Here is a 72,089-nt window from a genome sequence, read left to right as displayed (position 1 = left end):
CACCCATTGCCTCCTCCCGTCTGTTTCATGTCTTTCACCCCTTCTTTTTTTCCCCTCGCTGTCCTTTCTACAAACGTATTCCCCAATAAAGTGGTTGGATTGTTGTTCCAGAAATGAAGACGTTGCTATAGTTAGAATACCTCAGACAATTGTGAATATGGAAAAACACCTTTCCAATTAAGCCATGTGTATAATACAACTTGTTCTTGTATAAAACATGTAAATACCTGCCTAATTACCTGAATTATCTCTCTCTTCCTGTCTTTCCTAATTGGCTGGCCTCATTTTCAACACTTCTACCATTCAGTCAGTCTGAGGACAGGCGTAAGCTATTGAAATAGGCAGCCTTGATTTATTTTGAGTCAAATGAGTTCTCGCTTGCCGGGGCTTAGCTTATATGTTCACCCCATCACCCCCTCAAGATGGCTACCAAATAGATATCATGATCTGGCTTCATCTTTTCTCTTTTTTTGTGTTTAGTTTAATAGAAACTCCCCATTATTTACTGTAAGCATGCCTCTCAACACTCCCAGGAGGACTACAACTGAGGAGCTTCAAAGTGATTCACACTGTAGCATTAAATTTTCATGATTTCCTGTGCTGGATGGTGAGGTAATATATCCTCTGTTGGGATGGAAGCCTTTCTTCACTGAGCAAAAGCCTCATCACGCACACCACATAACATGATTTGTTAAATAACCCACTCGGAGACCAGGTTACGTAGCCCAACTCTCACACTTGGGTAGAGGTCACCTTAAGTGTTCCCGGGCCCATTTAGAAAAGTTTGTCAGAGCGGGGGTCACTTCCAAAATCCTATAGCAAGTACACCCGACCAGGTGCGAGCACATGGGTACCAGGTGTAGTGCCCCACCGAAAGGCATTGAGATGGTTGTCAGCCTTACCGCTCGAAAGAGTGCTAGAAAGAATGCTGGAAGTGTGGAAGCACACAGGTCCAAACACACACATGTTCCACTTATAATTCTCTTAATTGGGTCTAAATTCACTAAATTCCATGAGAGAAAAGTTAACATGTGCAATTGTTTTAAGATATACATATCATTTTGTATTTTGATATGGGGTTGTAGGTCAATTATTATATTAACCTATTTAGCTCAATAAAATAATGGAAAATTATTTGATATGACAAAGAAAGTGCTTATTATGTTGCTAGTAATATTATGCATAAAAACGGGTTCTAAAAATGTTCTAAAAAAAACGGTTACATTTTTGGAGTTATTTACAGCTTAGCAAATTTTGTATCTAAAATATGGGGAAAAAAATATTCATTTTAATGTAATTGTATACTCTCATCATCCATTTTCCCCAAGCGTACTGTGCTTACCCTTACCATTGTAGATCAGCCAGTGGGTGTCCTAAAGCTCCTCCTTGTTCCAGAGACTCTACTGAATACAGAATGTATTTCTATTACTTTTTCATTGATGTTGACCAGTTGCATCCCTTCATGGCTACAGTTTATTCTTTGTCACATGGATACTTCCAGCAGGTTAATGTACCATATCACAAAGTACATATTGTCTCCGAATGGTTCCAGGAACATGACAGTGAGTTCTGTTTAATACTTAAGTAGCTAGCACAGTCCCCAGGGAGCAACCCAACGCAGCGTCTTTGCGATGAGATGGAACCGACTGTTCACAGCATGAATGCACTGTTGTCCAATCTGCAGCAACTGCGTGATACCATCGTGTCAGCATGGACCAACATCTTTGTGGAATATCTCCGGCTCCTTGTGGAATCCATTCCCCTGAAAAATGTCTGTTCTGGATTCAAAAAGGGATCAGGCCTGGTACTAGATGGCTACTGGATGTAATATTAGGATGGTATACTGTACATATGGCCCTAGTGGAGTTATGACCACAAAGAAACATCCGAGGTTCAGGGAACATGCAGTATAGAGAATTTGTACCACTGTTTGTGTGTGTATTTCTGTACGCGTGTGTTTGTGTGTGTGTGTGAATAATGATGAATCACTTGGCATGAACTGTTAGCGTTAAACAGGAACTGATATTGCATTCGTCACCTGTGTTCTCAAAACCTCCCAGCTGACTGTGTGCACATGATACTGCAACACATAAGACATTATGCCTGAATTTTGTTAAAGATTGAATCAGTTGAATCTGACGCAGAGACTATCGTGTTCCTGTTTGGAGAGAGAGAACATCACACAGCTAAACAATGAAGAAGTTCACTGCCCTCGACGACTTCATTGTTACAGTGTGTGGGTGTGTGTGTGTGTTTAACCTGGTTGTGTCAGGTGGTGAGAGGGGGAAAACTGTGGGGCTCCCACAGGAACTCATCACCTAAACAATCTTCCTTTGTCTTTGAGGATGAAAAGCCAAAGCATCATACTGGGATGTATTCATGCCAGACGTAGACTTGTTCTTTTACTAACTCTTACGTTACAACCCTCTCCCCCAGACACCACCATCGGCTAAGCCCCGTCATTAGAAATCCTGTTTCCCAGCAGGAAAACCTGCCATCAAATCATCTGGCTCTGATGATCATTTCACAGAGACAAAGACATTCCCTGAACTGTTTCAGTAAAATGTTATGTAGGCATTTGGTTTCTGTCTTTCATTAGCATAGCGGAGAGGACGTCCCAGTGGAGAGAGGGAAGAACACCAAAAAGAGACAGCTAGGACGGTTCAACGAACCAGTGCCTTGTCGCTCACCTTTATCCCCAGTGTTAGACACAGGGCATAGCAAAGAGGTGGTTCTTCTGTAAAAACATAAAGGTTGAGACGGAGTCAGTGTCTATTTATTGTGTCATACAATATGTTACATAACATTTTTACTATAAGCTGTGTGTGTGTCCTCACTGTGATAAGAGCTCAGGAAAACATGACTATATTTTTGCTAAAAGAAAAAACAAGTCTATGTTATTATTGCACAGCCATAATCCCCTCTGTAGCACCAGGGACCCACACCAAGATGTATAGTGACTGATATAGCTGAACACGGCATGTTTTTAATCAACAGTTCTCTGCTGAACATCAGGTCACTGGAAGCTGGAAGAATGTAAGTTCAAACCCTGACTGAAATTAAATACAGAAGGATACTGCACCATTGAACAATAATACTTAAATCCAGCCCTAAAAATATTGTAACAATTTGTATATTTTTACTACAACCGACAGCTAGCTTATTTTCAGTATAATGAAGCATGTGCAAAGGGTTGTTCAAAGAACTATTGAATCAGAATGATATATTTTTTTTATATTAACTAACAAATATATAATCTACAAGAACCCTTTAATCTGTGGAGATTTTATCATTGTAGCCCATGGCCAGGTTCGACGGATACCGATTAACCTTAGACACAGACTTCAAAATCAGGATCAATGGAGATAGTAATATGTAATTCCCACTGAAATTCTCACTAGTGGAATTGCGTTTCACCCCAACCTGAATTTCATGATTAATGCCAGTGTACAAAAGATCATCTTATGAGACTACGGGCTGCTTTCACTGACACAGATTAAGCCTAGTCTGGGACTAAATAAAACAAGTTTCCCATTGAACTAGATTTTTTTTAACCGGCCCCTACATCAATCATCTGAACTGGAACAACCATCCCAGTAACCTCCCCTTTAATTGGTTCCTCTGGCTCGCTATTTACACACACTGTTCACACCTACTGAGCAATACCTCTCACTCCCCACAGAGAGAAATAGATGTCCTTTACTAACATATGGTCCCCATGTCTCCCACATCCTGTAGCGCTCTTCACTATACCATACTGCACTGTGGGATTTGGCTTCTGCTCCAGTTGTAACTAATCTGATTCAGCTATCAACCAGCTAATTATTCATACCTTGGGCGTTGTATTAGGGTTGGGGTGGAAACCTACATGAAGGTATCTTTCCTTTATGGCGTCACATTCATTTACAGTGTCACCATGGACCTTAGAGAGACCTTTAACACACATATAACCTTTAACACAGACACAGAGACAAGCGTGCTCTTACCAGAGTAACTAATGGACCAGACCATTGTTGACAAGTGGCTTCTTAGAGAGAATGTAACAGGTTAAATAATATTACATGGTCCATAGTGCAACAGATCTTCTACACAAAGTAGGCTTTGGGGCAACAGGTCAATTCTATGTAGAGTAGGCAATGGGGCAAGATGTCAATTCTATACAGAGTAGGCTTTGGGGCAACAGGACAGTTCTATATAGAGTAGGCTTTGGGGCAACAGGTCAGTTCTATATAATGTAGGCTTTGGGGCAACAGGTCAGTTCTATATAATGTTGGCTTTGGGGCAACAGGTCAGTTCTATATAGAGTAGGCTTTGGGGCAACAGGTCAGTTCTATATAGAGTAGGCTTTTGGGCAACAGGTCAGTTCTATATAATGTAGGCTTTGGGGCAACAGGTCAGTTCTATATAGAGTAGGCTTTGGGCCAACAGGTCAGTTCTATATAGAGTAGGCTTTGGGCCAACAGGTCAGTTCTATATAATGTAGGCTATGGGGCAACAGGTCAGTTCTATATAATGTAGGCTTTGGGGCAACAGGTCAGTTCTATATAGAGTAGGCCTTGGGGCAACAGGTCAGTTATATATAATTTAGGCTTTTGGGCAACAGGTCAGTTCTATATAGAGTAGGCTTTGGGCCAACAGATGCATCCTGTAGGTTTTAAATTCCACCATGTTCCTGGAAATACCATCCCGTGGGTTTTTCCTGCAGAATCTTAAACCTTTGCCCTTAACTGGACGTGGAGACTCCACTCAGGCTTGTCGTCTGCCGTGTGAGATTGGGGTCATGCGACTATGACTATGGATTTCTTTTCATGCGTACGTGGAATTTGGTTAATCTAGATTTAAAGATTTTTACTTAATGAATTTGTTAATGACTAAAACGTAACAAGCAGTTTGTGGACTGCAAGTATATAGATTTGGGACTGTGTCTAGTTAAGACATCTGTAATACATTCCCAATATGGACAAGGGCAGTAGGTGAATAGGAATAATATTTCCATTCATGTTCAACTTCAATGCCATATACTTAGCCACACAAGGAATCAAATGATGTGACATTTGTATGACATTACACTTTCATTAGGAATCCACTAGTAGTATAATGCAATTTTAGAAAGAGCAACCAAGTAGGAATATATTGCATAGTAAACGACCCTCATAAATGTGACACCATTCATGGTTATGCATGCATTAAAATCATAAAGGTACCAATCAGTAGCTGAATCATAGGTTGTGATCCCAGCATGCCTGTTTTATTACTCTATATTACTCTGAGTAGAAAGAATAAAGAAAGAAAAGGAGATTATGGTCCGATCACTAACTGAAATGTCACTACAGACCTGGGAATCTCTAGTTTGGTCCATGAGCATGTCAATCTAACCCTTATGGTTTGCATGTTGTTCCTGTATATGAGAATGTGTTCTCAGTCAACAAATCTGGTGAAATGAGGGTTAAAACAAATGCATCTGACTCAAAGTCAACCAACAGGTGGTCTGGAGTGTCCTACCCATGTCCTGTTGCATCATGAATCCGGCCCACAGCTGTTTCAGCCAAAACTCAATAAAGCACATAAACCAAAAAAATAACTCTAAAAATATCTTTCATTGCTTTCATTCATTGACGAAATCAGTCATAGAGGAATAAATATACACTGCTCAAAATGTTTGTACACACGTAATCATCACAGGGTAACACTAAGTCAATTGAACTTCAGGGATTTACATCTGTCCGGTATCGAAGCATAAGTGATTGTGGATCAACGTCTCCTTTTTTGGTGCAAATGAAAGTGACAACAGGTGCACTGGAGAGGCAACAGCAAGACAACCCCCAAAAAGGGAATGGTTTTGCAGGTAGCCACAGACAATTGCTCTCCCCTCATCCTATCTGACTGATTCTTCTATAGTTTTGTGTTTTGCAAGTGTCCTTGTCACTACTGGTAGCATGAGGTGGTACCTGTAGCCCATTCAGGTTGCACAGACAGTCCAGCTACTCCATGATGGCACATCCATAAGTGCCATTGCAAGGTTTGCGTCTTTGACTCTCCCAGTACAGTCTCTAGAGCCTGGAGGAGATACCAGGAGAAGGGCATATTCTCAGCAGCAACCCAACCCACATCTGTGTGAGGAGGAACAGGAGGAGCACTGCCAGAGCACTGTTTTTGACCCAACCATCAGAAACAGACCATATGAGGATGGTATGAGGGCCCGACGTCCTCTAGTGGGACCTTTGCTCACAGCCCAGCACTGTGCAGCGCAATTAGCATTTGCCAGAGAACACCAGAATTGACATATCCGCCATTGGCGCCCTTTTCTCTTCACAGATGAGAGCAGGTTCACACTGAGCATGTGACAGAGGTGAAAGAGTCTGGAGACGCCATGGTGAACGTTATTCTGCCTGCAACATCATCCACCATGACCAGTTTAACGTTCTGAGGAGAAATGATTTAACCAAATACTCTGGAACGCAACAACAACCTTTTCACGCGTGAGTTTCAAATATTCCTTACAGACCCCCCAGCATGAGTTTCTTTGCACGTGACTTCAGTACTCACTCCAGCATTTGAACTCACTCCAGCATTTGAACAGTCACCTTGCCAGGTGAGGATTACTACATACAATGCATTGCAAGCTTCTCTCGTTGACTCAAATTCTAAGAGCTGCAAAAGGTGGTTGATGTATAACTGTAGCTAGCTAGCAAACGTCAGCTAACCGCTAGCAAACGTCAGCTAACCGCTAGCTAACAAAGTGTGACCAGTAATTCAGTGCAGTGAAAATGAATAAACTATATAAAAAGCATACAACAGGTAACATAACTTCTAGAAGGTTTTTATCGGTTGTCAGCTCTTCCAGGAAATGTTAAGATGCTAAATGTGAGTAAATAACAGCGCGGTCTGACCAGCCATTGTTACGTTACTTGTAGCTAGGCATGCTAATGGTGCGTTCTAAACAAGACATTCTAATCACACCGGTGTGATTGTACAATTCAGGGACCACTGTAGCCTGATCACACTGGTGATCGTACGCGTCAAAAAACTTTTCTAATATAACTACTTGTAAAACAGGACACATTCCCAAATAATATCTTAATGATTAGAGCACATCTGTCTTTGCTCCATCGTTGATCTCATTGCCAGCTAATAAATTGAATATTTCAATATCCTTGTAAAATATATTCAGACCACATGCAAAAAAATTAAACAACATTGACATTTTCCACCCTTTATGAGCAATTAACGTCCAAACCAGAGAACAAGTCAAGGCTTTAATATTCATGTAAAAGACATTCATTTTATTAAGGGGGATTGTGCAGAAGGCAGATTTATAACAATAACACAACTTTTCTCCTAATTTTACCTTACCAACAGGGCTGAAATAACATTATCAAGCCCATGTAATGGTCAAGAAGCAGGAAACAAAGTGCAGAGCGTGAATACATCCTTTTAATTTTAACCCCAAAACAATAACAACAACAACAACAACAGGAGGAGGAGGAGGAGGAGGAGGAGGAGGAGGAGGAAGAGGAGGAGGAGGAGGAGGAGGAGGAGGAGGAGGAGGAGGAGACCTGAGCACTGCCGAGCAACATACACAAACTCCACACAATGATCCACAAACCAAAGGTCACAAAGGGAAACTTAAATAGGGTCCCCAATTAGAGGCAACATGGAGCAGCTGCCTCTAATTGGAGCCAATCAAAACAGCAGCGCAGAGATGCCTAGAGGCACCTCTGCGGTCAGGCTCTGACTGTGGCCCCCAGGCGCATTGAGATGCCTAGAGGCCCCCAGCCAGGACCTGACAGTTCAGGATAGTAAAGGGTGGAAAGGAGAGTACTGCATGTGACTAAAGTGAGCATGAGGAAATTAAAGTCAATATAAACTTTTCACAGGCACTTCGAACAATTTTGGAGAAAAATCATATTTGAAATATTATTGCAAATACTGGTCATTTTTGGCCAGCCATCATAAACAATGTTATTAGCTCACAAATCTTAACATTTAAAGCAGCCATTTGCCAGTCAAATCCAGCCGCGGTCTATAGTCATATATCTCTCAATTACCTGTATGAAGCATAAACCTCCCACTACACTGTTCCATTAGACTACACACACTGCCTCATCCCTTTAATGTATCCAGCTATTTTAATGGCCTTCTATTTGTAGCCTCTATTATGCAAATTGTCTTCCTATTTCCATTCCTCGCTTCTAATTTCTGATTAAATTAATCAACACATTTACAGTGTAGTTAAAACGAACCGACACAGAATTATGACACCACAGACCCAACGATCCTTTCAATTAAACACAAGGAAAACACAGCTAGTCTGGCTAATTAGCCACCTGCTAACACACACACAAACACACACACACAAACACACGAACACACACACACACACACACTCACATACAAACACAATTGAGTTTAACTATACTTCTGAGGACATTTTGGGGACCAGTCATTAAATCCCTTCAAAAATCCTATTATTCACAACCACGTATCTAACCTAAACACTTACCCTAACCTTAACCCCAAGCCCCTAACATCTTCCTTAATTCTAATCCTAAACCCAACCCCATGATCTTAAATTAGCCTTTGTCAGAACTTTAGTTGATCTACTGTTCCTTAAAGCACAGCCAGAATGTATGGAAATAATATAAAACTGATAGGTTATCAAACAGGTTATACCCCCCCCACCACAATGTTACAACATGTTGTTTGATGAAGACGTTGGCTGCGTCTGTATAGACAAGTAATGTTTCACAAACAGAAAGACAGAAACACATTGACCTAAAGGACAGGAAGAGAGCCCCACCATTGTAGCAGGGAATACAAAACACTGTACACAGAGAGACAGACGGAGACACTGAACACATCAAATATTTATGATTTTTATGGTAGCATCTGCTGTATACGGTTCTCTCTCTCTCACCCTCTCAGTCATTCTTTCTTTCTTTCTTTCTTTCTATCTCTCTATCTAATTCTTTCTCTCTGCCCCACCCTTTACTCACTCTTCCTAAGACAGAAGGTGTACTGGCGCGCAGGCTAATTCAAATACTCAGCTCACAGCACCTCGTATCTGCCATCGCTCAACTCTAACCAAACTCTTTTAGCCTGTCGATGCATCCTCAGTTCAAAGGAGACAAAGGGGAAAAGTGTTGGGAGACAGAGAAGACGGTCTACCCTCGACTCATATGAATCCTTTAATCATACCACAGACTGGAAGCCTGTTTTTTTTCCACTCACTCTTTTAGCTTTGTCTTTATTTTACTCTCCCCCTTTGTGTCTCTGTCAGCCTAGCTCCATTTCCTCTCTTTTTGCTCTCTGTCTTCTTTTTCATCTTTCATCTCCACCTACCAACCTTTTCCTTCATCTTTCCACATCTGACTCCCTGTTTGTATTTTATCATATCATCCCCTACCTTCTCTATATTCCCTCCCTCCTTTCATTTCTTGTCTTGTGCCTGACATACAGTCTTAATGAGTATGGAGGCTAGGCCTGTAAATAATTTAATAACGATGAGAGGAATCTCTGATTCCGTCCCTCCTGCCTCTCCCTTGATCTCTAAATAGCCTTTTTCTTATAAGGGGAGTGGAACTATTAAATACCGAATGCAGAGATTGTCATCTGCCTCGTCCTGTGGTCATTTATCAGTTACCGTCCCGTCTCCCTCAGGGACTGACCCTTCCCCTGGTCTGTCACAGCTGTAGCGGTCTATGTTGCCTGCCTTTTTGTTACAGCTTCCCCCTCCATCTTGAACGCACCCCGGACTGTCCAGTTTCATGACTCACACCTGGTCCCCATTTCCTCATCAATACGTGTAGAAATGTTCCCTGTGTTTCCCCATTTGTCGGGCTGCATTATGAACGGCACAGTCCCTGTATAGACGTCAGCTCAGCCGTATAGCTGTAGCTCTGTTCTTGGGAAGTGTCCCGTTATTTCCTCTTTAGTTTGTTAATGCTGCGCTACAGCAGCCTTTTTCTTTAGCAGAGGTTCAGTCTTCTCCGAGTGTATGGTTCCACTGGAAATATACCCGTCGTCTTTATCGTAACTCCAGTGGACCATTATGATGAGGCCTCATTTGGTTTTTAAATCCCTCTAGATTTAGTCCAATTAGACATCTTATAGACACTGGTGATACGTATATTATATAATGTTGTCATTTATTGTAAATGTACTGTATGTTGCACTGCAATACATTGTTCTGAACAACACTAAGACAGTTATTCATTTCTGAAATAAAAAAAGGATGAGAAATAGAAAAGGGTCAAGCCCAGAAAAAAGTACTCATGTGATTCCAGAGCAGATCTGTTGAACATTCTGAGCATGCCAAAGGTCAATTAGCAGCTAGAGCTTACTGACCTATTCTCTCTCACTGTGTGTGTATGTGTGTGTGTGTGCGAGTGTGTGTTAGTGTGTAATCCAGGTCAATACGTACATGGTAATCAAACTTGACAAATGTTAGTGTGTAATCCAGGTCAATGTGTACATGGTAATCAAATAAAAGAAATCCCCATGTTTAATTGGGCATTGTGTTGGAATTGGGATTAGTTTTAGGTGTCGGCATTATGGGTTAGGTTAAAGGTTATGTGTTAGGGATACAATAGGTTTAGGCATAAAGATTAGATTAATGAGATTAAGGTTAGGGTTAGGTTAAAGTTAGGGTTAGAATTACTCTCACAGGGATAGAAAAACAAACATGTGTATGCCCTTTTTTGTGGTCCCTGACTAAGCTCCTGATGTGACGTGGTTAACTCACGATTCACAATGCACAGCATCACTGTCTCCCCACGATTCACAGCAACTCTGTCTCCAAACGATTCACAGCGAAACTGTCTACACACGATTCACAGCAACTCTGTCTCCAAACGATTCACAGCGAAACTGTCTACACACGATTCACAGCTCTGTGCCGTTCACAGGAAAACTGTCTCTGTGCTATTCACAACCAAAACACGACCTGTTAGTTTGCACTGACAGCCGATGCTGTTCCAGTGTAAATGAGGTGCTGATACTTAAGCAACTAATCAGCAAAGACCTGAGCCATGTTGCGTTCAAATCAGCAGACCACCTCCAGAATGTGCACCTCCCTGTGGCCTCACAACAACAACAACAACAACCACATGAGGAGACTACCTCCAGAATGAGCACCTCCCTGTGGCCTCACAACAACAACCACATGAGGAGACTACCTCCAGAATGAGCACCTCCCTGTGGCCTTACAACAACAACCACATGAGGAGACTACCTCCAGAATGAGCACCTCCCTGTGGCCTCACAACAACTCACAACAACAACAACAACCACATCAGTCATATTATATACTCAGTCGAAACAGAACACCATCAATATCAAACCAACGTCCTCTTACAATGTGTTTATGCTTTGCTGGTTGGTCTAAATCTCAGTTCACTGGGTGTCAACTCGACAAGCCTGTCATGTCTAGAAATGTACATGTCCCCGTATGAGAAACAAACATTCACAGAAGTTTAATGGTGCATGGTTGGCATAACAACGCAGTGCCAGATCTGCTGTGTTGTGACCTCACCTTAACAGTAAAGATGAGAATGTCCTCGCCCGTGTCAGTGTCCTGAAATATGGATCGGAGACAGAGGGCTCAGCACAGTCCAAAGCCCTGTGTCGTCCTGCCTTGATATCAACAGGTGATGTTAACGTTGGATGAGATGTTCCATCACGGGTGGCAGAACCCCTGTGGGACCACACCCGGGTCTGCCACAGCTGCGTCAGAGACAGTCGCTGGCCGCGGCTTGGACATTAGTCCACGTCCATCTCAAACGCCACTGAAGTCCGATTGCACAGTTCACAGGGATCTGTTGAGTCTGAAGCCTTGCGATACCTCTGTCCAGCTGTCCATTGGCATTCCTCGTGTGCATGTTGTGCTGAGTCCTTATGGCCAGTGGGATTGGACTCCAGAAGGATAATTCCAGGAGGAGGCTCTCAGAAACTGTCACATTGTCACTGTTTAGTGTGTTTGACAGGTGGGTGATTCTGGTAACAGTGTAAATCTACTTGACATTCACAACACCCAAAACCCCATTTTTTCCGCTCAGGGAGATAACGCAGCTGAGTGAGTGTGTTTAAGCTTAGCTCCTTTCTCTCCACTTGAACAGTTTTGTTGATAATATTCCTCAGACATTCTTTGTTTATTCAAAACAGCAAACACATTTTGAATCTTGGCCAGGACCACCTATTTCACAGGGTCTAGCTTGATGACCACAGGGAGATGGGAAAGCTAAGCTGCTGAACGCCCCCCCCCCCCCCTCCAGACACACAGATAAGTGCATGTTTTTGTGACAAGAGTAAACTCTGATTAGTTTATTCATTCATGTAAATGTTGGGGGATTATTACTTTTAGATTTGAACCAGTAGGTTCCTCCCATTGCATCTTTCATAGAGTACGGCAGATTTCTGTGTCACTTGCAGCCCAGGCCATTTCAAATAGTCACACACACAAACACACACGTGCGCGCACACACTCAGACAGACACATTTACAAGGTAACAGAAATATATGCGCCCTGCCTTCAACAAACATTCAAAGATCATCCATCTCGTTTGGTGTTATACACTGACTTCCTTCAACTACTCTCCCCCCTGACTGCCTCTCTCTCTCCTCTCTCTCCTTCCCGTCCTCCCCATCTGTACTAAGGCATTAATCAGTTTATCCATTTCCAGCTCTAGAATTCGGAATAATGAATCCCTTCTTCAATGGGATAAACATTCTCCTCACTCTGCATTCATGAAGCATGCGTTGTTTGTGGTCAGGCTAGATGAAAGCGATTGTTTTTGTCAGTGTGTTGAATGGTTATCCATCTAAATCGAATCCATGCACGGGGCAATGTTTTTCTGTGGAGAATATAAGGTGAGGTCCCCACATAAGATCACATTTGGTTTGTTCTGTTTCATTTCAGACAGTATATTTCCTGCTCGCGTCAATGGAAGGTATATTGAAAACATGGGGTAGAAAGCATCTAGGAGGGAGAGAAATGGTGAAAGGCATGGTAAAATTATTTTTGAAATGGAGAACGAGAGATAGGGATGGAGAGTAAATAGGGAAGGAAAGATGAGTGATGAAAAAGTAAGGAAGAGTTTGGGAAAACAAGGACCAAGCCTCAGTGTTATTCTGTAAGACTGGAAGTGGCAGAGGGCGGAGAGGAAGGCAGAGGAGAAGAAAGAGAGGTGCGCCCAACAAATTGCGCCTGCTAGAGAATTCCCTTGGTGATCGTTAGTGTCAGGGCTGGGAAAATAGTGTTTGATAGGAAGCATTGTTTTTCATGGCTTTTGTCGTGTAATGGCGTTCCAGAATAGTTCCTGGAGTGGTTCCGTGCTCTCTGGGTTTTGTGTTGTGAATCATAGTTTTTACTCTCACCTGGCCCACATCAGTGAGACAGCAACATTAACACCTGGCCATGCACTACGTCTCTGTTATACACAGTAAAATGTAATCGGTGGGCCACAACCTTGGATGCACTGCCTTTCAAGCTCCAGCAGGGTCACCAACATAATCCATTGGGATGCTGAGTATGGCGCGTTGGAGCAGGTGTTTACCCGGACCTGACCAGGTTCTCCCTGCTAATCTCTGTCACAGTGTTTTTTACTCAGTCAGCCTGTGCTGCATTCTTGTTCACAGCCCCTACACCCTTAATTATCTTGACACGGCCGGGCTGGCTTGGAAACTGAAGCTATGACTGCTGTGACAGAGATGAGAGAAGCACAGACAGACGCAGAGACAAAGGGACAGAAAGAGATTGAAATTGAGAGAAAGAGAGAGCGATAAAGACACAAAGAGAGAGACAGAGAGATACAAAAATGAAAGGTCCAGATACCAGGACAAAGAACATCAATTCTACCTCGAAACTGTTGCCCTAGAGCTGACAAAGAATTGCACCTACAGCAGCTCGGCTTGAATACAAACAACACAGGGCACTTCAAAAGGTTTGTAAATGATCGGAGAAGGCCAGAAGGACTTGCCAATGAAACCTTTATGCCGAAACTTAATTGAAATATATAGTGAGAGTATAGAGAGTAGGGAAGGTGTAGGATAATGTCCCATGCTCCAATAGATGAGGAATCACAACTTAATTATGAAGGGTGAAATATGCAGTAACCTCAGGCAGTGGTTGTTCTGATATATTTTTGAACAAAGAAATTGTGTTTTCTTTTTCAACTCAATAGCGTAGAGGACGTAGGTAAGTGTACTGGGACTCACCAAACCAGGTTTAAAAACTGAATTTGAATATAAATATGGTATTATCTTGCCCAGCTTTAACGGGGCTGCCTCTGGCTATTTCGTGTGAAAAATCCCATTAAAAATCGCTAATTTAGATAATACTCAAGTCCAGGTGACACATTTACATGCTATGGTTCTACAGTGTCAACTAGCAAGGGGTGAAATGAAGATTTTTCAAATTGGAGTCAGGTACAGATGAAATGTGAGAGGAAATTGAAGATTAAGGGAGAGAAAGACAAAGAGAGAGGAAATGCATGTGATTGCACTCTTTTTCGTAAGCCGAGACTTAATGAGTGGTGTATTTTGAGTTTCCAGTACACAACACAGACCAGAAATTTCTGAGTGTGTTTATGTGTGTCAAGAGTGCGTGTTTGTGTGTGTGTGTCAAGGCTGGTGGCTTAATAACATTAACATCTACGCATGTGGGCTATTCCAAAGTTTGAAATTGTTAGTGATTTCCTTAGAAACAAGTTTTTAACTGATACTTGAGGCAGAAAATAACCATTTATACCTGGAACATACGCAATATTCTGCACACTAGGTTGGTAAATGTCCATTTCATTCAGTAACTTAAGAGAACAGTTTTGCATACCTCCGGGACTGACTGATTGTATGTGGAACTGACACTGTATCAGAGGAAACGCTATTGATGCTATCAATGCTGACCCCCAATCCACAGTGTTGCTCTCCTGTTATAGTGCAGCAATGGAAATTCTGCCTCTAATAGGGTTTCCAAGGTTTCCAAAGTTCCCTAGTTTAGAAGCATAGGCAGAACCTCTTCTTATTGGACATATTAAACAAGCTCCAGCGATTTCCTGTCTGCTTTGCAAAAAAAACTATCAATGGAAGCCCCTGCTCAGAGAATTGCACCAAACATTCTGTTTCTTCCTGAAAAGATGAGCCCAGCTCCAGTGTCTATAGTCCTCTCACCAGTCAACAGATGAGGAAATAAAATGCACTGCCAAATGAACACAAACTATTGTACTGTCTTAGAGTGGGGAATGAAGGAATGAATGGATTAAAAAAAGAGGACAAAGACAGCGAGCAATAAAAAACTAAAATGTTGTGCAAGAGGAATTATGAAAGAGAAACAGAGATACTGTTTTGAGTAGAAGGAAGCATTTGATTTGTAGGAGTATGATTGTGATGGCTGCATACTAATGCATATTAATACTAATATGCAAGACAAAGAAGTACAATTAAACCAATCCCATTTGATCTAAAAGGAAGATGAACAAACATTCCAGGTATATTTAATGGTTGGGGTGAGCAACCGTACCAAAGCAAGGGATGAGGGGGAAAATAAATTACCCTGACAACAAGAAGATAGTCTCTTCTTTTCCTTCATACAACATTTCACAGGGGCAGTTAAAAGTAACAGTCAAAAACAGAAATAACCTCAGGTAGCTTCCAATATACAGTAACTGTCCAGGAGCTTGTAGACAAAAAGTTCCATCAACAATGTGCGAATTTGATAGCGTGAATGTAAGAGATAATCGGCACAGGAAACAAGGACTGGAACTGGAAACACACAGGCTGACAGTTGTCTCTGCCACGGCCCAGACGTCATTACTCTCTGTATTGCCCTTTTACTTAATACTATGAAGGTCTGAACTTCCACCTCAGTTATACAGTCCATTATGGTCTTCAGTGCAGAAGGGAGTGGGCCAAAGCTGGTAATGACTGATGATGCTGAAAAGGTTGGTCAAGTCACCTTTAGTTCTGAGAGTGTACAATATGCATATTTCCTGATTGATTTTCTAAGACAGTGCTTTATGCCAGGAGAGGTAATTTGATATCAGTGAGCAGTGGCCGTCTCTCTTCCTATTGTCTCTCTGAAGCCATTGCTCTGCCTGTCTCTGTCTCTTGTCTTCTCAGCCTGCCTCTGTCTCTTGTCTTCTCTGCCTGTCTGTCACTGTCTCTTATCTTCTCTACCTGCCCCTGTCTCTTGTCTTCTCTGCCTGTCTCTGTCTCTTGTCTTCTCAGCCTGCCTCTGTCTCTTGTCTTCTCTGCCTGTCTGTCTCTGTCTCTTGTCTTCTCTGCCTGTCTGTCTCTGTCTCTTATCTTCTCTACCTGCCCCTGTCTCTTATCTTCACTACCTGCCCCTGTCTCTTGTCTTCTCTGCCTGGCTCTGTCTCTTGTCTTCTCTGCCTGGCTCTGTCTCTTGTCTACTCTTTGTTTTTCTCTAAGTTGTTCCTATAGCAGTGACCTATGTGTTAATTAGTAGAGATCCTCGTCCCTGAGCTGTTGTGTTCTTTTGCTACACTGGGGTCCCAGACATGGTCAGAACAAAGTCTGCCCGTCACACATACATAGACAGACAGACACACACACACACACACACGCACACACACACACACAGGCGGACACATATATACACACACACACACAACTATGCGGTCTGTGAGAGACTTGGTAGAGGACGAGGAAAGGAGAGAGGAGACCTTACCTGCTCCATTAATGGGGATGTGACAACAGAACAGGAGAGAGGAGAGCAGAAAATAAAATGGAAAGGATTTCTGGGTAGACAGTGTGTGTCTGTGAAAGGGGAACGAGGTGAAAACTAATGGTTAGCTTGTGTTGAAAACATGTGCACAGAGAGTTTGGGATAGAATGAGGAAAACAACAAGACTGAGAAGAGGACTAAGAACTGGAGTGACAATGAGAGATTAAAGAGACAGAGGAGCAGGGTTCTGATTGATGCACAGGCGGAATGGTTGTGTCTGCCAGGTGTCACCATGGTGCTATCAGCTCATTAGTCCCACGAACAGATCGGCAGAGAGAGACTATCAATCCCTAAATCCAACCCGGGCCACTCCAGGGTTGTAACGATCCAGAGTCATGAATGTTCCAGAATTGATCAGAGAGCAGAGTAGCGGATGAGGAGCCCAGAGTGCGGAGGCACATCGCATCATCAGCTTGTCAAATCACCATCCTCCTCAGACACCCAGAATGCAATGCAAACCAGGAGAGTAGAAAGGAGAGTGGTGTGTCTGCACTTGTGGATGGTAGTGAGGCAACTCCAAAAGGCTACTCTGGAGATGTGGATTGAGAGAAAATGTAAATGAGAGGATGAGCCAAGAAAGTGGTGGTAAAAATTAACTGAGGAAGATGAGGTGCGACAGAGAGCAAGCCGTGAGAGAGCTAGCCATGTCCCCACAGAAATACCCACCCCCAGGAAAGACCATCCCAAATCCTGACCCGGACACAAATTAAGAAGTACCAACCCAGGGGACTCTCCCTGCTCCAGACACAGCGCCCCCCTTTTAACAGTAAACAGGTTGTGTGCACCCTGTGTGACTGTTTGGGTAGCCTGGGGACTAGGCTGGTGACTACATATGGTTCTGCTTTGGTCTCTGTCCATAAAACCAGGCCAGCCTAGTTAACCGAAGACTGCTGTTTTGGAAGACCAGTTCATTGGCCAGGACACACTGCTATAAGGGAGATGTTGCGTGAGACAGGACCTGGCTGCTAGTTCCCAGCTGAAGCACATTGGCTTGTAGTCTCTAGCTATTAATCCTTGTTAAGTGAATTGTTTAGCTCCTGATTTGTTGTGCATAGGCTAACCTTCAGTATGGATTTACCCTTATTTTCCCCTGCCATTTACACACTGAGAAAGAGTGTAATAGTATTTTTAACCCGAATGAGAAATCTGGGTTGAACAAACACTTGTTTTTATTTTTCCAAGTCTTTTTTTCCACTACAGAACATTTTCTTTCTTTTTATCCTTGCCCAGGTTCTAAAGGCGGAAGCTGCCAAAACTTTGGACTGACCAAGGTGTGCTTTTGGCATCTGACATCTTGCCTCAGTTGTTCCTGGATCAGAATGTGGGTCTCCCCCTGTGGTTTCATGGTCAGGATATGGGCTTCACCTAATGGTTTCTGGGTCATGATGTGGGTCTCCCCTAGTGATTTCTGGGCCAAGATGTGGGTCTCCCCTAGTGATTTCTGGGTCAAGATGTGGGGGTCCCCTAATAATTTCTGGACTAAGATGTGGGTCTCTGCTTGTGATTTCTGGATTAAGATGTGGGGGTCCCCTAATAATTTCTGGACTAAGATGTGGGTCTCTGCTTGTGATTTCTGGATTAAGATGTGGGTCTCCCCTCTTGATTTCTGGGTCAAGATGTGATTCTCCCCTCTTGATTTCTGGGCCAAGATGTGGGTCTCTGCTTGTGATTTCTGTGCCAAGTTTCAGTCCTCCCCCAATGGTTTCTGGAACATGCCGTACAGAGCATGACAACAAGAATGTCCCACTATGGCATTGCACATGTATGCTCAGAATATTGTTAATCAAAAATAGAAGATACAGTTGCTCTCTCCATCTCTTTCTCTGTATTTTATGCCTCTGTCTACCTTTCTCTACTCCTTTATGCCTCTGTCTACCTCAAACTATAACTCCACCAACATCACTTTCTTTCTGTCTATGTCACTCTGTCTGTTCCTGAGTCCAGATTGTGGTTGGGCCACTCAAGGACATTCACAGACTCGTCCCGAAGCCCCTCCTGCGTTGCCTTGGCTGCGTGCTTCGGGTCGTTGTCCTGTTTGAAGGCGAACCTTCACCCCAGTCTGAGTTCCTGAGTGCTCCCACAGGAGGTTTTCATTAAGGATCTGTCTGTACATAGCTCCCTTCATCTTTTACTCAAGATGAGGTTGGTATAGGTCAGGTGATGAACGGTGCCTGGTTTCCTCAAGATGTGACGCTTGCTATTAAGACCAAAGAGTTTAATATCGGTTTCATAGGACCAGAAGATGGTCTGAGGGTTGTTGAGGAGCCCTCCCTCATTTCGGTCTCTCATTTCCTACCTCTAGCTCCCCAGACTTGTAAATATTCCTTGTAGTATTACTTTGTCTGACGTCCTTTACCCTTCTCTGTCACAGTTGTTTACAAAACACTCCCACAATAGATTGTTTTTTTGTTTATTACTATTGTGACACGTTGGATAGAAAACCCCAACTCCTTTTTCTCTGCTGGCTGTTTTGCTAGATCCATCCTTATCACAGCACAACAGCAATGAAGGAACTACAAACCTGTGCTCGATCATTCACAAAAGATAATTAAATGCAGCAAGACCAAGAGACCCTACCTTGTGTTCCGCAACTTGACTGACACACAAACACAAATATACCCGGACAGATGCAGCCACACACAAAAACAAAGATTCAGCAAGTCTTCACATTTGCTGTTTTGAAGCAAATTGCCTGCCATTCCATACATTTTCCACAGCTTACAAAGTGATATCCTTGAGTGACGCAAGAAATCAATGGGGACGCTAATTTGACCAATATATTTGATCTCTTCTTCCAGATTTAGACATATCATCTTACTATCGGCTATAAATGGAAGGGCAGCACAGCAAAATGAAGAACGGGTCACACAGCTCCTAGCGTAACAGAATTAAAACTCTCCATTACAAAGTCATTCGTTACTAAACATCACGGACCTCGCACCCCTCTATCACTCTGCGTGTGTGTTTATGCCTAAATGTTCTGTACTGTATGTGTGTGCGTGTGTTTCTTAACTGTCGCCAAAAGACTAACGGAGTTTTCTAATACTAATAAAGCTTTCTTATCAAGCCAATCACATATTACTAGATTTCCTTCAAGAACCATCTCTGAGCTTGTTTAAATGATAATAAAACCCCCATTGTAATGGACAGGTCAATTACAGTAAGAATCATGGGGACGGCTGTCTTAAAAGGATGAAGGTTCACCTTGTTAGCGGCTCTCGGGTAGAACAAACTGAATGATACAGCAAAATTAGAATGGGTGTGACATGGAGAGGACAGAGAGTACTACAAAGGACAGGCCTGTCAAGAGACAGAAGAGAGAAGGTGAGAAAGAAAGAGAGAGGGTCAGAGAGAGAGAGAGAGAATAGGAAAAGCGAGGGAGAGAGACAAATGAATAGATACAGAAGGGCGAGAGATGCAGAGAGGAGAAGAGAGGGTTAGAGAGAGGGAACGGATAAGAAAGAGCATTAGCAAGAGAGATGCAGTACTGAGATAGAGAAAAGAGGAGGTGAAGGGGAATGGGAGAGAAACAGAGAGAGGAAGAAGGAAGAGGGAGAGATAGAGGGGGGAGGCAGGTAGAGACCCATCTGAGAGTAAGAGACTCCAGCTCTGCTCCTCCAGATGGTGTTCATTGATTATTCATTGAAGGCGATGGATGCCGCTGTCTTTGCTCCCTGCGATGTTCCCCAGACCTACCCTGCTCTCCACATTCCACCCCTTCACTCTGCCTCCAAGGACATGGGGGTGGTGTGGATGCAAAGGGGGTGCTAGTATGTGTGTGTGTGTGTTTGTGTGTGCGTTTGGGTGCATGTGTGTGTGTGTGTGTGTGTGTGTGCATGTGTGTGTGTTTGTGTGTGTGTGTGTGTGTGTGAGTGCATGTGTGTGCGTGTGTGTGTGTGTGTGCTGGGCATGAAGGTGTTGTCCTACCATAAATAATGTATACATACCTTTCACCCCAAACACCCCTTCTTTTCTCGGCGGTTGGAGCCCTTCATGGATGTTGTGATGTCATTTAATATAATTGGAGTCTGACACAGGTGATAAGTCGAGCGTCTTTACTCTGTTAGAAATCAGCCGTTTCATATAGTGGTTTAAATAATGATTGCGTACCCGGTCATCAAGGGAGAGAGTAATTCAATAATTGATTGAATTACTAACTAGCCACACACGGCCGTAACGCGTGCTTGGCAACCAGCTGTCTTTACGACAGCTCCCGTGTATCATTACATCTTCCCCTTTCAATAAAAATACAAACCCATACAGAACCAAAGTCGCCACATACACATACAGTTTAGACATGTAAACCTAATTATTGGTGATAACTAACTTGCATATTTAACTGTAACCTTATTAGCCTGCTGGCTATTGAATGCATATACATTTCCAACAATTTAGGGTGTTGGCAACATCCTGCCTATAATTCCATTTTGACTACAGGCTTTCTTATACGCTGGGGTCTGCGTGCTATACATGTATAGCGTTATCTGGAGTCGCTCCAGCAGAGTCTGCCATGTTAATGGCTGGATCTCCCCGGTCCCTGGTGTCCTCCCTGTTACCATTCTCACTTTCATTTCATTACGTCCACAACTCCTCCACCCTGTCCTGATGAGGCTGGAATGTTTCGGAGAAGCTGTATTCTGTTGCGGGCGAAAACACCTGGCCCTATTCTGTCCTGGTTGGACCTAGGGGGCAACTTATTCCAGTAACGTAGCCCTTCTCAACCATGAACCCAGCTCCTCAACTCTAATTCTACTAATTCCTGTGCGATCATATTGAGATTCTGGATCCGTACCGCTGTGTGACACATTGTTTAGCAGTCTTTTAACCATTTGCACACCCTTCTCTGCTTTCCCATTTGCCAGAGGGTAGAGGGGGCTGGAGGTTGAGATGCAAAAGACCCAAACTCATAACTAGCATAAGCAGGTCCATTATCAGAGACCAGAGTATGCGGAATACCTTGACTACCTTGATACCTTGAATACCTTGATGCAAAGATGGATTTCAAGTGAGTGATCACAGCTCTCAATGACGTATTAGACAGCAACCCTATCTCTGGGTGTTTAGAAAAGTAGTCGATAACTAGTAAAAAGTCCTTTCCATCATAGTGAAATATGTCACTTGCTACCTTTTCCCAGGGTCCCGAAGACAGCTCTGTGGGGATCATGGGTTCTTTCGGCTGCTTGTAATTATGCCCTTGGCATGTGGCACATTGACTGATCAAATGGTCTATATCAGAGTTCATATTTGTCCAGTCGAGTGCCTCACATGCTCTCCTTTTTGACATGTCAGCGCCCAGACGACCTCCCATAGAAGTGGGTACAACAATCCTGTCGCCTTTAAGCAGCAGCCTGTCAACTTCTGACAGTTCTGTGTGTATGTGCTAGTATTACATGCATGAGCCTTATTTCCGTCTCTCTTGCAGGTTTCTCTTCACTCTATCTAGAACAGGATCTCTGGATGTCTCTGTAGCTATCTTCGGCAGCTGATCCTGCGTGGCGGGCAGCGCTGCATACATGTTACGGTAAAGAGCCACCTCCCTCTCCAGTTTCACTCTGACCGACCTTGTTTCGTGTGGACACTGCCCTTGAGTGTACCTGGAATATACATCTGCGTCCCAGGTACACTGATTTGTCGAAAATCATCTCCTAGGAACTTGATCTCAGAGGCACTGAACAGACATTTGTCCCCATTCAGTTTGAGTCCATACTGCCGGACCCTTTGCATTGTTTCATCCAGCCTCTGGTCATGTTCCATTTGCGTAGAGCCCCACATCCCCAGGTCATCAACATATACCCTGACACCTTCCAGAGCCTGTATCATTTGCTCCATCACTCTGTGGAAGATTTCTGGGGTGGATCATTTACTAGAGAGTAAGCGCTGGTAAGAGTAGCAGCCAAACGTGTTAAATCTGCACAGTTTAGCACTGTCCTCATCAGGTCTTAACTGCCAAAACCCATGTGAGGCATTCCTCTTGGAGAAGTATTTAGCACCTGTCCTTTCACAATTTCTTCTCTCTTAGGAATCTGGTAATGACTCTTTTGGTTCCATGCTCTTTGGGTTCCATGCAAACCCTCAGTTTAGAATTTTTCTGTACACAGACCATGGAGTCAATCCAGTCAGTGGGTTCCTGAAATGTTTTTTTCACAACACCCAGGCCCTCCATGCGGTCTAGCTCTGCCCTTAGTCTCTCTCTTAGGGCCACCGGAACTCTCCTGGGCGGGTGGATCACTGGTTGTGCCTCTTCTCTCAGCCTGATAGAGTATGTGAGGCGCAGTGCTCCATAACCCTGAAACAACTCTGCACACTTGCGTGATATTGCCTCATGAGTTGGATTTGCAACGTCCTCTTGGGCACTGCGCACACAGCTCGTTTCATTAACAGCGTAGACTCGTCTCACTAAATCTAAGTACTGATATACCTTGTCTCCCAACAGTGAAACATGTCCCCCAGGCACCATCACAAACATCAAGGGGTGAGTGCGATTCAGCCTCATTCAGCCTCCACATTTCCTTTGTTTCAATGCCATTGTATACCCTCAATGTCAGTACTTTTCTGCGCGTGTTAGTTTTCACTTTGAGATTCTGAATACTTATAAGGTTATAAGGTTTGCTCTATCACCTGTATCAAGTTTAAATGGGACAATGGCGCCATTCATCAGCAAGGGAGCTATCCCTGTTTCTGTCTGCAGTGCGTACGCATCTCTCGTGTCCAGGGTTGGCTCACTTGGAACCATTCCCACAAAGAGTCTCTCAGATTCTATAACAGCTTGTTCCTCATTGACGACATGTGACGTTTTCCAGCCTATAGAATTTTTCCTAACAGGTGCACATTTTCGCGAAATGATTTCTGCCTTTGCATATAACAAAGGGCAGTGTCATACCATAGGCAGGACACTGCCCCACAACACGCCTGTTACATTCACGTATCACTGAGTCCTAAAGTTGTCCAGAGTTGCATGTCTGTGCCTTTCTCTGTCAAGAAGATATCGAAAGACACGGGAGAAAAAACACGTTACCCTCGTCTGTTTCGTTCTGTTCGTTCTGAGGTAGAGACGAAAGCCTCGTTTGAAACTTTTCATCAATTTTCATCAATACTTCCATCCAGTTGGAGAAAAGACGTTGGCTTTATCCCCTCCATAACGTCCTCTCGTGTGTTTTCACTCCTGGCACCATGTGACGTCATTTCAATATCACTGGAGTGTGACACAGGTGATAGGTTGAGTGTCTTGTATTCTCCTATCTCCCGCACAACGCTGTGACGCGTGCTTGGCAACCAGCTGTCTTTACGACAGCTCCTACATGTCACTGGGGACATGTTCGAAGAAAATCAAACTCTGAGAGGGGGGTCGAGTGGAAAGACATTCAGGAGCTGTTTGGACTGGTAGAAACTGACCGCGTGGGTCTTCGCGGCATCATGTGGGAAGACGTGAGAGATACGCTGGGGGGAGAGAGAGATGGGAGGCTTCTAATTGATCCGCCCGCTGAGTGACTTGTCACGGTCAGCCCTTAATGCTCCCGCATGAATCACGTACTGCTCAAGCTTTCCATGTGTGAAGCCATACTGAAGCTTCAGCGAATGTGGCTGCAGCAGACCAGTGTGACTGGATGTAACCTGCTCAGGGACAGATTTATGATCTCAGGGCGTTTAATAGTTTTTGTCCCGGCAGTTTGGGTCTTTGGCCGAAGGTCAAGATTCGGTGGAAGGAGGGCGTGTGCACACGAGCCTATGCAAACACACACACACACGCACGTGCGTGAATCCGCACACACATGCACACGTGTACGTACACACACACACACACACAGTTCAATTACCAGCCAAGAGGCCCTGTCACACATACCGAGGCAAACAGTTTAGCTCAATTCCTATGATGGATTTCAGGATTGGTCTGTCACTTCCAATTAGCATTCTCTATTATAGAGGACGAGAGGGGAAGTGAGAGACAAGAATAGAGGGAGAGATTTCTCTGACTATAACCCATACTCATATTCAGTTTTAAATGATGTGTGTGTGTGTATTGTACAGTATGTCTTTCTGTATGTAATGTACATATTGACGGGGTTAAAGGTAAAGTTTGAGTTCTGAGAGGTGGTTATTGACCTGGACTGTAAACACTGCAGCTATTTCTCTCTCTTTATATAATGCTGTTAGTGTGTGTGTGTGTGTGTGTGTGTGTGTATTTGAGTGTGTGTTTATATAATGTGTACATGTGTGTCAGGGGAATCTTAACTGACAAAGAAAAACATCCGTTAACAGTGAACCCTCCAATCAGTAGGAAAAGCAATGTGTGTTTTGTTGCATAATAAGAGCAGTCCTCGCGTTTAAATCCAATGCAACACATTTTAGTTAGATTTTCACTCAAAATGTGATATAATGTTTGTGATAGAAGTTCCAAAACCCAGTAGCAGCTAAATCTCACTGCATTTAGCCTAACACCAGGCTGTTCTCTGCGGGGTTCTCTGCAGTCTGTGTCTGGCACAACAAGCATTTACTAGCTGCTCTGTGGCAATGTATGTTCACTGGTCAGAGTCCACTGGAAACACTGGCCCAGTTTTGACGTGGCCCAGGGTGTGGAACCCCCCGTGTGCACAGATGGTATCCATTTTTTCCACACACACAAGCCCACAGACACGCGAACACACACACACACACACACACACACACACAACTTGACCCTTGGTAGAATGCCACAATATTGTCCCAGCGGGTTACTACAACCCTGTTTCCAAAAATGTTGGGGTGCTGCATAAAATGTAAATGAAAACAGAATGCAATGATTTGCATATCATCAAACGCTAAATGCAATAGAAAATAATGCATAGACAACATACCAAATGTTGAAACTGAGACATTACATTTTTTTCTTGAAAAATATATGCCCACTTTGCATTTGATGCCAGCAACATGCTTCAAAAGAACTGGAACAGAGGCGACAAAAGACTGAAAAAGCTGTGTAATGCTAAAAAAACTAAACCTAGTGGATTATCAAGTGTGGATGGGTTCACCACTGTGAAAGACTGCACAGGCAAAAAGTGCAACAATTTAAGAATAATGTTTCTCAACGTAACATTGCAGATTTTGGGGATCTCATCATCTACGGTACATGATGTCATTAAAAGATTCAGAGAATCTGGAGAAATCTCTGTACGCATGACACAAGGCTGCAAACCAATATTGGATGGGCGTGATCTTCGGGCCCTCAGGTGGCACTGCATTATAAACAGACACGATTCTGTAGTGGAAACCACTGGATGGGCTCAGTAACACTTCTGAAAACCATTGTCTGTGATCACAGTTTGTCGCTGCATCCACAAATGCAAGTTAAAACTCTAACATGCAATGAAGAAACAAGATCCAGAAACGTCGCTGCCTTCTCTGGGCCTTAGCTCATTTAAGATGGACTGAGGTGAAGTGGAAAACTGTCCTGTGGTCTGACAAATCAAAATGATAAATAATGTTTGGGAATCAAAATTAGTCCTCTGGACTATAGAGAGGCACCATCCAGCTTCATTTCGGCGCACATTTCAAAAGCCAGCATCTGGGATATGGGTGTGCATTAGTGCACATGGCATGTGTGACTTACACATCTGTGAAGGCACCATTAATGCTGAACAATATACAGATTTTGGAGCAACATATGCTGCCATCCAGATTCATTATTTTTCAGGGAAGGCCTTGCTTATTTTTGCAAGACAATGCCAATCCACATTCTGCACGTATTACAACAGCATGGCTCCATAATAAGAGTCCAGGAGCTAAACTGGCCTGCCTGCTGTCCAGACCTGTCACCCACTGAAAACATTTGATGCATTATGAAACGAAAAATACGATTGAGGTACAAGCCTGTAATCTCCACAAAGATTCAACCATACCACAGCACACAGAAATACACATACACACATAAAAACACACTTTTATTACTTTTGAGGGTTAATATTTTATTGCAAAACCTTCCTGAATCTCTAACCCTAAATTCTACCCTAATCTCAACCTTTTCCCTAACCTTAACTTTTGTAACCTCATTTTAAGACTAAACCTATGCCTTACCCCAAGCTCCAAAACCTAACCTAACCCTAGGAAGTAATTTTGGAAAAATCTGACAAAATGTATTTATGCAAAATAAAATATACAGAAATGTTTGAGACCAAAACACACACAGAGAGACTATAAGCCTCAGGTCCCAGAAGGGGGTGGGAAGCGAAAACACAGCATCCTTCATGCCCCAGGGCTTTTTTGGAATTTAGGCTTTTAAACCTACTTTTTTGTCTAACTCCCGGTATAGGGTGCTATATAAAAAGCCCATCATTGTTATTCATGGATGGTTTGTGCATGCAATTCCCCTGCGAGCTGGTGGTGCAGTAATAGAAACTCCATATTTTCTTTGGTGTAAACTGCACTTATTCAAAAAAAATAATACAAGAAATGGGTTATAAGCAAAAAAGTTTGACTATAGTGGTGTGTGTGGGTTTGTGTGAGAGAGACAGAGAGAGAGAGTGTATGTGTGTGTGTGAGTGTGTATTCCTTGTTTTTACTCGTTTTGTGATCTGACAGTAATACGTCTCTTGTATTTTCTAACAGGGTATGCTTGAGGTAGACATGGTGTTTGAGGTAGACATTGTGTTTGAGGTAGACATTGTGTTTGAGATAGACATGGTGTTTGAGGTAGACATGGTGTTTGAAGCAGACATTGTGTTTGAGGTAGACACTGTGTTTGAGGTAGACATTGTGTTTGAGATAGACATGGTGTTTGAGGTAGACATGGTGTTTGAAGCAGACATTGTGTTTGAGGTAAACACTGTGTTTGAGGTAGACATTGTGTTTGAGATAGAATTGGTGTTTGAGGTAGACACTGTGTTTGAGGTAGACATGGTGTTTAAAATAGACATGGTGTTTGAGGTAGACACTGTGTTTGAGGTAGACATTGTGTTTGAGGTAGACATTGTGTTTAAAATAGACATGGTGTTTGAGGTAGACATGGTGTTTAAAATAGACATGGTGTTTGAGGTAGACATTATGTTTGAGATAGACATGGTGTTTGAGGTAGACATTGTGTTTAAAATAGACATGGTGTTTGAGGTAGACATTGTGTTTGAGGTAGACATTGTGTTTGAGGTAGACATGGTGTTTGAGGTAGACATGGTGTTTGAGGTAGACACTGTGTTTGAGGTAGACATGGTGTTTGAGGTAGACATGGTGTTTGAGGTAGACGTGGTGTTTGGTTTGGGTAGCACTGAATTGCTGACAAGGACACATTCTAAATTAAATGAGCGCAGTGAGAATGTCAGCCTGAGTTCTCCTAACTTTTCCTCTTAATCACACCATAATTAAAATGAATTGCTTTTTATTGCTGTTTTTTTATCCCAGTGTACTAGCTTTATGCTTTTATTGATTTATCTTAGGCTGTTATTCCAAACCACACTGGAGTTGTAATAGTTTTAGCTCTGCACAATCCTAGATTTGGAACGAAAGCCTTTATTATTTCTGTTTTGTTCTGTTGCTTTCAAAATTGATGAATTTCAATAGGATAGGAAAATAGCCTAATCAACAGAACAAAACAGATAAATTAGTTGTCCGCCTGTGTTTGTCGTTCTGTATTAACCGTGAATGGACTCAAAATAATTGGTAGAGTGCTGCTATGGAAGAAGCTCCAAGACTGTACAAACTTAATGAGTAGTTTCTCTTTCAGGTGTTAGGACCATCAAACTTTTATATCTGCAATGGAGTAGTACCGCTTCATCGGGCTGCAGGCGTAAAAACAGTAAAAGCAGAATGAGAAATGCCTCAGTCGTTAGGGAGAATGCCAAAGCAGGTAGGTGAGTGTTCTGTCAAATGGGCCTGTCAGACAAAAAGAAAAGAAGAGGAGAGGTGACCTGAGACCAGATGCCTTAACCGGGAGCTGTCCATTCACACCCCTGGATAGCAGTCGCAGACAAGGCGCCAATAGCCTTACTATTTTCAGCACCATGGATAACACCAGCTGACAAGCTGCTGCAGTAGAAAGTCCCTCAGCATGTTCAGCACAATGGACAGCTCCACAGAATCACTCACACCACTGATAGGCAGGGCCAACATATTCAATTAATATATGATGTGTTTCAAACACACACACAGACTCACAAATGTGTCTTTCAATCCTTGTGGGGACCTAAGACCTAACCCTAATCATGAAATCCAATCCAGAATTGAATCCTTATTCCCTAGCCCTAAACCAGAATTTAACCTAACCCAACCTCACCTTCACTGTAGGTGACATTTTCCTTATTGGGGACCTTCCAAAAAACCTGGTGCAGCCTAGGGGTGGAACTGAACCCCTAACCCACGATACGGTGCATATTGCAGTTTGAGGGTCACATACATAGGTTCAGTACATTGGAAACACACATGGTCACCAGTTGCATGAGATCATTTTATTGTTTATTTGGCAAAAGACGCAACACCAATTCAGGAAGAACTTACAATGCTTGATCAGAGCTCAGTCTAAAATCAAATGACGTGTGACATGTAAACATGACACAAGCATTGTTTTCCAATCATATCGTGTGGCTACTAACCCCACCTATTTGCTGAAAGAGCGCTGAATCTATTGTCAACCAGAGGCCAGGCACATACCCTCCACCCACACATCCCCAACCATTGCTCCTGTCATTTCTGAAGCTCGATTAGACTGCTGCTAAAGGCTGCCTGAAAACTTTGGGGAGACAAAGCAGTGTTGCTTCTTGGCGTTTCCGTGCTGCTCCTGGGATGTTGATGCTGGGGCGACGTCAACATAGACGTGTCAACTTGTGTTATTGCATTAAATGTCACGACTAAGTGTTCTTGTCCTTGGTGGATGATGAACCTTGCTCTTGACCAAAGCAAAGTCAACAGCTCAGGGTGGGAAGCCATGCCCTTCACCTCTGCATTAATTGAATACACATATACATATTTTGAACCTTCACATATTCAGTAGCTTCAGAATCACTGCTGATGAATAACTGGGCAGGGGTTGACCACAACACACATCTCATTGGTTACAGTCTTTAGCCAGTGGTTGAAAGGATGGCGGTTTGAATCCCCAAGGAGACAGAAATCAGCTGATGTGTCCTTGAGAAAGACACTTGTTTCTGTTAGTTGCTCTGGACTGCCTGCCAAAAATGACAAGCTGATTGAACAGTGAGACATGCTGTGGGGTGTGAAAGAGGGGGAAGAGGATTTTTGTGATGCGTTTAGTGTGACCACCAACCACATTCTTAAACACACCAATATATTATATTTTTTGATTGACAGCGCATTGTATCACAGACTCAGAAGCCTTGTTCAGAGCATGTTCTAGCTTTCTCTGTTTCTCCCTCTTTCTGTCTCTCTCCATCTCTCTGTGTGTCATTGTGGAGCCCAAGGCTACATATACCGGCCAAGCACTCTGACTGAGAATAGAAGCAATCATTTATTCATCGATTGAAACATCAGATGACAAAGAGAGACATGAGAGACAATGAGGGAGAGATGAAGAATGGCTTAAGGATGGAGAGACGGAGAAGAGCAAAATGAACAGAGGGGGGTGACCGTGATTGAATGGCTTTGCACGTTATAATGCATTGCGCTGTTGGTTGGTAGACGTGTGATAATATAGTCATGGACCTTAAAGCAATGTAAATGGGTTGTGAGAGTAACAACTAGTGTACATCCCAGATGTGGGATCAAAGCCCACCAACATATCATGCTCTTATTTATTAATAACGCATATTGAAAAATAATGTTGGTCAAACCTCATAAGCAACACTATCCCTGTTCACTCCCTCAATACTAACCCCCCCCCCCCCACAGTATCTTGTAGCATAAACAGGTTTTTTTGGTCTGTACTGGACAGTGTGGGGCTCTTGCGGCCACTGCACGGAGAGGCCCATTGTCACAGAGCCTGCTGCAAAGAAGCAGAACAGAATGGAATGTGTCACTGCCTGGCAGCTTGCTGAGTCACTGGGAGGCCAGGGTTTGAATGCTCTTTGCGGATTGGCCCAGGGGTCCCGAGGAGGGCGGAGCATTAAAGCCTGGCTTTAATTGAACGGCAATCTTACCGTGTTAATAGCCAATAGCAAAGCCCCCCTGCACACCACTGCTGGATTGACTGTGAAGCTAAGAAGGGTCTGTCCTGTCCGAGTGACCCAGGACAGTTAAAAGGGACATTGCCCTGTGTCCAGGATAATATGTGGGTGGTCACAGAGGATCCCATGGCATCAGAGTGGGGATGTTCAACAGTGGGTTATGGACTAATATCCAATCTGGTCCTCATAATGTGACATTATAGCCACATAATCATCTCCACCTTCAACTTGGCTTATCTGTCTATACATATAATACACGCGTGCAATTGTTTATGTCCAGGACGTACATCGCTTAAGCAAGGATAGAGCTCATCATACACTAATCCATACTGGAAGCCACAAGGGTTACCTGCAGGAACTAACGTACAATCAGTTACCCAACTGGGTGTTGCTACAGGAGGTACTTCACATGGGTGTTATATACAATAAGTCATCTACAATAGATAATCCACCTGAGTGTTATCTAGTGGACGTAATCTACATTCTGGGAATAATCTTTCCTTCGGTTTGATTTGAAACAGGATAAGCTCATGGCAATATATGACCTCGGAGTACCTCGGCCTGGCCATAACTATGGCCCTGCCAGCTATGGTTAGACAGCCCTGTGTGACTCTTTATCTGCTCCTGTGTGGCTCCATAACCATCAGTGATTAGTCATTTAAACTGTGCAAGGCAAGAGCTCAGAACAAAGATTCTCGTTTTATTGACACAAATCATTTACTATCTCTTTTCAGATACAACACACGTCCAGCAAAAGCGCAAAAAGAGTGAAAAGCCATTGTCCTCTGCAAGGGGGTTTACATTTAAACAGCATTATCCTCAGCTAGAAGTGTTGGAGGGGGAGATACATTTAAGAGCATTATCCATGACTAGAAGAGATACTTTAAACAAGGCTTATGATGATTCAGTTGAAGACAGAATAATCATAGGACTATGCTCTTGTCTTCAGGATACATAACATGACATTCTATTATTTTGCATTCTTCAGAACGGTATAAGCTGAATATGAGCTAGATCCCGCCCACATACGGTCAAACTAAACATAGACAGAGAAGCAAAGCCAGTGCTAACAGTAAGGAGGTGATACAAAAAGACTACCTAAAAAAAATAAGATTGCCCGAATGGAAAAAGACACATTCTAAAAACAGACAAGTAAAACGCAAACATCTTCACAACCCCAAATCCCCCGACATCCAACAGTAACTCCCCGAACCCCTGACCCATCCCACTCTTTTATAGGTATAGCATCATACAGAAAAAAGACATTCAAAAGGTAGCAGGCCAGAGTGGTAAAAAGAAAACACTCATGCAAATCAAGGCGGTGTCACGTGGAATCACAAACACAGGAAAGTCTTCGGCCAGTAGTCAACCCGAGAGATTCATGGCGGCGCTGTCGACAATGCAAATGTTAAAGGCAATGTTCCAGCCACATTCACAGTAAACACTGCAGAAGTTTGGGTCAATCTGAAATTACCTTTTAAATGCCAAGTGCGCTACTACACGCCTCTCATACAGACTGGATACCGACTGAATACCAAGCGTCTCCTGGTAGAGTACGTACAGCGAGCCCCAACGGTTGGTGCCTCCAGGGAGCGTATCGAAAATGCGTGTCAGCGTAGCAGTGCTGATCTACAGATCAGAATTGCCCTTTAAATTCAAATGAATAAGAGATGGGGGGGACCTGATCCCAGAACGGCACTACCGAGCTGAGACCCATTGTGAATACAGGCCTTTCTACTGGTGTCAGTGTCACTGTGGTCGTTACTTGTTTTCAGGCTTCTTTATTTGCTTCTGAATGGATAAAAAGGATATGCATGTGTTATGCCTGTGGTCTTCTGGACATAATATCCTGGTTCTCCTCACGTTGTACCAAATTATGGCCAGGTTCCTACGCTTCAAATAGGTTCTCCCCTTATTCGACGTGGGGTGGGTTCTCTCTCAGTCAGAGGCCCAAGAGGGTCCTGGTTGGCCAAAAGTTTTTAACCAATGTCATTGTCTTTTGTTAGGACCCCTTGACACGCATAGAATTCTGTCCGGAAAGGATGAGGGTGGAGGGAGGAGTCAGGAGGAGATCGGAGGAGGGAGGTGGAGGAAGGAGGTGGCTGGAGAGAGTTCCAGTACAGAGAGAAGAGCCATTCAGACGCTCCTACCATGGATACCAGTTATTTAAAAAAAACAAAGGCTTGATGATTTATTTTGGCATCTTATCTTCTCAGTTCAATACATAGTTTGAAACACTGGATGTTTCATGTTTCCTTTTCGTTTTAAGCGAAACAATTCTCTTTGAATTCCAATCGATGTGCACATCCATCCACGTAGCCGTTCGCGTTCAAAGTAACTCTCTCCAAAAACCTTACTACGATAAATATACATATACATATATATCGTGTACTTTAAGCTGCTTTCAGTAAACTCTCTCTCTTAAATATACGCTTTTCATACATACGGTGATGGCTGGGTCTATTGTTCCTGCGGTGTATTGCGTTTAGTTCAGTCCGCGGGGTTACAGTTCCTGGGAGCTGATGACGTGGAACAGGGTGACGTTGTACAGAACCTGGTGCCCGTTGTTCCAGGCGTAGAGAGCCCGGTCCCGGGGGTTGTAGTCCAGCATGGAGATGTGGGAGTACTTGTTTTGGAAGGCGATGTCTATGTACTCGTACGTGGAGGAGTTAGTACTGTAGGCGTAGTACACCTTAGTCCCTCCGGAGTAGCCGTTGGTGACGTAGAGAGTGCCACAGATCATGAAGGCCTCGCCGGCGCTCCTCTTGGGGTGGTCGGTGGTCCAGCTCTTGATGATCTGAAGCGTGCCGGGGTTCAGCTTGCTGATCACGATGTTTCCGGCGTTCTGGTTGGTGGCGTAGACGGCCCAGAGGCCGCCCTCGTCCACCATGAGGTCAATGTCGGAGTGCCCGCCCCAGGCGTAGTGATACATGTTGTTGTAGCCGGCGTTGTCCAGCTGCCGGGACTTGCTTATAGCGGAGGTCTTGAAGTCAAACTTGATGATGACGTGGCTCTGGAACTTGTTGAAGTAGATGGAGCCATTGTAGACTACCTGACCGGTTCCAGACCACGGGTGGGGTAGACGGTAAGACGTGAAGTTGTCCATCATTATGAAATCCGCCATGGACTTGTATTCCCGCACAAAGCGGTTGTTGTGGTAACCGTCCATGTACCACACCTACCAGACGGAGACACAGAGGAAACATCAACACGGTCAGACATTTTCTGATACAACCACCATAAACCCCCCCCCCCCCCCCGTACTCCTCAGAGCCTCATATCAAACTCCTCGCTGCACATTTATGTAGATGGTGGCCATATACATGTGGATCACGTGTCATTTCACACTGTAAATCAAATCACGCTGTCAACAGAAAGCCTAATTAAATCGGCTTAGAGCGGAGCTGGAAGCTGAGATCCTGCCTGCTGCTTCGGAATACAAACAGCCAGGAATTACAGGCCGCCTCAGGCAGAGGCAAGCAGAGGCAGGCAGGGATCGGGGATGAGCCCCACAGGGATAATGCGGATGATTCCAGATAAAAGGCTAGTCTCAGCTTCCTTCTCCCTGCAGTAACCTAGAGGCCCCTGTGGCCCCAGCTGGGGTTTTAAGGTAGGGGCATCCGAACGTCTGCTTGGACCACTCGCTCCATTTCCTTCCTGACTGTGGGCTCTGACACACCTCAGCACCTCACCCAGAGGAGTCAGAAAGAAACAACAACTGAAAAATATTGTTTCAAAACTCTCCCCTTCCTTCTCCAGATCATCTGATTGGCTGATGAATCATTGAGAGGCAGGAAGGAAGGGCCCTAGGGGTCCTGGAAACAACATCATCAGCCAGTAATGTTCTCCTGTTACAAAGAGAGAACTTTTGTGATCCATTTATTCTGTCTTCCTGGTACCATTAGAACACAGATGAGTCTCACAAATGTAAACCATACATAGCCCATTTCCAGTCCCACCTACTGTACATTTAAAGTATTATGTTGACCCTACACTACCATTCAACCTCTTTTTTTATGTATTTTACATTTCATCTTTATGTATACCTTGAAGGTGAAAACATTTTCCAAGATAAAATTGTTCCAAACAAGATCTATCATTGTCCAACCAGCTTCGGAATAATAGAGAACCTCTACTATGTTCTAGTGATGAATTACATCTACATGATGTATACATTGTTTGTGGCCAAGAGGGTCATGTTTGTTCATATCTGCATCTGTATTAGTCATGCATACAGTATGTCCTAGAATCTCCACATTCCACATCTGCACACAGAACCATGTGTGTTGTTTAAAGTCATAGAAACATTGTGGCTGTCATATTAACCTCTTGGGGCACATATTAACATCATGGCTGACAACTTCCATTAACCACCTAGTTGTCCAGGATAGGCTGCAAGCAGGTATATTCCCTCCATTTGCATTTTAATGCGCTGCAGTAATGAAAGCTTTGACTATTAATTCCCGAAACCGATTCTTAGCCAAGGTGAACACATGACATATCAAAGCTACTATTAGCTTCTACACGCTCTGTAACGAGTGTCTGTAACGAGTGTCTGTAAGGAGCGTCTGTAACGAGCGTATCAGAGGTCTTAACAGCCTGGCCACTTCCTCCGAAGGCCATTAGTGACTTCATCTCAGGGAGACGCTGTGGGCATTCCAAAGAGCCCCCTATTCACTGTGAAGTGCCCTGATTCAGCCCACAGCCCTATTGGCCATTAAAAGTAGCGTCATTAAAAGTAGTGCACTAGTGTTTGGGACGTCGACATAGTGTAATGTAAAGCACTGAGTGCGATCCTCATCAGCTGTAAAAGGAAAACAGGGCCGAGCTCTGGGATGGATTCATTTATTGCGTGTTGATGGATGGCTGAATTGTGTGTGTGTGTGTGCACGTGTGTTCACGTGCGTGTGGGTGCATTATTTACCCGTGTGTCTCCCTCAGGGGCAGCAGGGTCGGTCATCCAGGACCCAAACCTGGATCCAGATGTTTTGATTGTGACCGGATCACTGATGCCCGTCAACTTTCCACATGCTGCGAAGGAACAAGGAACATGGAAACACCTCTGACACTCGCCTGTGAATCTGCACGGTTTACATGCTTTCATGTTCCATGACACATACAGAAAGTAACCTTGCACTCGTACAGAAGACCATGATTTACTAAACAATCACTCGAGAGAGTTACTGGTGTTAAAATAATATCTATCCAAATAACCTGATGGAGATTTCAGAGTATATCAAGTATCTATATAACGCTGTAATCTGAGAGACGCGTGTGTGGTTGAACTGGTGCCTTCCTATCACTCTTTATAAACAGATCTAAAATATATCCTGCAACAGATGTATTTTAACTGTTCATATGCATTGCCTTCTTTTAATGCCTCTTAAAAATAATCGAATGAAACCGGATTACGTTACTGAGTTTCCATTATGCTAAAGTTACAATTTTGGTGAGGAAATTGGTTTCTGTAACGGCTTTACATTAAAAAGGTAATCTAGCCAGTCCAGGTTGAGATCCTGTGGTCTGTGTCTCTGACAGTCTGTCTATGCTCTTTGTCTGTCTGTCTGTCAACCTGAGAGAATAATGGTCATTGGTATTCTGTTCTAATGTTTGCGTTTGAAGGATGGAGAGGCAGAGAGACGCTGAACGAGAGAGAGAGGGAGTTGATATTCAAATAGCGTGTGATTCTTTGTGCTGCTGGTATTTGTTTAAAGGTGTGTCATTAATTAGGCTTGATTGAGTTGTTCATTTGAAGTATACATCTCTTGCGCTGAACACTCGACAATGACTCGCTCCCTGATGACAGCCAGGTAGTTGGACTAATCAGCATATTGTTATGAACAGACAGCCAAGAACCCTGCTCCTCCTTTTGGATCTTAATGGTTACTAAACAACAAACTGTTCACCGACAATAAGATTAATTTGTTTGAAAGGGTCTGCTGTTTTTACAATGGATTTAACAATTTGTTTGACGGGTGAATGTGAATTAGGTCAGAGAACTCTTTATGAGTCTTGATTATTTAATTTAGGTCAGTGAACTTTTTGTGTATGCTAATGGTTGAAGAAAATTACTTCTGTAGAAGGTCTCCTTATCTATTCCTCTCGATCTTTCTATTTATTATCTGGTCCCATCCCCATTTCCACTTTTGCTTGTTATTTCATTCTTTCTTTCAGTGCTTCTCCCCCTCTCTGGTTCTCTCTGCCTGTCTTTTCTTCTCCCTCTTCTCTTTCTCCCTTTATTGTCTCCTCCCCTCAGTTCCACACGCTCTCCCTCCTGTCGTTCTGTCCCTCCCTCCTTCTCTCGTTCTTCCTCTGGGACTGAAGTGGTTGTAAAAGGCAATTATTGGATTAAGTCATAGAATCCAGATTACATTTTGGATTTTTCTTTTCCTGTCACATTTCCACTTCCCTCTCTTTGTTTCTGTAACCACGTTATTTTCTCACAGTCACATTTCGGAAGTTAAAACGGTGTAATTCGCTGCTGTTAGCACACGGTAAATGTAGATGCAAAAATGTGTATTCCTGTCTGTATAAGCGTGTGTGTGTGTGTTTAAAGTTGTTTGGGGTTAAGGCAAGGTTTAGGATAAATGTTCAGTGTTAAGGATTTTATTTTATTTTTTTGTATTTTGGGGTCCCAACAACGATTGTGAAAAAGACATCACACGAGTAAGACTGTGACACTTTGACAGCTGCAGCAGCAAGGCAAACACAAACCCCACTACTATCAGCCCATTACATAACACCTCTATGGGATTACAGACTCTAGTAATAATCTGACCCTTTATTCTTTTTTTCCACTAATCACCACGTTCCTATCTTTAGATTATGGTCAGTCAGTACCTCAGGGAGAGAAATGCACATAAGATCTATTCTAATCCCCTATTGGCCTGAATACGGTTCCAGCCAGCCACAGCTAGACTAGGGCAAATCTAATGGAAATCACCACTGGACTAGGGATGAAATAAGCAAACACTCCCAACCGGTCATTCTGGAATGGAATGTAGTAATAGAAAGATGTTGGGACTATACATTTACAATTATAGAGAGATGTAGGGACTATACATTTACAATGATAGAGAGATGTAGGGACTGGGGGTTAACAGTGATAGAGAGATGTAGGGACTAAGGGGTTAACAGGGACAGAGAGATGTAGGGACTAAGGGGTTAACAGGGACAGAGAGATGTAGGGACTATACATTTACAATGATAGAGAGATGTAGGGACTGGGGGTTAACAGTGATAGAGAGATGTAGGGACTAAGGGGTTAACAGGGACAGAGAGATGTAGGGACTAAGGGGTTATCAAGGACAGAGAGATGTAGGGACTAAGGGGTTAACAGTGACAGAGAGATGTAGGGACTAAGGGGTTAACAAGGACAGAGAGATGTAGGGACTAAGGGGTTAACGAGGATGGAGAGATGAAAGCACTAGGGCAGTGACAGGAAGAGACAGAGAGATGGTGGTTACAATGAATAAGTGTAATCTATTCCCAATAATATTGAAACCCAGGTCGGACGTTATTATTAAACCCATGTCTGATGTGAACTACTGCATGCCTGGGCTTGTCCTGCAGTACAGGGGACATCAGGCAGGGCAGAACCCAAACAGAAACCCTGTCCAGAACCCATACAGAACCCGGTCAGAGCCTGGAGCCCAGAGCACTTCAGGGACATTTATTTGGTAATATTCCTGTGAGATGCGGTGCCCCTTTGATGGATGGACATAGTGTCCCTTTAGTCACCTAGCTGTTACTCCCCCAAACCCCAGAACAGCCTGCAGCTACCCTCTATCTCAATCACTCCCTCTCTCAGGAAAGCTATCCCTTTCTCTCACAAAGTCAGGCTCTCTCACAATCTCGATTTTTCGCACTATCATGCTTTCTCTGTCCTTCCCTCTCTCCTTTTTCTCATCAACTTTGTAATCGTTCATCATTTCCTGTGTCACAGTCTCCATCCCTGCCTCCTGTCTCCCATTCCAGCAGCTACTCGCTCTCTTTGTCAGTCGCTCTTTCATTTAAAATGTTTCTTTGTCATTTATTCTCTCTCATACACTCTCTCTCTCTCTACTTCTCCCCCTCTTTTCCTTCCATTTGTCTGCTTCCTGATGCAAATCGTGTTGACCTTGTTCAGGTCAGACCCAATGGGCCTCATTCAGCAACATCTTCCTAAATTTTTCCTTAAATCTTTGAGAAAGGTCCTAGGCAGAGGCATTGCTAGGATCACAATACATTCGGGGCTTAACCCCACACCCCGCTCCGCCCGGGGCAGAAGGTACAGGGTTTTGAATGGACACAAGGAAAATGTCCATGTACATGCTAGCGGCCTACACGTCTACAATGTCATAATGCGCGATTGGAGTTATAGATGAATAGATCAGCTATTTTTAAATGTTTTGGTCAATTTGAGATCCAGGGCTAATCATAAAAGATCCAGGGCTATAGCCCTCAAAGCCCAGGCCTAACGACACCACTGGAACTAAGAAAAGTGTATGTCAGATCCATGACGTGTTCTCAAAACGAAGAATGTTTTGTACTTATGTTCTAATAATGATGAATCCCATTGTCCTCGTAAATTGAAAGTGTGTGGCAGTTGTTCCCAATTAGCATAGGTAAACTCCCCCCGCAGCCCCATAAAAGGACATTAGACTGCAGGGTCCTGTACACAGACAAATCACACTTAGAGTCTGAATCTCAAATCGCATACTTGCATCCTATATAGAATGTGAGATTAGTATGCAACAAGATTAGCTCAAACCATAGTACTCCGAAATTAGTACGCCAAAAGTTCCCAGATCATCTACTATTTCTGGTGGATTTTCAAAGCATGCATCCATGCATGTTTTTTGAGGTAATATAGATCACAACCATTGCGCAGTAAAAGAAGAGGGGTTCCCAAGATTCTCTCTTTTCACTTGACGAAAAAGTAAGTTATCATCACCTATATTGACAGTTATTGCATCAATGTCATTCAATTATGAAAGAAAAACGGACATTGTTGTGCCATGAAATGAAATAGATTTGGCAGCGTCAAGTTCGTCTGTAGTATCACTATTACTGACTTGAAAGCTATTAAAACCGCCAGTGGTTCATAGATGCTATTTATGATAGAAGTAAACTTCATAAGAAACGTTAGTCAGTTTAACACAATGCTTAATGGTGTCTAACTAAATATTCAAACTGCTGGAGCAACGGACTCCAAACCTAAAAAACACTTCAGTAGTTCTGAAATGGAGGTACTGCTGCAGGAAGTGACCAGGAAAGCATATTCAGTAGCGTCAGTAGAATAAATTAAATAACAACAAAAAAAGATTCATGGGAAGCTATTACGGGTTCAGGGCGCACAACTGAGGAAGGAAAAACCAATCTCAAATCTGAGGCAAAAAGAAATATTTATTATATTGTAATGTAAATTACTGTAATGTAAATTATTATAGAAAAATATTATAAATTATGACATATTATTGTAATTTCAATCCTATTTATTCTAAAACTGTAGAATTGAAGAACACAATAACTATTTCGTCACAACGACATAATTACTTGGCACAAACGTCAGTACAAATGTGCGGTTGTGTGGTCTTGAGTTCCCTAAGAACAAATCCCAAATAAGAAAACATTGGTGACTGTCGGGAATCTTTGTGGAAACTGCTTAAGCGGGTTTTATGAAATAATTTCTTCTTAAGAACGGTTGGTGAATGAGGCCTAATGAGTATAAGTGTCCTGTAGGGAGTGAAGTGGCTGCGTATTGCCTTCCGTGCTTCTGTGTGTGTATGTGTGTGTGTGTGTGTGTGCGCGCATGCACGTGTGCGTGCGTGTGTGGTGGGGGGTAATGATGTGCTGGCTGTGCATCTGTGGGGGGCAATGTGTGTGGCTGTGCATCTGTGCGCCTGTGTGTATGTGATGATGAAAGACAGAGCCTCTCTTTTATCTAATCTGATCTCTATGGTGTGTCATATTTCCCGCAGTCTGTTTCCCTTCATCCTCACAGAACTCAACACAGATGAGAGGCTTCTCATTCATCTGCTAGTGGGGCCCTTTGACAGTTACAAGATACCTTTTTGAAAAAATGTAAATAGTAACATAACGTCTGGATTTCTTTACCCTTTAGAGGATTCAATCCAATGCGAATGTGTTGTCGTTATAATGGTGTCTAGGCAAAGTGGCGCAGGGGGGACAAATGTATACGTTTCCCATATTTCAATGTTGAATTCAATGTCATTGAGAAAACAGAAACAAATCTACATATTTCTCCACACCCCCAAAAAAAAACGCACCACATGAAAGAAATCCATGTAATTATTTAGTCTCTAAAGAATATCCGTAATCTCATTACAGTTCTGGTGATTTAACAAAATCCATTTCCAGTTATATATAATGTATATTTAAAATTAATAAAAGTATTTTCTGGATACAACACAACACAAATGGCACCTAGGCCCAAAATAGTGGGCTTACTTGGACCGGGACCTCAGTAGTTGGGAGGGCATGGAATGAGCAGGCTACTGAAATGGTTTTGCACCGTGTTCTCCATCAAAAGCCAGACAACCTTGGGAGACTTCAACGCGGTTGGTGCAGTAATTAACACACACACACTGAAGAGGGCAGTGACGTTTGGCAACTGGTAACTTACCTGTGTGTTCAGTTATCCAATTCACCTGTACCCTAATGGCTAATATACTTTTTTTGTTATCATTTTGAAATGGAACTAAACAAAGCATTTATTGACTGTTAAGACTTTTTTGATTCTATTATATAGTGAAATATATGGAGAAAAATACTTGAATGTATAGATAATAGATCAGTAGTAGCATGTGAGCTGATGAGATCTAAAGAAGCTCTGGTATGTTCCAGTGTGTTTCTCTTCAGCTGTCATTACCTGTGGACATTGTGTGCCTATGAGTCTAACGTTGCTGAGGTATGTGCTAGTTGGGCCCAAAGCTTGCTAGTCTAACAACATACAGATGTTTTCTTTGGACGTCTGCACGTGTGTATGTATGTGTGTGTGTGTCAGAAGCTTTCTCAGCCTACCTAATTTTTGCATGCATGCTCGGAGCCTCTCCTCCAGATTTGACACTCTGTTGTGGAGCTCCTCGTAGTCATAGGCTCCCATCTCTTCCTGGAGCTCGCTTAGAACTGACGTCAGATTCTGGACCTCTTCCTTAAACTGCAATACCAATTTGGCATCGGCCTTGTACTCCTCCAACACTGGTATCAACGGCCTAAGCTCCTCCATTTTCGCTTTTATGGCCTGAAAGGATTAAAATAAGCTGGATTCAGTGTGATGCATGGCGACAAAAAAAGAAGAGACTCCAAAAAAAAAGTCCCCAAAAAGGAGAAAACACCTATCTGGCCCTGACTACTCTAGCCTTGCCTACCCTGACATTATTTCGTAGCAACACAGCCTTGTGTGGTAGTGTGTGTGTGTGTGTGGGTGTGTGTGTTTGTGTGCGGGGGGGGGGTGTTTGTGTCTGAGCGAACAAACCCAGTGAGTGTTCCATCGAATCGGCGAGCAAGCAGAGGCTCAGTCCTGACGCAGAGAGCCGTTACGTTAAACACAAGCGCTCAGTAGACCAGGAAACAATTGGGAAAGCTCTTTATTGGTCATCATCGTTTAAAATGCAACATCTTTAAGGGTTACATGCTTTTACATGTCACACACAACAAAGTGTTTTAGAGTTTATTATCACTAACGTTTATAGGTACGTAGTCTTTATAAAGAAAATATGCAAAGACAAAAAACAAAAACAAAATTTTAAAACAACAACAATAATAATAATAATAATAATAATAATAGTAAACAACTAAATTTTTTACTTTTGAAAAAGCGTTTGGATGGAAAACGTTGTAACACTAACATGCAGGAAGATATCAGTGGTTGATAGATAGGTAGAGTTGGCTGGTTGGTTGGGAAAGGGTAGGTGGGTTTTCTTAGAAGTATTACTAATGGGTCTAAAAGTAAATCATAAACTGTTTGACGCCCGTAAATCACTCAGTACTGTGGTAGCCCAGTTCAGGTGGAACATGGGATAGACCTGCCCACTCTTCTCTCTTTACATGTCCTAAAGTTAGCCCTGCAAGCAAAAACATAGCATACTGTTGACATCTAGCTCACTAACCTGTCTAACAGACACAGCACACACATTGAAACACACACACATACACACACACACACACACACACACACATACACACACAGAGGGTGTAAGTTGAGCATGCTTTGATTTTACATTTGACATTTGGGGGACATGCTTTAAAAATGAAGACAGTTTGGGATGTGGGGGGTGCTAGTTGCTTAAGCCACTGCTCTTTGTGTCGAGACATATGTAATGGACTAGTTCAATCTATTATCATTTAAGGTAACTCAAAAGGACTGGAAAAGTGTATCCATTTGTCGTAGTTCCAGGAAACATGTATTTTTTTTTTCCAGGTACTGAACCTGTGGCTTCTGATTATGCAGTTTTAAATGGACAGTCAGCCCCGACTTATGGGTAGTGTAACTACCCTTTCTCATTGATCAGTTCAATCAATCAGTCAACAAATTTGTGGCGCTACATTGTCAGTAGTGATAATCAATCAAGGAAGGAGATGAACGAAGGAGAATGAGGGTGAGTAGGAAGGAGAGCCAAGCAATGAATGAATATAAGAGAGATGGTGGTATGTGCCCACTATAAGGACCAGTTTCCCTCCAGTATACAACCCAAAATTCATCATGGTTACTAGTATTATCCAAGGTATTCTCACTATTTGTAGCAGTGTTAGTTGTTCGTTGTTGTAATAATGTTTGAAAGGAACATTTGTTTTGGAGGAGGAAGACTATTTATCAGTTAGAAAGAGAATCCAGACAAACACAAAACGCCTACGAAGGACTATTGATTCTGGTACAGTCCTGATTTATTAAATTTGGAGAGCTTGACTTCTGCATTTTAATGGCTCAATCCAGAATCCAATATATTCTTTCATTTGTGTGAGAATGTTATTGTCTATAATGCGATGCTGGAATTTCTCCGAAGTGGGCACATACATAACCCCCCCACCCACATCCCACCCCCGACCCAATGATGGATGGAGGTGGGTTTATCAAATGAGCCCCAGGTGGAGGTGGCAGTATCAGATGAGTGGGGGCAATAGCCCCAATGGCCTCGGTAGGGTGGGGTTAGGTGTGCTGGGCTGCTGCTGCGCCTGTACCTTGTATTGCTTGGCGATGTTCTGCTTGTGGTTCTCCTCCACCTGCCTGAACTTGGTCTCCAGACCCCTCAGCTGCACCTCCATCTTCTCCACATACTGCAGATCTCTCTGGGTCCGCTGGTCCAGCACCTGGATGGACTGGGTCATGTTCTGGACCTATCACAGCGGAGGTCCGAAAGACATGCATATGTGTAGACTGAAAATTGCCACTGTGAAATCCCTTGCTACACATTTACATGCATTGGGATGCACATTCTATTAATTCTCCATCTAGGACCTGGGTTTAGAGTCTGAAGTCTGCAGAGCACGCCAGTGTTAGTAATATGTTGGTACTAGAAGATAGATAGGACCTGCAGTATGTGATGGCATTATCTCAAAGTGTATTGACCTCTATTTGGAAACCGGTCCATTAAAATAATGCATCACAGGTATCCTTTCTAAAAGACTATTACTCGTCTAAGGATTATCAGGTGCCAATAGTATGCCAGAGACCCAACCACAAATATAGACCTGACAGCAAACCAATAATAATTTTTTCCTGTTCTTGGATGGCCAAATCAAATGGAATATTTCATCATAAATACTACAGAAACGTCATCATTGTTTCCTGTTCTTGAATGGCCAAATCAAATGGAATATTTCATCATAAATACTAAAGAAACGTCGTCATTGTTTCCTGTTCTTGAATGGCCAAATCAAATGGAATATTTGATAATAAATACTACAAAAACGTCATCATTGTTTCCAATTCTTGGATGGCCAAATAAGCTGGAATATTTCATCAAAAATACTACAAAAACATAATCATTTTTTCCTGTTCTTGGATGGCCAAATCAGCTGGAATATTTAATCAAAAATACTACAGAAACATCATCATTGTTCTCTGTTCTTGGATGGCCAAATCAGCTGGAATATTTCATCATAAATACTAAAGAAACGTCATCATTGTTTCCTGTTCTTGGATGGCCAAATCAGCTGGAATATTTAATCAAAAATACTACAGAAACATCATAATTGTTTCCTGTTCTTGAATGGCCAAATCAAATGGAATAGTTCATCATAAATACTAAAGAAACGTGATCATTGTTTCCTGTTCTTGAATGGCCAAATCAAATGGAATATTTCATCATAAATACTACAGAAACGTCATCATTGTTTCCTGTAAGCCCTGCGGCTGTAAATAAAGGTAACATAGCGACATAAGTTTTGTAGGTGTATAAAAACTTGAAAAAGATTAAATTAGTTCTGCAGTTGTAAAAAAGCTTTGCAAACTTGCAAAAAATATATGCAAGATTGTAAAAAAGATTTTGGAAATTATAATAATTTTTTTTGTGGTAAAAAAGATTTTGTAACAAACTTGATATTTGAAATCATGCAATTCATTAATTACGCTTGCCAATGTAAAATACCTGTTTTGTCACCAAGTTTTCCTAGACCAGCGACATAAAAGTTTGTACTAGTAAACCACAATCTGCAGGGGTAGGTTTCACAGCGATTGCAAGCAGAGATACCCATGAGGACTCTGATTGGCACGGCATAGCTTTTTCTGACCAATGAACTGAGTGCATGCAGAGCCCATCAGGTTTTCACATTTTAACCAATCTGAGTAGATTCTGAAACATGCAACGCCACTGCATGTTCCAGAATCTACTCAGATTGGTTAAAAGCTGAAAATGTGAGGTGTTCACCAGGCATTCAGTTCATTGGACAAATAATTTTATCACAGGTCCAGCAAAATCTTAGCGACAAAATTCTGAGCGTCTGTATTTAACAGGTGTAATTAATGAGTAGTATGATTCCATATATCAAGTTAGTAACAAGTATGGAAATCCTTTTTACAACCACACAATCTATTACACGTTAGCAAAAATTTTTGCAAGTATGCAAAATAATTGTATAACTCCAAAACTAAATACATGTATGCAAATATGTTTTACAAGTTTGCAACACATTCTTACAATTAGCCTAAAACACTAATTATAAGTTTGCAAATCTTTTCAAGCCAATGAAACTTATGTCGCTGTTTTACCTTGATGAGGGTTACATCATCTGCCGTATTGTTGGGCTGGTGTACAGTGATGTCACTGCGACTCCCATGGTGCCCGCTGCCTGCCTGGAGTTTCTAGGGAACTCATTAGTGGCTGCCTGGTTCCTGGTTTCCAGTCTGGTCATACAAGCAAAAGGGCGGAAAACGATCCTCCACAGAGGAGTGTGTGTGGGTGAGATGATGTGTGTTTGTCAGTGAGTGTGTATATATACAGGCTCTACTACATGTACATATGTAAATGTGGCCTTGTAGAGACATTTCTTGAGGCCGCGTGAGGGAAAAGGCTGTTATCGGCTTAGGGGTAAATCAAAGTGTGAGTGTGTGTATACGTGTGTGTGTGTGTGTGTGTGTATGTGTGTGTGGGCTGTTATCCACAGAGTGTGCCGAAGCAGGGTTATGGAATAACTGGTCTGGGGTCAGTGAGATAGCACCAGGCTGATGATTAGTTGCTGTGTGTGGGGCATTGGGTTGTCATAGATACCTTCTCCAGTAGTTGCCTCAGCTGTTTGGTGCGGGCGTCTCGAGAACACATGGACTGCTGTGGCGCAACCACGGTGCATACACACCTCCCCTCACTGTCCTGGGCTGAGCTGTACACCTGCCATGTCTCCTCTGGGTTGGCTGGCAACACCTGGACCAGAGATGTAGACGAGGAAGGGAAAGGATGGACAGAAAGGGAGGAAGAAGTGAGATACAGAGTATAGAGATGAGGTCGGGATGAAAGAGATGAGGCAGTTATGAAAGAGTTAAAGTTGTGATGGAAGAGGTAAGGTAGGGATGAACGGGGTAAGGTAGGGATGAGAGAGGTGAAGTAGAGTAGAAAGAGGTGAGGTACAGATGACAATTTGTAGGCACATATGAAAGAGGTGAGGTAGGGATGAAAGAGGTGAAGTAGGAATGAAAGATGAAGCAAGGATGAAAGAGTTGAGTTAGGAATGAAAGATGAAGTAGGGATGAAAGAGTTGAGGTAGGGATAAAAGGTAAGGTATGAATGAAATGTGAAGTAGGGATGAAAGAGGTGAGGTAAGAATGAAAGGTGAAGTAGGAGTGAAAGAGGTGAGGTAGGAATGAAAGAGGTGAGGTAGGAATGAAAGGGGAGGTAGGGATGAAAGGTGAGGTAAAGATGAAAGGTGAGGTAGGGATGAAAGAGGTGAGGTAGGAATGAAAGAGGTGAGGTAGGAATGAAAGGGGAGGTAGGGATGAAAGGTGAGGTAGGAATGAAAGAGGTGAGGTAGGAATGAAAGGTGAGGTAGGGATGAAAGAGGTGAGGTAGGAATGAAAGGTGAGGTAGGGATGAAAGAAGTGAGGTAGGAATGAAAGCGGTGAGGTAGGGATGAAAGAGGTGAGATACGGGAGTAAAGTGGTGAGGCATGTACAGTATGAAAGAAAAAAACAGAACAAAGAACATGAGACAAGAGAAAAGACTAAATCCATAATAATAAGTCCATTCTGTAAAAACACTGTCAGGGATTTATTTACTGGATGAATACTTGATTGTACCCCATTCATCCTGCATCGCCCAGACATGTTTGAGCTGCACGTTTCAATCCCACGATGTAGGCTTCTGGTGGCGTTGTGGAGTCGTGCAAAACCCTCACTACTACATTTGTGTTTTCACACACAGAGCGCTTGCAGAATGTCAGCGTGTCTGTGGGAAGCACATGCACACAGAACTACACACGGTGCCATCTGGCCACAACCAGAACAGTGATTCCCTCCCACTCTGCTCCATCAAGTCACAACAGGCCGACTGACGTAAGTTACAGCCAATCAGAACTTGCTGACGCTTTTCTAAATAATGTTTTATGTAGTATAGGTTTTGCACAGGAATTGGTGGTAATGTGCGTACAGTAACAATTAATGATGCATAACATTAAAAAAACAATTAGTATATCTGAGATGAACATGCCTTTGTCCTTTTCCCTGCGTACTGACGGACATGCCTCTGTCCTTCTAACTGAATGGTTGACATGACGATGCCCAGGTTGCTTTGAAATGAGTAATAAATGGCTGTCAATCAAATAATTCTGCTCCTTGTGTACATACTGTCTATCCACAGCTATGGGGGAACAAACAGAGGAACTTGCCACCACACCATGGTCATTTCAAAGTGTTTTACAGCCTCCTTCCAATTCAAATGATGTATTGAAAGGGCAAATGTTGTCTAATTAAATTTTCTCCCCCCACTATAGTGTATTTCATTATAGTGTATTTCTACACTATTATGTTAAAATAACCCTCTGAAGTTCTAATTACTGGAAAAAATCAATATTTTGTAAAAGCTGTTAAAAGCAGATACCTGAATTTGCTGTTTGGGTGCAATGGAAATTTGGCCCAACTGATTGATGTAACACGACTGCATTTATTATAATAAACCAATGAGTGTTGATCTGGGTTTAGGGGTTGGGCTCAAGAACCATCCTACCAGGCAACCAGGTGTGGGTTACAGAAAAACACACCCACAATCAGCCTAAGCATTTCAAGGGCTGAAAAGTGGTCAAGGTAAATACATTCCAAAATATGTATTTACAAAATAACAAAGATCGATTTATCAGACAAAAAGTGCTACTTTAAAAATCTAATTTAAAAGACTAAATAGGGATTTTTAGACGTAGACCTGAGTGGATCTGATTCATGTGACGTGGTAGAGAGGAAAGGGATTCGATGTGTCTGATTCATGTGACGTGGTAGGGAGGAAAGGGATTCGATGTGTCTGATTCATGTGACGTGGTAGGGAGGAAAGGGATTCGATGTGTCTGATTCATGTGACGTGGTAGGGAGGAAAGGGATTCGATGTGTCTGATTCATGTGACGTGGTAGGGAGGAAAGGGATTCGATGTGTCTGATTCATGTGAGGTGGTAGGGAGGAAAGGGATTCGATGTGTCTGATTCATGTGAGGTGGTAGGGAGGAAAGGGACTCGATGTGTCTGATTCATGTGACGTGGTAGAGAGGAAAGGGATTCGATGTAACAGAGAATAATTGTGACAATAACAACACCTCAGGGAACTAACTAAAATCATGGCACTTGTGGCACACATGCTCGGATCAGCCTTTAACCCTCATGGAAAGGAGAAAGACCCGGTAACTGCCTCCAACAGTAATGTAGAGAAAATGGCGAGTGCATAGGCAGTGGAGACAGGGACGGTTGTAGGCTGGGATAATGGTAACGATCTTCAAATCACAGGGACTCAGCTAGAATCATATGACTCATTGTTCAATTAAGCCTTTACACTTGATTAAGCCTTTACACTTGATTAAGCCTTTACACCTGATTAAGCCTTTACACCTGATTTTCAGGTACACACACATGCACACACACCACAGACATTCCTTTTAATTCAGATTCTGTTTAGAGAAAGAAAAGTACATCCTGGCCCCCAGGGCCGGCTCCAGGCATAAGCAACATATGCGGTCACTTAGGGCCTCCGTCTGCTAGGGGCCCTCTAACTGCTACGGATCCCCGACCAATAGAAACGAGGGAGCCCCAAATCAAATGTTACTTAGGGCCCCCAGATTGCAAGAGCCAGCATTGCTGGCCCTAACACATACACAAACCCCTCTGTTTCACCAAACAAATCCCCAAACCACAATAAGATGTTTAGTTTAGAAGGGGCAGTTCACTTTAAAACAATACACATTTTATGATTTTTATATTTGTTAAATTATTTTTGCCACACCTTGATTGTTTCATTCAGAGAAAATGATCCATATCCATTTGTTGCAGACGGATGTAAGCCGTTATAATCAATTTTTTGTTGCAGCAGCTCGAAGACACATCCATCCGTCTCCCCTATAAGAGCTAAATATAAAGCGATTTGAATACCCAGCTAACGTGCATCCTTTCCATGTTAACTTCAGAGGCATTTACGTAACGCAATGAGGGGAAGTGGGTTCAGACTGTTACTACTCAACTAGCTTCCCCTGTCATTAGAACCAGTTTCCAAAGGCGGGGTACAGTGGTGTAGTGGAAGCTTTCATCAATAATCCCAAGGGAGTACATTTTAAAGAGGGAGTGAAAAGCACTTCACCCATCTCATTATTACAATGCAATGACACAACATTTGCTATATTTGATCATCTTGTAATAAGCCAAAATGTAATGTAGAACCGTGGCACATGGATCTCCATTCATTCCAGTGCAGCAACCCTACGGAATCATCATACTGATAAATAATAATAATAATACAATGATTGATATTGCAGGCTGCATGTATATTCAGTAAGCTTTTTGCCAAACACGTAATCCCTGAATGCGTTTTCAATAATTTCTTTGACCACTTTATTCCGAAAAATCACGGTGGCAGATTATTCTTTTTTTGTTTAACAATATTTCTAAAACGATTAACTAATTTATGTTTCATAAAATAGAAAGACACGTTGTGGTTATGCAAACAGACAAAAACTGAAGCCCAGTTCTCCGATTAGACCTCTTTTCCCTCTTGTGCGCACTGGTTCGCTGGCTACCGGGGACAAGACCTGTGTTCTCTGTAAATGCCTGGCCGAGAAATTTCATTTTCACTTAATTTTCACCTAGCATCGTTTTATCAATGACAGCATCCCGTTAACGCACAGTCTCCGCTGTGCGCCCTTGTTCTCCACCTCTTACAGTGCAGCGCGCTCCCCCGCCCCTCTATGAAAATACATTAATCTACTATCTCTCTTTTCATCTATCAGTCTTTCGATAGACAAGCTGAGAAACGAGATATCACTCAAACATTTGGAATTCAATGTTCTCTAATATCAGACAGGCAACAGGCGACTGATTCACAGCATAACATAAATACTAGTTTCCCTGCAACGCACACAAGAAGAACATTTTGAGAATAGACAATATCATATGTTATACTTTTAATAATACATTAGCCAATAATGCGAGCGAAAACATTCTACCCGGAATAAAGAAAACTGTTAGGCTACTCTGCAATGCCGAGCAAAAGAACTCGCTGAAAAAATAAAGTTGCGGCACCACTTACTCCTGTGCTCCTGTCCGGGTAGCCTGCCCTCTCCGCGGTGAGCTTAGTGGTGTTCAGCCCCACTAGCGAGGGCAGCGTCTGCGACATCCAGTTGGTGATCATCGCCATGGTGCTCAGCACGACGCCGATCTTTAGCAAAGGCACCGACATCTTTGCGCTCTACGTTTAACCCAAACCAGCTTCATTCTATTTCAGCACAATTCGATGAGAAACGAGCAAGGCAATCCATGTTGCCTGGTGAAGCCATAACCTGCTGGTGTAACACCCGTAGCCCCGGTTCGGTCGGTCGTTCCTTGGACATCACTGGAGAATGGCAGGTTTCTGAGGTGGATAATGCCAGGAGCCGCAGATAAGGTTCAGGTTAATGATAATAAACCCTTGATGCTGATGACACGAAAACCGGGAGAAAGTTACATTAAGAAGTGCGTCAGATACGAAGAAATATAAAGGACTCTAAATATTTCCTCTACGTTGTCCCACGCTCTGGAGGCTTTCGGTCCGTTCTTTCTTTCAAGCACTACGTCCGCCTCTTACCTCGCGCGCTCCGTGATTAAGTGCGAGTGACTACACGCAGGCTGTTCAAAGAGGCTGAAAGAGGATGGGGTGGGGTGGGGGGTGGGGGGGGTGGGGGCTACGGATCTATATAGCAGCGTGAGCAACGCGCAACGGTGATGATGTCAGGCATGTTCGTCCTGTCAGTTGCATTATAAACGCCCTTTCCCGTGCCACCCCGGTCGGTGCCACTGGCTTCCTGAGTTGTTTTATATCGGAGTATTCGGTTATCGTCCTCGGACGCATCCCTGGAGGGTTTGCGAAAAGAGCAGTTATGGGTAAGGTCGTGCCACTCGTCTGGTTGGGATTTGCCGAGCGGTCCGTTATACCGCGCTGGGGCAAGTGACATTTCCCACTCCTCCCTGGAGAGCAAGCTTTCCGGATAACAAGAATAACTAAACTTGAGTGTAACTGAATGAAAAACAACTGAACTCAAATCCATTGTGATTTTATATAAAGACTCCCCTCACTTCAAATCAGAGGTAGAGGGTATGAATGTGCCTAAAAGAACACACCTCCATTATAAGAAACATTTATCATCAAAAGATGCAATAATCGGCCAACACGTGAAGAATGTTAATATTTTTATTTTTATTCATAGATACTAACATCGTGCAACTATTGCACTCAGCACTGCCTTAGAGTATTATCTAAAACTGGCATATGGGCATATGTTAAAGTCTCTGGCGCCATCGTGTAGCTGCATTCGGTGTTGCTGGTAAATAAAACTGTCTTAAAGGGCCAGTTGTCATCCGTTGTCATCAATAATATTGTTAGCAGTAGCAGTGAAATATCAAGTCATATTTTGTAAATTAATCATGCAAACGGCAGCGACTAATTAATCACAAAAACGAACCCCTCCGCCCACCAGACACATGTCTTTCTATTTCTTTATCAACCAATTATACTTTGCCTAAACATTTTGGTGTATCTCCTGAATGAGACACCAGAGTTTAAGAGGAAAGACCTTCTAGCGCAGTAGTATCCGTTTTTAGATTTAAAGAGCATACAAGTCAAGGAATTCAAGGCTGTATGTTTTTGAATACTTGTTGGGAAAACGGTCAAAATTGCATTTGTTTCCCAAAGTTAGGAAGATTTCACTATACTTACACTATACAATTAACTCAGCAGCCAAGGTTCCAGTAAAGACAACCTGAAGTTGTCTAAAAACCATGACGCTGTTGTCCACAAAATACATTATGCCCATAGCAGTTAGAGTTAGCAGGGTTTATGTGTAGGGAGACACTGGCCGGACCAGATCTAATGATCTTGCGTCTCAGGCCATGTGTTGCTGACGCCTGACAGGCCTTACACTACCGTGATAGATATATCAAGTATAAACCAAGGGAGTGTACATTATTTATAACGAGAGATACAGGGAGATATTCAGATCTCTTTTAAATGAAAACCTATGCAGAAAACATGCCTACCATTACACAGTTTTAGAAGCTGTGCTTTGCTTTGTAAGCACAGCATAGCAATGTAGCCATTTTGATAGCGCACAGGGCTGCAGGCCAGAAAGTTCTGGGTTCACAGACCACCGCTGGCAAGGGTATGGGTGAAAATATCTCCATTCGCCTATATGTATTGCATGCATCTCACAGCTTGCTATTAAGCATAAAACATTACAGACATTTTGTTTTATAAATGAAAGGAATAAACAGGCTCCAATTCAATGCCCTGTTCTTGTTAGTAAAGTTAACTTCAGTACTCATGCGATGTCAGTACTCATGCAATGCTGCATCTACATTTAGGTTATACTACAGACTATATACCTGGCTAATTTGTGAGCTTGCAGTGTGTAGTGTAATGCAGTTATAACATTCACGCCAGCTGATGAAAACAACACATGGTACCATTTGTGTAGGCTACATGGCAGACACTCCCTAACCACATCATCTGTTGATCACACAGTAAATGTCTATATCACAAACTAAATTTTTACCTAATTTGTCAGCTGAGAAGTTATCTGCTTTGTCCTAAAAAGGCTGTTGAAGCCAGACCCTAGTGGCCCTGTCTGAGACTGTGGGAGTTTCCATAGCAACGGACATGGGAAGGCCATTAGCTGATGTTAGTAAGCTACTTTATATTCAACTCCAACAAACAACTATGACCTTTTATTGTAAAATATATTTTTGGTGTTGATTTTAAATAGCTGAGAATTAGAGGATGACTTAATAACTCTGACATTTAATGTAATTTGTAAGTAGCAAGTTGGTCAACATTTCAGTTTATATGAAAAAATCACAGAAAGGGTAAAACATATTTCTGATTTTATTTCTGATTTAAATAGCAGGAAAATGCAATAAGATTGTATAAAGTGTAAAATGTTGTCTCCCCATTTGGAATAGCGGTCAAAGTAGCTGAGTTCTGTAAAAAGTTGCTTTGCATTCCCAAAATCAAAGTTAGGATAAGATAGGAAATGATGGGTCCTCACAATCTTTTAAAACAAATTCCATTTGGCTGAAGGAAGTAAAAAAAGTAAAATAAAAGATGAATTAAAAAGTATGAAACACAAATGTAAGCAACTTAATCGAGAACGGTCTAAATTGTAATATTTTACTAGCATTTCTGGCTATAAGAGTAGCATCCTAAATAATAATAACTATTTGTTAGAACAAATTATTTGAATATTTAAAATTCCCAAGTACACTCCAACAAACGTAGCACACCAGTATCACAACAACAGCAACATGAACACACCAGGGCCTGTATTTCCTGAGCATCTTACAATACCTATTTTTTCTTTTAGGTTATATTCAAACTGAATAATGATTAAATGGACATGGGGACCAAGTTCTAGTTCAGTACTCCTGCTCACATTCATAGGGTAAGATCTTGGGGCTGTAACTTAATACAAACAAATCGACCACAACTAAGCACAAAAATTGATCTATATATTTTGAATATTATATATTTTTAGAGCATGTATTCTAATTAAGATAAATAACCTCAGGAATTATTACATGGTGAGGTTACAAAATTAACTGGCCATGCTTGTATGAGGGCCAGACTCGAAATGTAGCCATTTTTCATTTTTTACTACCTACTTGCAACTTGAGATAGGACCACATTATGTCTATATTTTGTATGCATATTCCTAACTTACAATGCCAGAATGTACTACTGCCTGTCTTTTGTAAACATCCTGGTTAAGCAGGGTACTGAGCAGGACATCACAATACGGGGTATCTATAGGGACAGATCTAAAAGCCTACTGGACAGTATTTAATCGAGACCCAAAATATCCAAAGTGCTACAGTATATAGGCTTTTAACATTCATGTCCTCTCAGTAATGTTAAATGGTGATATAAATCAAAGACTAGACTCAGCCCCCCATTATCGCTCACCTTCACTCTTACTTCCCCATCACTCCTTTCCACTCTGTGTCTCTGTTTCTCTCTGTATCACTCACCCTCTGACTCTCTCACTCCATTTCTCCCTCTCTGACCTTTGATAGTGTAGAGTACAAAGCATTCTATGCAGTACAGTGTGAGGTATCACTGGGAGTCAGCTTACCTTTGTGTCTGCTCTCCCCTCCTGTCCTGTCTATACCGACTCAATCAAACCCATCCCTGTCCTGAGTATACTGGCTCAATTAAACCCATCCCTGTCCTGAGTATACTGGCTCAATTAAACCCATCCCTGTCCTGAGTATACTGGCTCAATTAAACCCATCCCTGTCCTGAGTATACTGGCTCAATTCAACCCATCCCTGTCCTGAGTATACTGGCTCAATTCAACCCATCCCTGTCCTGAGTATACTGGCTCAATTCAACCCATCCCTGTCCTGAGTATACTGGCTCAATTCAACCCATCCCTGTCCTGAGTATACTGGCTCAATCCAACCCATCCCTGTCCTGAGTATACTGGCTCAATTCAACCCATCCCTGTCCCATCTATACCGACTCAATCAAACCCATCCCTGTCCCATCTATACCGGCTCAATCCAACACATCCCTGTCCCATCTATACCGGCTCAATCCAACACATCCCTGTCCTGATCTCTCCACGTCTGTGTCTGGGAACCCATACTTCCGCATCTATTGGAAAGATCATCTAATACTAGATAAATCATTGCAACAGATCAGCTAATAATGGGCAAAATCACTGCAACAGATCAGCTAAGACTGGACACATCACTCCAACAGTTAAGTTAATACTGGATGAATCACTGCAATAGATCAGCTAAGACTGGACACATCACTCCAACAGTTAAGTTAATACTGGATGAATCACTGCAATAGATCAGCTAAGACTGGACACATCACTCCAACAGTTAAGTTAATACTGGATGAATCACTGCAATAGATCAGCCAAGACTGGACACATCACTCCAACAGTTAAGTTAATACTGGATGAATCACTGCAATAGATCAGCCAAGACTGGACACATCACTCCAACAGTTAAGTTAATACTGGATGAATCACTGCAATAGATCAGCTAAGACTGGACACATCACTCCAACAGTTAAGTTAATACTGGATGAATCACTGCAATAGATCAGCTAAGACTGGACACATCACTCCAACAGTTAAGTTAATACTGGATGAATCACTGCAATAGATCAGCCAAGACTGGACACATCACTCCAACAGTTAAGTTAATACTGGATGAATCACTGCAATAGATCAGCCAAGACTGGACACATCACTCCAACAGTTAAGTTAATACTGGATGAATCACTGCAATAGATCAGCCAAGACTGGACACATCACTCCAACAGTTAAGTTAATACTGGATAAATCACTGAAGCAGATCAGCCAAGACTGGACACATCACTCCAACAGTTAAGTTAATACTGGATGAATCACTGAAGCAGATCAGTCAGTGGAGGCTCAGACTTGTCTTGCTAGGTTTGCTTTGTTGACATTGTCAGTATGAATGACAGAAAGGAAATGAAGAGGTCAAGGAGCATCATGAGTAGTAAGCACATTATAATTGTACAAACTGGCCTCTATAGAAAAGCTTAAGGTCAGGGATTAGTAAAAATAAGAAGTTTTTAAATGATCAATGTCTGAATTATATATAATATATTTTGATGGATAAAGTATCAACTATAACATAATGTATAAGAGACAACCAGGTTTTATTTTTAATCAAATGCAACCAAAGGTGGTTTAGTAGGAAGATTTAGCAAAAGTGTTTCTGAAATAGAAATCTCTGTTTGCTTGTTGTAAATTAATGTAAATTAACATAGCTTGTGCACAGTAGCATTTCATAAGGTCTAAAGTCCATGTCAAGCTCAATTGTGCATGTCCATGACTACAATTAAAGGGATGTATAATTCATATACATTTTGACAAAAACCAAAGCAGTTTTAGCCACTGGCTTATTACTGCACAAGGTTAAGAAATAATATTATGCAACAAACGTCTCTGACAACATACAATAAATGGCCCTTGATTGTCAAATTCTACTATTAGATTAATTCAAATATGCAATAGAAATCTTCAAACTTATTTGTGTTTATTTTTAAATCACGGTAACATGCCAGGTTTAATATAATTATAATTTCTCTAAACTAGAACATTAAATGTATTTCTTAGTTCTTGCACAGCAAATACTTCAGTAGTTTAAACATATGTTTTAGAACATATGTTTTCCAACCGGAAAAAAAACCTCTTTTGCTTGGTCTTCAAGGCAAAATATTAAGAGGACTATGGTTAGCTGAATGAGTTGATCTAAAAATCAAATTATGAAAAAAATTTGACAGTGTTTTTTTATTTATTTATTACTACAACCCCAAGTAAAACAAACACAGTCAAACAAAACGGTATATTGTATCTTAATCTATCAGGGATATGGAGTAGTTTATGATCATGCTAATTAAAACAATATTTGTTTCAATCTATTAAACCTTCTAGTTTGTCTCCAATACTCTTCACACAACCTGTTTTATGCGCTAGTAATCCACGGCCTCAGGAATTTGTTAAAATATACGACCAACAAAAAAATTGCCTTTTGTCAAAGCAGGAAGTAACTACCTATAGACTACTATTTATACTACTATTTATTTAGATTTACAACATATCAACATATCTTAGCACTCCTTGGTACATGCTGATTTTTCATTGTGTTTTTGATTATCATTCATGTAGGACACACTGTTAGCTAGCAAGCACAAAACTACATTTTTAAATGTTGTTACAAGTTTATAGTTCTTCCAAAGCATCGTCCACCTTGATGTAGCCTCTGTGCTGTCGTCAGGAGATACTCAAATGCTCCCAACCACACAGGTAGGCAAAAATACTTTATTTTCCAAAGTTTTTGTCCAGAAACTATCCAATCCAAAAGAGAACAAAAATAAAAAACAATAGGCAGACACTCAACATTTTCTGGAATACACAAAAAGGAATTTGTAACAATCAGAATTGTAACTGGAGTAGTCTTTTTTGACATGCATTTTAACAGACGGTACAGTAGATTGAGAGAATACAATGTTGAACACAATAATATGCACTAGCTCTGGATGTAAAGTAAGGGAATGGCTATTTCTAGCTAGCATAACTAACATTACTAAGCAAACAATAGCAGAACTGACAATGAACAGGAATTTCTAATATTATCTAGCTAGCTAGCAGTACCACGCACAAAACACTTACTCTGTTGTCTTCTGGTGCCTGTTGGTTTAGGCTGTCTTTTCCAGCTTATCTTTAGGATACTGAAGAATGTCTACATAACCTTGGTCAATGTGAGCATTAAAACTTGGATGATCTATAAGACAAGTCTTCTTGGCTGGAAATGGTTCCAAAAATGTTCCCTGTCACACTTGGTTAAACAGACTGTCGCCATTGCTGGGCAATTTCCACAGATGGACAACCAGAGTTTGTACGGTATTGCTATGGTCATGATCTTTTTTCACAGCTGTTTTCTGGCTCCAACATACTGTACACCGATCAGCCATAACATTATGATCACCTACCTAATATTGTGTGGGTCCCCCTTTTGCAGCCAAAACAGCCCTAAATCATCGAGGCATGGATTCCACTAGACCTCTGAATGTGTGCTGTGGTATCTGGCACCAGGACGTTAGCAGTAGATCCGTTATGTCCTGTAAGTTGCGAGTTGGGGCCTCCGCGGATCGGACTTGTTTGTCCAGCACACCCCACAGATGCTCGATTGGATTGAGATCTGGGGAATTTGGACGCCAAGTTAACATCTTGAACTCGTTGTTGTGTTCCTCAAACCATTCCTGAACCATTTTTGCTTTGTGGCAGGGCACATTATCCTGATGAAAGAGGCCAATGCCATCAGTGAATACCATTGCCATGAAAGGGTGCACATGATCTGCAACAGTGCTTAGGTAGGTGGCACATGTCAAAGTAACATCCACATGAATGGCAGGACCCAAGGTTTCCCAGCAGAACATTGCCCAAAGCATCACACTGCCTCCGCCGGCTTGCCTTCTTCCCATAGTGCATCCTGGTGCCATGTGTCCTCCAGGTAAGCGACAGACACGCACCTGGCCATCCACGTGATGTAAAAGAGAACCTGATTCATCAGACCAGACCACCTCCTTCCATTGCTCCGTGGTCCAGTTCTGATGCTTACGTGCCCATTGTAGGCACTTTCGGCAGTGGACTGGGGTCAGCATGGACACCCTGACCGCTCTTCGGCTACGCTGCCCCATACACAACAAACTGCAATTCACTGTGTTATGAGACCTTTCTATCAGAACCAGAATTAAGTTTTAAGCATTTAAAAGCAATTTGAGCTACAGCAGCTCGTCTGTTGGATCAGACCACACAGGCCAGCCTTCCCTCCACCCTTTGATCAGGACAACAGCCTTCAGGGCTTCATTTATAATATTGAAAATATATTAAAATAAATACATCTTTTTACCCTAAATGTAAATGATTAACCATCAATTTCATGTACGAAAATATATTTCCTTTGCTGGCCAAAAATTATTCTGATTTTCGTAAATCCTCAAGGTAAAAATCCATGACCCATTAAGAAGGAAATGCCAATTAAAACTACTACATTCTCCCATGTTGTATGATTAGTGGAACCATATGGCATTGTACAACTTACTAACGCTGACGTGACTGCTGCTTCTACATGTACAGCTGTAAAAACAGCATAACATGATGTTAGTTACCTTTCGCATTGAGCAAAATGGAGATGTGCCAATTAAAATGGGCAACTTCTACTGTGTTTATAAGGCTATTGTAAATTGAAAATATGTATTTTTCAGATAACAATAACTGATAAAGTAATACAGTATAATGACTGGCACCACTCCAACACTGTGAAGCCAACTCCCTCAATTTAGATTCACTCATACTGAATTATGAATACAACTAATCCCATCCTGCCAATCACAACATAATGCAACACAGCTGCAGACCCACTCCATCTTTCTCTCTCATCTTTCTCACGTTCCCAAGTGCTGAATTGATTTGAGTTTGCATTGCAAACACTATATCTCCGTCTCTCCAATTCTGTCTCTACGTTGTTTCACGTAAATGTACTACAGACCTATGTTCTGTATATACATACTGCAGAACTATATAAATGCACTCCAGTATTTCTTTTTAAAAACGTGTAAATGCACTGATGATCTGGGAATTTGTTGATGTGCTTTTTCGTGTGTCTGTGAATGAATCTGCATGTGTTTGCATAAGTGCAAGTATATTAAATATCTCCTTGAGTTAGCCTGTGGGTTTGTGTTTCTAGTTGTGTAGGATGGTTGAGAATTGCACATTGCTGTAGGTTGTAGGTGTGTGGTATAGCAGGGAGGTGTAGACAAGAAACATTTATAGTTGCAAGTGAGTGGGCTGTTGACGAGAATCGTGTCTGGGTTCAAATGCTTTTTGAAATCTTTCAAATACTCCAGCCGGCATAGAGTGGGTTTTCAGGTTTGGAAATATTATAGTGGTGAAATAATCTAAGCAAGTTCAATCCAGCACAAATAGTATTTGAATCTACCCGAGGAAGGGAGAGGTGGGGGGAGATCTGGGTGTAGAGGTGTATGTAGTGGTCAGGGTAGATCTGGGTGTAGAGGTGTATGTAGTGGTCAGGGTAGATATGGGTGTAGAGGTGTATGTAGTGGTCAGGGTAGATATGGGTGTAGAGGTGTATGTAGTGGTCAGGGTAGATATGGGTGTAGAGGTGTATGTAGTGGTCAGGGTAGATATGGGTGTAGAGGTGTATGTAGTGGTCAGGGTAGATATGGGTGTAGAGGTGTATGTAGTGGTCAGGGTAGATATGGGTGTAGAGGTGTATGTAGTGGTCAGGGTAGATATGGGTGTAAAGGTAGAGGCAGTGGTCAGGGGTAGATATAGGTGTAGAGGCAGTGGTCCAGGTAGATATGGGTGTTAATACAGAGGCAGTTGTCAGGGTAGATATGGGTGTAAAGGTAGAGGCAGTGGTCCGGGTAGATATGAGTGTAAATACAGAGGCAGTTGTCAGGGTAGATATGGGTGTAAAGGTAGAGGCAGTGGTCCGGGTAGATATGGGTGTAAATACAGAGGCAGTTGTTACGGTAGATATAGGTGTAGAGGCAGTGGTCCCGGTAGATATGGGTGTAGAGGCAGTGGTCCAGGTAGATATGGGTGTAGAGATGGTGGGAGAGGTCGGGGGAGAGGTTCCATCTCTCCCTGGCAGGAGAAGGGATCAGAGAGATGTGGAGTGAGAGGAAAAGGGAGAGGTTGTGAGTGAGGTCAGGGGAGAGGTGGGTTGAAAGTTGGAAGGAGCGGTGGGGTTGAAGTGGAGGTGGAAGTGGGGTGAAGGTGAGTTGAGAGGGTGCAGGCAAACTTTGAACCTGTCTTATGTCTCTGTTAGAGGGGTGGAAGAGTGAGGGTTAGTTGGCCTGATGCCTTGAGGGAGCTGTCAGTTGAACAGATGGCCTTGCTCTGCATGAGTGACAATCTGAACCAACAAACAAATCAACAACAGCCACAAATGTTGCCCTCATCACAGTAACACTAATACAAAACATGTTCATTAAGAAACAGCAAATCCTGCGCTGTGTGCTGGCTCACAAAGGAACCATGGACACGCGGCGTCCTAGGGGGTCTGAAGTATTGGCTAACATAGTTTATGCTAACATAGTTTATGCTAACATAGTTTATGCTAACATAGCATGTAACAAAAAGAAAAGAACACAAATGGATATTAGTATGCCACGTTTGTCCACAGATGGATACATGTCTAAGTGGTGATATGTATGTGTACAGGGGATACGCTTTAATTTAGACTTCAACTTTAAATACCGCAAAACTGGAACAGCGTAGTCCGCCCAATTGCAACCTTGTCTACTTTCTTAGTTAGTCGTTGTGAGTGGTTAAGCTAAGGGTTAAGGCTTGGTAAAGGCTAAAAGCAAACACACAAAAATGACTGCAAAGCAATGGGATTAAACACATGCTTTACACTCAGACACAATATACAACATACTGTATGAACAATTCCACTGACTAGTGATGTTTAATTTCAGCTGGGAGCTGCTGCTGCCTCAGTGAATACAAAGATGAAAAGGATAGGTTGGATCATGTCTCTGTCTTCATTTATTCCATTTTCATATCCTTTCTTGTTTGTTTTTTTATTTCTTTTATATTTCTTTGTTGATTTTTTCCTTCTGTGTTTCTGTGTGTGTGTGTGTGTGTGTGTGTGTGCTTGTGTTTGTGTTTGTGTGATTGAGAAACAGTGACTGAGAACATAATTGTGACACACAGAGATACAGAGAGACAAATAAACCAGACAAAGATGTGATTTGTTATTGTTCTGCTCCAAGCAACAGCATCTGACACAAATGATCATCAACCACATACAGCATAAATAATAGATTCCCACAAACTGTGCACCCAAGCTCTCTAACCTCGTTTTATCAGAACTACCGTCCCACAGCTTGGCACTCCAACCCAAATCTAGCGCATCTGATTCTAGTCATTTGCCAGAAGAGTAGAAAATTGGGTTAGTTACAACTGTGGTTGGAGAAAAGACCTACAGTAGCACTCCAGGAACCGGGTAGGAATGAAGACCTATGGTAGGACAGCTCTTCAGGAACAGGGTTAGAGAGAAGACCTATGGTAGGACAGCTCTCCAGGAACAGGGTTAGAGAGAAGGCATATGGTAGGACAGCTCTCTAGGAACAGGGTTGGAGAGAAGACCTACGGCAGGACAGCTCTCCAGGAACAGGGTTGGAGAGAAGACCTACGGCAGGACAGCTCTCCAGAAACAGGGTTAGAGAGCTCTGCTGTATCTGTACACTGACTACCTCCATGACATAATATATACTGTCAGTCTCTCTGAAGTGAAACAATAGCCAGCATTGGCCTCTGTAGGGGCCAGACAGGAGGGGGAAAGTGGAATGACATATTAAATCAATGTCTTGGGGACATGTTATATTGAAACTTGTACGGAACAGAATATGCTCAATAAATACCTTCAAAAACAAAAAATGTACTGCTATTTCTATCTTTCTCTACCTGCCTGCCTGCCTGCCTGCCTGTCTGCTCTCTCTATCTCTCTGTGGCTGTCCATCACTGCCAATTTCCCACCAAGCTTTCTATCTCTCTTTCCCTATTTATCTCCCTGTTTGTCCCTTTACCCCAACTCTCTCCCCACCTATTTCCCCCTACCTCAGCATCCTGGGTGTGATGGTTGGTGTTTGATGTTGTACTGTCTCTGTTGTCTGTTAAGCTATAAATAGTTGTCCACTGGGAGTGTTACAGTGTTCCTGATAAGGCTGATGCCGGATATTGACTGACCTTGTTACAAATGACATCCATCCACGCATGCACCCTTAAAAACACACCATCCCATTAACACCCACACCCAACACACACACACACAAGGCCATCCAAGGCCAAAGACTATAGTGTCAATGCAGCATCTTACTGATTGTACACCATGCAGCAAACTAAAGCCTACAGTATATAGTTATGTATAGTTCAGTATATAGCCTGTATAGTTCAGTAAGAAGCCTATGTGACTGTATGAAGTCCAAACTAAAGCCTGTATAGTTCAGTAAGAGTCTGTAGTTCAGAGTCAAGCTCTAACTAAAGCTTGCAATTCAGTATCAAGCCCAAACTAAAGCCTGTAATTCAGTATCAAACTCAAACTAAAGTCTGTAATTCAGTGTGAAGGTCAAACTAAAGCCTGTGATTCAGTATCAAGCCCAAACTAAAGCCTGTTATTCAGTATCAAGCTCAAACTAAAGCCTGTAATTCAGTGTCAAGCTCAAACTAAAGCCTGTGATTCAGTATCAAGCCCAAACTAAAGCCTGTAATTCAGTATCAAACTCAAACTAAAGCCTGTAATTCAATGTCAAGCTCAAACTAAAGCCTGTGATTCAGTATCAAGCTCAAACTAAAGCCTGTAATTCAGTATCAAACTCAAACTAAAGCCTATAATTCAGTGTCAAGCTCAAACTAAAGCCTTTGATTCAGTATTAAGCCCAAACTAAAGCCTGTTATTCAGTATCAAGCTCAAACTAAAGCCTGTAATTCAGTGTCAAGCTCAAACTAAAGCCTGTGATTCAGTATCAAGCCCAAACTAAAGCCTGTAATTCAGTATCAAACTCAAACTAAAGCCTGTAATTCAATGTCAAGCTCAAACTAAAGCCTGTGATTCAGTATCAAGCTCAAACTAAAGTCTGTAATTCAGTATCAAACTCAAACTAAAGCCTATAATTCAGTGTTAAGCTCAAACTAAAGCCTGTGATTCAGTATTAAGCCCAAACTAAAGCCTGTTATTCAGTATCAAGCTCAAACTAAAGCCTGTTATTCAGTATCAAGCCCAAACTAAAGCCTGTAATTCAGTATCAAGCTCAAACTAAAGCCTGTAATTCAGTGTCAAGCTCAAACTAAAGCCTGTGATTCAGTATCAAGCCCAAACTAAAGCCTGTAATTCAGTATCAAACTCAAACTAAAGCCTGAAATTTAGTGTTGCGCTCAAACTAAAGCCTGTAATTTAGTGTTGCGCTCAAACTAAAGCCTGTAATTCAGTGTCAAGCTCAAAGTGCAGTAAACTCCTATGACATATTATTTTGAATCAAAGATCAGAAGAGCAACATGTATGACAGAGAGAGACAGAGATAGGAAGAATGAGGGAGAGAGAAGGAGAAAAAGGGGGGGGAGAAAGACAGAGAGGGAGATAGAGAGAGCTCAGAGCTGGGCTTCTGTCACAGTTGAACAGGAAGACTGCAGGGGTGTGTATTGTGATGAGTTGCATGGACACAACCTTTGGATGAGAATAGGGCAGCACAGTGTCTGTGTGATTTGTATAGGGTCAGCTATTTCCCTTGGAAGCCTAATGTGTGTGAAGTAGCAGTCAACACACACACACAAGCGCATACACACACGCCAGTCCAACATCATCCTCTGATTCAAATTTGACAGAGATTTCCAGTAGCATTAATTCAATCTGAAAGTATGTGCAGGGCTGGCATTATGTTTTATTAATTTAAGGTTTCTAAAATAAATACATTATTTTGTGGTCTTTGTTGGCCTTTTTATTACCCGAAAGCTGTTTTACAGAATGGGTGATGTTGACAGAGTTGCACTGAACTCTGTCAATGCTCTGTCAACCTGCTGTCAACTTGTTTATGCTCAAGGGTGTATTACAATGTACTTCTGTGGCAACCGACAGAACTGTGGTTTTGTGTTTTTGTCTTGTAGAAAAAAATGTATTGTAAATAGTGTAAAATGTGCTCACTTTTTGATTCTCTGTCAAAGGCACATCAACACACCATTAGCACTGCGGACGGAACCCAGATGATCACCTCACACACTGACAGGTTTTCCTGGTGATTTAGACACAAACCAACACCTGACAACATTCTCCCATTCCCTTATCAACTCACCTGTCACGTCCTGACTTTCATTTTTGGTGATTGAATTGATATTTTGGATGATAATGTTTTATGCTAGACACGTAACATATACTTTGTTGGTTAGAATAAGGAATACCTCAGGTCTGGTCTCAGGAGTCAAGTTCTCCAGTGCCACTGCTCCTTTGGGCTTCTTCAAAGGACCAGCTGTGCTACTTGAAATGTAATGATCTTTGACTGTTTTTTCAAAACTAACTACACATGAAGGGTAATAAACATCTATCAGACAAATCATATTGGATTTGGAATTTAAAAACGATACCCTTTCTGACATAACCCTTAACCTTATTTATTTGGTAGGACAGTTGATAATTTGATAATTTATAAAATTAAAAGCTATATTGTATATACATTTTTTTTTTACTGTTCAGGATTTTGTCCCTACATGTATCCCTGCGCGTTAGAGCCCCGGTAGGGTCAGGCTATGTGCCATATTGGGCGCTGCTGGCGCTATCTGCGCCCGTCTAGCACAATGTTTCCATATTATCACCATGTAATCCCAAACGTTAATCAGATTAAGTGCGGAAACTAGCTAATTCACCGGGGCTCTATCTAGGCTACCGAACAGACACCCGGTAGGCTACTAATCTTTTCTCGGATCTTGAGCCAATTAACCGCCCACCACGGTTTCGCTCTAATACAACGGGGAAAATGGCGTGTGTTCAAACCTACTTGGGTGAGTTCTGTGCCCATCAAGACGAGGACGATAAGACTCAGGATCTTGCTCGAGGGCTGCATCTCTTGCCTCCGGTGTGTGGAACCAACGCTCTCACATGCAGATCAGTCTCTTTGCGTCCCCCTCACGGCAGTCCTCACCTCTCGGATCCCTCTTAGCGCTGCGGTCCCTTGCCCTCTTCTTATCCCTCAGCAACCAAATAGTAGTGAGCGAGAAATCTCTGTTACGGAATCACAGTCTCTTCGCATATTTATTTCATTTATTTCACCTCGCCTCGATGTTTTAGCTTTCCCTCTTTCTTCTCCCCTTTTTCCTCTTTAATCGACACAACGAATTCTGGTAAACATTTGCAAAGGAAGACGCTGGTTTACAGTACGGAAAGCAGTACCACTCAGATATTGCCAAAACTTTGCCTCCCCTGCCTGAAGCCGCGGAATAAGCGAATGGCGAAAAAACAAGACGGCGGAGCTGTCCACGGTGCTGAAACAGGAAGTGACATCCCAGAGCGTGGGAAATTCAAGCAAAGCATAAGGGATATTACTTGATTATTTAATAATTAGGCATCAATTCTAGTAATCCATGAATTTGTCTCGGCTAGAAATTAAATTACTAGTTTAAATATATAATGCTAGTGCTTAATAAGTCCAATTTCGAGTATATTATTGGTTTATGATGATAGTATTTGTTTGACATTCAAATGCAACACTGTTCATTTATGTTAAAGTAATACATCATCATGTCTGTAAGGCTAAAAGGAAGAATTGATCGGGCAGCCATGGCAGTAAAAGTAGCTACCATGGCCAGTGTTAACAGTGTAACATTTCCAGTGTTTCAGGAGTTATGTTCACTCTGTGAGAGAGAGGGGGGAAGACACACACACACACACTATGTTGTGTTGTGTACTATCAGTGTTCTTGCAATCTTGTGTTTCACAATGATGAATAACATACACTACTCTCATATATCTCATTTTTGACACGCATTATTGAAATCACTGTACCAGTTGAAACGGTTTACATAGTCCTCCTTTCACAGTTTTCTGGCCCTGACAGCCTGAATACAAATTGCAAGTGAATAAAACATTCTAAATGTTGGCTGGAATCCAATAGGAACTACACACCACCAGAATAATGTTCCTTTCAGGCCACATGTGGCCTTTAAACCAGATTTTTTTTTTTTTTAAGTAAGGCCTTATAATATGAAGTGGATCATCCAAATATCTTTGGTGAAAGCCACTATAACTGTCGTTAACAAATAATGCATTGTTCATTCATAGATGGCAAAAATGTAGTCACGCTGGGAAATATGGAAATGAGCCTTTAACGGACACGCCATTTCACTCCTCTCTTTGGAATGGTTCTAATTAGTTCACTCTGCCTTACAAATGCATGTATTTTTGTTCTCTCCTGGGTATAGTGATATCCTGACAGTAACCTTAGTTGGACTGAAAATTGCAATGCAACATTTCATGGGGATATCTTGCTCTCCTTCACTACATGTGATATACTACTGTGCTGTGTAAAACATAGCTGGCAGCTTTGAGAAGGTTTTATACACTCTGTCACTGGAAGCTGGTTTATGTCCTCCCCCAAAGTAAAGTGTGTGTGTGTATTATTGGCATGGGCATTACTCTATATTTCCATTGTGTGTAAGCCTATATGTGCTTTGTCAGTTTAGTGTTCTTTTGAGCATTCACTTCCTCTGCTGAGGCCGTTTCATTGTGTTCCTCTGTAATGGCCTCTTTTTTTTTTTCAGACCAAAAGTAATGTGTCTGTCAGTTGAGTGCCTGAGAAGTCTTTGATCCAATTCCATGACCGCCAGGCTGCCTGTGTCTCCACTGAAATATATCATACACTAATAGCTTAAAGGTATGTAGCATCAGACTCCTTAGGCCAACAGCTGTAGCTGGACACATGTAAACAGTACACTCACACACACTCTGTTCACGAAGCACTGAATAAACAGTACACTCACACACACTCTGTTCACGAAGCACTGAATCATTTTCATCCCACATGGCAACTTATTCCCTTCATAGTACACTACTTTAGGTCCCGTTGTGTGGTTGACAGAAGTAGTATCTTCTGGGGAATATGGTGTCATTTTGTCATTTGGAATGCTTCAACAGTGATATTGAGAAGTACTCTAATTGTTTCATAGACTGGGGATTGTGGTAAACTTTTGTAGAAAGTTACATGTTTACCCTACAGTATATAGCTTTGTGGACAAGAAAGGTTTTTGTATTGCTAGGCTTATGAAACAAAAAATAACTACAGTAGGTGCACTCAAATGATTTGACATGAATGGTAAAAAAAGCTTGACTAAACTATAGCCTAAAACTGTTTGTTCAGAAGCAGCTTAAGCATAAACTGTATCCAAAATGCCATATATAGTGCGATAGATAACAGACAAACAGGACTGGACATGGCCAAACTAGTGCAATACACAGCAAATATGGAGTCAGTTGGGATGCACTTAAATTGTGTTTTGAATGGTTGAGCTGCTTCACTCCTGCTTCACTCTCTTCAGACAGGGACAATATCAAAATCAAGTCTTCTCAACACCTTTTGCCTTGGGATCTAAATTGAACCAGATTGTCTCAGTTGCACTTTCTCTCTCCATATATATATATTTACTTGCATCAGTTCTGAAATGTTTGTTTTTTAAATAAATAAATGCATCCTAGACAACAAGGGGAGTGAGGTATATTGCCAGTGAGGGTAATATTTCTACAAGACCATTTTCATTGCCACAGTTTTGCTTACCGTGAATGTTGCCACGCTCACTTGTTTGACACCACAAAATCTAACTAGAGAAACTAAAACATGTTAGGGTAAGGTCCCGGAGTGGCAGGCCTGCCCTGTCGTTGAAATCCAGCGCCTTCTCTCCCTCATTTACAGCACAGACACTTGGTTCTTGTTATGGTTCTACCTGTGTTCCTGGTCCCTATACCCATTTAAGTTCCTTCTTCCCTCTTGTATTTCATCTGTCCTGGTCTTGGACTCCCTTTCTGTTTTGTGACATTGTTTTTTTTTCATGTCCTGTTTAGATATGTCTTTGTTCTATTTAAGTCCTCCATTCTCCCTGTGTCCTGCCGCCTATAGGTAACGTTACAGTACGTCTTTATTGAAATACCGTGATTAAATACATGTTTTTTGGGGTTCCTACACACCATTGTAGAATCACTAGTTTGAACAGATTTAATGGAGCATTGAAACTGAATAATAGGAAATAGAATACCAATTTTGTTCCCATTACATTATATAAGTGGTATGTGGCCTTTAATAGTGGCCACATACCACTGTGGCCACTATTGAGTTATGATCGTTTTTTGGTGCTGCATTTTTTTTAATTACATCTGCTTTCTGGATTCAGAAGAGTGTTTGGAAAGAAATTCATTGAATGTCCGCCTGTATAGGTAATGTCAACTTTTTGGCCAACATCATAAAAAATTGATTATAATCATAATGATCGCATTTTAACAGAACAATTACTGTTCATCTGGGTAGTTAAAATAAATGACATTTTCCAGAAGCACCTTCAGAAGAGGCAGATCCAAGAGGATTCAGATGCATACAGAAGATAGCAAGCCAATATACTGTCCCATACACACGACATAGACAGATGATTACGCGGTATATACAACATCAGTTAATAACTCCACAAGATGTGAAAATAACAAAACATTTACATTAACCAACAATTTACAGCATTTAGAACATTTTATTTTTCTACATTCCTGCAAAGAGCAACAGGATATGGGAATCCTGTTGTCCAAAGCTAAAAGTGGTCAATGAACAAGGTGTATTAAGAAAGTACGACTTTAGTCCAACTTGCTTCACAGTGTTCACTGAAGCTATCCAGCTCACATGCTTAAATCTGAGGACTGACCTAGGTCAGGACTAAGCCAAACATTAAAGGGAGCCGACACATTAAAGGGAGCCTACACATTAAAGGGAGCCTACACATTAAAGGGAGCCTACACATTAAAGCAAAGCCAGTGGGAGACACCGTCAGAGTCCTCCAGTCATTTAGTAGGTTGAGACTCCAGCCAGGTTGATACGATCTATTATTGAATAGTCAAGCTACATTGGAGACCAGTGAAGTATGGAGCATTTAAGTGTGAGTGTAGATTTCATACATTATTAAATGGAGAACCACAGAGATTCATCAGGACAGGTTATTTTCAACCCAAAGTAAAAAAAAAAAAAAATTACATTAATTATGTGTGTAATTAAATTGACAGTTATGATTAGCATGAGCCAGTGACCCAGATAGTTATGTACTGTAGCAACCCATCTATTTACAGTACAGTGGGTTGGATGGGGCGTGGAGGAGGAGCAGGAACAGTAGAAGACGAGGATGATTAGATTATGCAAGAAGGGAAAGAATAAAATCAGTGATCAATGATTATTCGACACAGACTCCAGAATCTTCCACAGGAACATAAAACTGCTTTGATGGACTTTGATTTTTGTAATATGCTTGTGGAGTGGAGTCTGCAAAGTCTTTCTCTCCTTCTCCTTCTCTCTCTCCCTCTGTGTCCTTTTCTCTCTCTCTTTCCTTCTCTCTTTCTCTTTCCTGCTCTATATTGAGTTTTTCAGAACCTGTATTAGCAGCCATCACTGGAGTGGGGGAATTTCCCAGTAGAAATATATCTGATAAATGTTTTATATATATATATATATATATATATATATATATATATATATATATATACACACATTCTAGGGTTACATCTTTATATTACCTTTATTTTAGAATGAAATCCAGTAGGGATAAAGTAGTTTGCACAGATGAAGGCTGCTTGATCACCTGAATATTCATCAATATTACTGTACACAAAACATTAATACTTACACCAAATAAAAGGAGCTCTAGAAACCAGTTCCAGTTGAAGTAATGCTGTTCTTTATTCCTATTGAGATACAGTCAGAGACAGAAAGAGGAAGAGAGTGAACGAAAGAGAAAAATACAGTGAGAAAGGGAGAGCCTTCGACTGTGAAATAATGTCCCTCCCTCCCATTCATCAGCCATTACTCTCCACATCCATCACCAACACCTCTCTGTGCTTAGTAGCCTCCTCACCAACACCTCTCTGTGCTTAGTAGCCCCCTCACCAACACCTCTCTGTGCTTAGTAGCCCCCTAACCAACACCTCTCTGTGCTTAGTAGCCTCCTCACCAACACCTCTCTGTGCTTAGTAGCCCCCTAACCAACACCTCTCTGTGCTTAGTAGCCCCCTCACCAACACCTCTCTGTGCTTAGTAGCCTCCTCACCAACACCTCTCTGTGCTTAGTAGCCCCCTAACCAACACCTCTCTGTGCTTAGTAGCCCCCTCACCAACACCTCTCTGTGCTTAGTAGCCTCCTCACCAACACCTCTCTGTGCTTAGTAGCCCCCTCACCAACACCTCTCTGTGCTTAGTAGCCCCCTCACCAACACCTCTCTGTGCTTAGTAGCCCCCTCACCAACACCTCTATGTGCTTAGTAGCCCCCTCACCAACACCTCTATGTGCTCAGTAGCCCCCCCACCAACACCTCTCTGTGCTTAGTAGCCCCCTCACCAACACCTCTCTGTGCTTATTAGCCCCCTCACCAACACCTGTCTGTGCTTAGTAGCCCCCTCACCAACACCTCTCTGTGCTTAGTAGCCCCCTCACCAACACCTCTCTGTGCTTAGTAGCCCCCTCACCAACACCTCTCATTGCTTAGTAGCCCCCCCCCCACAACGACTTAGTGACAGAAATAACTAACATTATTCTTAAACCTTACATGTCTCTAAGACGCCCATCTTATTCTGATTGGTTTCTGCAGTGCCTCTGTTTCTGAGGCCACACATCCCTTCGGGGTCATAATCAATCCAATGCTGGCAGCTAAAAGAGAGGCGAGAGGAGTAAAAAGAGAGATAAAGAGAGAGAGACCTAGACGAGAGTGTGTGTTTGTGGGGGTTTGTTGGGTGACAGATAGGCAGACAGGTGAAAGATAGAAAGATGAA

General features: G+C 42.3%; 1 protein-coding gene across 2 annotated transcripts; it reads right to left on the bottom strand.

Moving 5' to 3' along the window:
* Window positions 1-31,499: 31,499 nt before the first annotated feature.
* On the bottom strand, window positions 31,500-66,564 carry olfm1b (olfactomedin 1b). Of its 2 annotated transcripts, none has more exons than XM_010878285.4 (6): window positions 66,087-66,564; window positions 46,530-46,679; window positions 44,002-44,157; window positions 41,845-42,064; window positions 35,744-35,850; window positions 31,500-33,997 (listed from the first exon to the last, which is right to left on the bottom strand). In XM_010878285.4, exons 1-6 carry the CDS (start codon window positions 66,150-66,152, stop codon window positions 33,323-33,325), a joined length of 1,374 nt encoding a protein of 457 aa, XP_010876587.1. In that variant the 5' UTR covers window positions 66,153-66,564; the 3' UTR covers window positions 31,500-33,322. The 2 variants fall into 2 exon arrangements, with proteins under 2 accessions (XP_010876587.1, XP_010876586.1); XM_010878284.4 differs by lacking the exon at window positions 66,087-66,564 and adding an exon at window positions 51,024-51,592.
* Window positions 66,565-72,089: the final 5,525 nt, after the last annotated feature.

The sequence above is a fragment of the Esox lucius genome, chromosome 14 (genome assembly GCF_011004845.1).
Source record: "Esox lucius isolate fEsoLuc1 chromosome 14, fEsoLuc1.pri, whole genome shotgun sequence".
Lineage (NCBI taxonomy): Eukaryota > Metazoa > Chordata > Actinopteri > Esociformes > Esocidae > Esox > Esox lucius.
This window is presented reverse-complemented; position numbering and strand designations above follow the sequence as displayed.

Bases quoted from the DNA above. Each gene is read 5' to 3' on its own strand.
- olfm1b (XM_010878284.4), bottom strand. From the start codon at position 51,173: ATGTCGGTGCCTTTGCTAAAGATCGGCGTCGTGCTGAGCACCATGGCG. The intron at 44,158-46,529 runs GTATCTATGACA...CCGCTGTGATAG, and splicing joins TGAGGCAACTACTGGAGAAG to GTCCAGAACATGACCCAGTC. The intron at 42,065-44,001 runs GTACAGGCGCAG...TAATCCTTTCAG, and splicing joins ACATCGCCAAGCAATACAAG to GCCATAAAAGCGAAAATGGA.